The sequence below is a fragment of the Lactuca sativa genome, chromosome 1 (assembly GCF_002870075.4).
Source record: "Lactuca sativa cultivar Salinas chromosome 1, Lsat_Salinas_v11, whole genome shotgun sequence".
NCBI classification, from domain to species: domain Eukaryota; kingdom Viridiplantae; phylum Streptophyta; class Magnoliopsida; order Asterales; family Asteraceae; genus Lactuca; species Lactuca sativa.
The window spans coordinates 77,814,187-77,886,275 of NC_056623.2; the positions used below are offsets into that span (position 1 = coordinate 77,814,187).

Consider the following 72,089-nt stretch of genomic DNA (forward strand, 5'->3'; position numbering starts at 1 on the left):
GTCTGTGGGTGTAGCCGTAACATTCACTAGCAGCCAGATAGTGTTAGAGTGTTGTAAGTCTGCGGGTGTAGTCGTAGCATTCACTAGCAGTCAGATAGTATTAGAGTGTTGTAAGTCTGCGGGAGTAGCCGTAGCATTCACTAGGTTAGTAGACAGCGTGAGTCCGTGGTTAGGACGCAGGAAGGACAGTAGTACCCACCAGTTCAGGTGTATCAGTGAGGAGATGGAAATCCACGAAGTGGATTTCGGAATTATTTGGATGGATTAGACCTAGTTGAGCCGGAGATAAGACTGTAGGCCTGTCATTGCAGTTTTGAGATCGAGGAAGCAATGGATTGCTTCAGGTTACTTGTTACATAAAGCTACAAATGGTCATGTAGCAATCACGTTTAACCGCAACTTGGTGACATCAGGAGTCGACGCTCGGACCGAGCGGTTGGATCAGGAGGTTGTTAGCGCCTCAGTGACGTGATAACTAGTGGCAACTAGTTCCAGAGAAGGATTTTGTTCGGAAGTTGTGGGAGGCGACTAAAACAGGAAGTCCTTTAGCCCTGCAGCTAGGTTGGAACCCAATATTTCAGATGACTGACGAATGAATTGAGACTAGGAAGGTCTCAAGAGATGTTGGAAAGCAGCCATGTAGCAGCATGCAATTTCAGGCAATCAGTGTTTCAGGCAGTCAGTGTTCAGGCAGTTCAGTGTTTCAGGCAGTCAGTGTTTCAGGCAGTTAGTGTTCAGGCAGTTCAGTGTTTCAGGCAGTCAGTGTTCCAGGCAGTTCAGTGTTTTCAGGCAGTTCAGTCTTGGATTTTTCATGGATAGCTTGTGGAGTGGCAAGTCCCTCACAGCATAATTATCTGAATTATGGCCAAGTATAAGTGAATTACAGGGATAAGTAGATCTATGAATTCTATTGTTTTAGTGGGAACCTGGGATAGTTAGCATGAAAGGAACAAATTCAAGAAGAGGACAGAATGAGTTCCAACCTTGCGAGTTGCTCGGGTTATCATCATATATGGAAAAAGGGAGGATAGTTTGGCATTGGGAGAGGACCCAGTAAATTATTGTGGTATATAACTTTCGCAAGTCACGAAAGTGTGTTCCTGTCAGGAAGGGGACAGTATCATCGGGAGATACTTGGTTGTTATGTGTTCACTTTGAGGCCGGTGGTCAGCATGGAGTTTTGACAAGCATGCCAAGCGAGAAGAAGTTAATTTAAAAAAAGGGGTGCAGTGGTAGGGTCTGGAAGGACCTGAGTTATGTAGGAATTCGGAGTCTGCAGTGCAAGTGGTTAGTTCGGAAGCGTATACTACAGTAGGCTTCGAGGACGAAGCCTAATTTAAGTGGGGGAGAGTTGTAACATCCCAGATTTCAGAAGATCGAGTTAAGGGCTTAAAGTGTAAATCGAAGAAGGGACTCGACGAGTAGGTATGCTTACTTGTTGAGTCAGAGCGGGTTTTGGGTCGTGAATTAAGTGACCAACTTGCCGAGTCGGAAGCTGGAGTCGACGAGTTGGTGCTGGAATGAGAAAAACCCTAATCTCGAGGGTTGCACCCTATTTAAAGGACTTTATGTCCTTCTCTCAGCCTCCTTATTGCCCTTGAGAACCAGAAAACCCTAAGCTCGGGTGTGTGAGGCCTTTGGAGGGAGATTGAAGTTTTGGAAGTTGTTTCTAATGGAAGAAACCTGAAGATCAAGAGAGCTTGCATCAAGAGAGTGGTGTAGATCCAGAATCTACTTCAATTTGGGCACATCTTGGAGGTAATAAGTTGTTACCTTCCCTCTTTTGCATCTAGATCTATTCAAGAATGAGATTTGGGGCCATTTTGGTATGTTTGAGATCTATTTCGGGTTTGGATTTAGATCTGAGGTTGCTACTCCAGATCTAGACTTGTGTTGGTCTAGAATGTCATAAAGCATCAGTCAAAGAGTTGTTGGTAAAGCCCCTTTGTCTTAATCCCTAGCCCTAGAGTGATTTGGACCTTTAACTCTTTTATTTCACGTAAAGTTTGCAACTTTACGTGGGGGTTATGCCCTAGAAGAATGGATCTACAGTTTGGAGCCCCTGCATGGCTCAAAAAGCCTCAGTATGGATGAAGGACTGTAGAGACTCAACGAGTTCCTTGGGTGGACTCGGTGAGTCATATGAAGATGGGCATGGACTCGACGAGTTGGAAGAACAACTCGGCGAGTCTGTTGAAGATTGCCTTGGAATCGGCGAGTCTGTTCTTGGACTCGGTGAGTCAGGTCGCAGAACCCCGACCTCTTCTGGTTAAGACTAAGAGTAGTGAGTTGAGTAGTGATTCAGTGAGTTGGGCGGGATAGGACTCAGAGAATGTTGAACTCGACGAGTCATGGGGTGACTCGGAGAGTCAATCGAAAGGTTGACTTTGACCAAAGTTGACTTAGTTGACCTCGGGAGGACATTTTAGTCTAAGTGTTGCTATTGGTATTGATTGCTTAAGGAGCTAGAGGAGCAGCATTTCGGAGAGTTGTCAGTTAGCAGCCAGAGGGTTATCGACCGAGTTCAGCAGTTCAGGTGAGTTTCCTTCCAGTAGGAAGGGGTCTACAGCCACAATGCCGACCCGTCTAGTTATCAGTAGTTCAGTGTGCTTGATGTCTTTGTGATTCAAACATGTTTTTGTGTTATGTGTTCCGGACTTCGGACCGATGCAGTATGCAGTATATGTGTTTATGCTAGTAGTAATGATTATGCTTTGTTATGTTCAGCCAGTTAGTCCGGCCTTTGGTCCGATGCAGTTTCCAGATTTCGGTCCGATGTAGGGGCAAGGCCCCAGTTAGTCCAGGCTTCGGTCTGATGTAGTTTCCGGACTTCGGTCCGATGCAGGAGCAAGGCCCCAGTTAGTCCATATTTCGGTCCGATGCAGTGGGCAAGGCCCAATATGTGCTTTATATGTTATTGTATGGTATGTGGTATTTTGGGGGAGCTTACTAAGCTTCGTGCTTATAGTTTTTAGTTTTGGTTTCAGGTACTTCCGGCAGCGCAGGGAAGAGCTCGGGATGATCGCATGGCACGAACCATATTTAGTCAGCCTGGGATGTTTCACTCTGATAATAAGATTATGTTTTGAATTAATACTCTAATTTTATGTTAAGAATTATGTTATGGTTTGACAATCATGGTTTAAGTAATGTTATTCAAACGAAATTTTTAGTCATGATTTTTAGGTCGTTTCACAAGTCCGGTTCAGTTCAGGTATTAATCGGTATGGTTCGTGTAACACCCATAAAACTCATGCCAAATTTAAACTTTTTTAAAACATTTCAAAACCATTAAGTTATTACAATTTGTTTTCAAAATAGTTTAATCATCAGAGTATCCCTAGAATCAAATCATGAAACTATAAGGAGGTGCACGATCACGCCTTCGCCTTCCCGCGATCATTAGAAGTACCTGAAACATAATCAACAATTGTAAGCCCGAAGCTTAGTGAGCTCCCCCAAGATATCAACGCCGTACAGATATAACCATATCATATAAACAAACACAACATGCATAATGAGCCATTAGTCTGATTGGACCGCTTCACAGGCCATCAGTCTATCTGGACCCCTCTCCGAGCCTTCGACATGTCTGGACAACCTCTCAGGGCCTTCAGCCTATCCGGAACGCTCGTCGAGCCTTCAGCCTGACTAGTATGCCCTAACCGAGTCTGCAGTCTATCCGGTCCGCTCTGGGTATCTTGGCATACAACACAAAGTAGGACCTGCCTCAACCCAATCCCCCAAACCAACAAACATGTGCACATAAATATCATACGTTAGCTAGCAAGTATAGATAGTCATACATATCTAATAGATCACTAATCATGGCAATCATACTATAACCAGGATAACAATCTAACTTATCACCGACATAACAACCATCCTATAACCAGGATACCGATCTAATAGATCACTAACATAGCTTAATCCTATAACCAGGATACCAATCTAACAGATCACTAACATAGCAACAATCCTATAACCAGGATACAAATCATAAAGCATAGTGTGTAATAAACCCAAATACAAATCCAAAAAGGGCTGACATTGGTGCCTTAGACCATGTTGATATAGTGAGGAGAACTCACCTCACACTGCTGAAGTCCCACAGATAAAACCCTAGCTGCTGGATGACAGGTTCCCGAACTGTCAACATCAAACAATACCCAATTAATAATTGGGTTCCAAGCCCAAGGTCCAAATCACACTCCAAAGGTCCAATAGTTAACCAATAGACTAAAGCCCAATATATTACCTAATTTTCCAAATTGGGCCCAACCCTCTAATGGGCTTTACCTTAAGGCCTAACCATCTATTCTGGTCCAAACACTTGGCATTCCAATGGTCCAATATCTTACAATCATAAAGGCCCAATTATGGCCCATCTATGGCCCAATTTTCCAAATTGAGGCTAAGTCCTTCACATGGGCCTTATCCTAAAGCCCATCCAATTATTTTAGTTCATTTACTTGTTATTGGATAGCCCATCAATAGCCCAATCACCAAATCCCAATAGAAAGGCCCAACTCAAGGCCCAAGCAAAATTAGGGTTTTCACATAAAATGACAATTAGGGTTAAGTGTTCCTACTTAACCCATTAAAGACTTAATCCATTAAGTCGAATACTGCCTTAAGTTAGTTGTAAAGGATTATTAATTAATATTTTAAGTCAAGTAAATAATTCCAGTACGGGTCCCGAAAACTTCCCAAAATTAGGGTTTCATGACATTAGGGTTTTCCAAACCCTAATTAGGGTTTCCAACCCAAATACTAGCCAATTAGTCAAATGGTTAGGCTTTTAGGTCAATTAGGTATTCATTGGGTCCATTTGGGTTAAATAAGTCGGGCACCACCCACTACCACCTCAGGTAGTGGCGGTTAACAGCGGCTCCCGGCGGCGGCTACCACTTCGTGGTGGTTGTTATGATTTTAGGCTAAATGTGTCCAAGCATATAGACTAACAATCCAAACACACAATGCACACTGCCACCCAACACGACCGCTGGTGGTGGCAGAGGGCGGCAAACCACCACCTCACGGTGGTGGTTATGGGTTTTCTTTGATTATTCGGTCACTGATTACAACATACAACACGAAATCCCAAATATACAGACACACACACAACCACCCTTGTGGTGGCCGACGGTGGTACATGGTGGCAGTCACCACCTCACGGTGGTGGTGGTGGTTCACTTTTGATTCCTGATCCAGCAACACACACTCACACACCTAAATACATAGCAAAACACGCGAACAACCACCTTCCACAGTGGCTGGTGGCGACGGAAAAATGGTAGCAGGCGGCGCTCACCATGGCTGGCGGCCATGGTGGTTCTTTTCCTCGATTTCCGGCCAACAACACTCGTACAACGCATCTCGATTTCAATAGCAACACACACATCCATATATTGCTCAGAAAAATAAACACAATCACCCACCTCACGGCGGCATACAGCGACGGCCACCACCTCACGGTGGTGGCGATGCAACAGAAGATGGAGAAGCGAAGAGGGTGGCGATTCCGTCTTACAAACAACATTAATGATAGGTCACAACGCCGATTCTTCTAATCATCCACTGCCCCGTCGTCCAAGGAACCCTTCATCTTCATTGACAGCAGCATCGACGACGGTAGATACGTGGTGGTTTTCCGGCGTCATCAGGTAAGGAGGAGGCGACAACAACACTCACAACATCGTTTCTCGATGGTCCTCATTGTTGCCGGTAGCAGGAGCTTCAGCAGTGGTTGCGACTTCGACAGTAGCGTGCAGTGGCGCCGGAGATTAAGGAAGGAGGGCGACGGCTGGTGTTTAGAAGTATGGACTTGGGTTAGGGTTGAGAAGGTGATGAGTTTATGGTTATATACCCGACTCACATAAGAATCATCCCATAATGACGCAAATGGTCCCTCCTTCTCTTCTTTTCTTTCAACTTAAGTCCAAATGTTACCAAATGACCCTTCCTCTACCAAAACCTTTTCAACTTAGGTCCAGAAATTACTCTTTAGCCCTTGCTTCCATAAATCCTTTCATATTAAGTCCATTATTTACGAAATACGCCTTGACCTCTGAAAATCTTTACAAAACCAGTTCGGGCTTACACTTTTAAATCCCTAATTCTAAAATTATGACGTTTAACTTCCTGAAGCCAACACCTTGCTAAATTATTATTGATTTTTGCTACAATAATATAAAATATAATATAATTTACATCTCTGGTTTTTAGAATTTATTATTTATTTACTTATTTTTATTTAATTTCAAACGAAATGTTACAGTTTGTTTATCACCCGAATAACATTTAAAATATGATTAATTACCGAATAACCCGAATAAACCGGATAACATTTACAATAATCAAAAGAAGTTAGATTACTTAAATTCAAATGTGGATTGAATGATCCAACCATAGCTCTACAAATATTGAAATTTTCTTCTACGGGGGACAAAACATCTCGAACATATGTAGGATATATTATAATAAAGTAATAGTTAGTTTTAAAAAAATTTAATACTCTTGTTTAGGAGCATGTATCTCATTGAATATACAAAAAAAACATGTAAACTATGTAAACAGTAGTTTAAATTATTAATTACAAGCTAGAAAAAATTAGGCAAATCGAACAAATAACGAAGACGCTATGACAGTTCAAAGTTGCCATAAGATTTTGCAAACATGCTGAAACAGAAAACTCAGCTTCAATATTTTACGTTTAGGGGCTTGTATCTCATTGAATATATAACCAAAAAATGCATGTAAACTATGTAAATAGTAGTTTAAGTTGTGGAGTACAAGTTGGAAAACAAAATCTGGCAAATCGGACAAATAACAAAGACGCTATGATAGTTCGAAGTTGCCCTAAATGTTATGACTTTTCAATTTTCGGATTGGTCCTTTAAGCTAGTTTAAGACGTTATTCAGGTAATCCGGACCGAATAACCCGAGAACCGAATACACATAAAATACATACCCGGAGAACCGACCCAAATAGCTAGTTCGGTCCTAATTCGGTTTGGTTTGGTTCGGTTCGGGTTTCGGTTTCGATTCGGGTTTTCGGTCCAACGTTTATCCCTAGTTACGTCATATTTGTCACACCTTTTAAAATCTTTGTCACGCCTTTTCAAAATGTTGTCATTTAAGATGGATGATATGCCCCCGAATTTTTTTATTTATTTAAAACTAAAATTGGTTTATATAAAAACTAATTAATGTAAACAAATTAATCTATATAAAAACTATAATTTTCATTAAAATAAAAATAAAAAGAAAGACAAGTACACTTTAAATTAAATAAAAGACAACAAATTTGAAATTAAATAAAACACAAGTCACTTGAAATTAAAACATACGACACAAAAAAACATGAAAATACCACCATTTCATTCAAAAATTTAATGTCATTTTGCACACCCTCACAACTTGCCAAAACTTTTTATACGAGAAATGTTTGTTATTTTCTCTACGGAAAATTGAAGAGCATTTTTTGTCACTATTCCATTATCTTCACTATTTGTTGAGACACAAACAATGTGTGAAATTGTACCACCAATTTGTTTATGTTTCTCCATTTGATGAAGAGTTTCGGTCTTCGGTGGCGACCATGACCTGTCTCGTTGAATCGTTCTCTGATTATGTTCCATGTAACACCCTGTTTATATATTAGATAAATAAATTAATTAACGAACGAATAGTAGCCCTAAAATAAATAATTGGAAGTTTAGAGGGTTAAATGGTAAATTTCGGACTTAATTTGTAAAGAGGGTTGAAGGTCGGGGATAAAAAGGTAATTGTTGGATTTGCTTTGCAAAAGATTCTCAAGTGGAGGGCTATTTGGTAAGTTTTGGACCCAAAATGCAAGGAAATTATGGAATTAGGGGCTAAAGGGTAAATGTTGGATTTAATTTGAAGAAAAATCTGTGGAGGAGGGACTGAACGCGGACAAAAGGAGTTAAGTTTGGAATGAGACGGGGGCTTATAACCCGTCATCGCCACACGTTATTAACCCTAACCCTAATGGAATAAGCCGCCACCATATTCCTATCTCCAGTCGCCACCGCCACAGTGACGAGTTCAACCACAATTCCTTGCCCGCAACTTTACCGTCAAGCACTACCGCCTCAGCCGCTTCCGGCCACGTTGTGTACCACAGAGAGAGAGAGAGAGAGAGGGAGAACTACACAAGCCGAAGATGGAAATGCAGACGCCGATGCATGGGTCGTGATAGGTCGGAGTGTTGAGCCGTTGTATCATTTCCGTGAAGATAGGACCACCACAGTCAGACGTCATGACTACCCTTCTCATCGACGCCGACTGCTTCCGTTGCCGTCAACGAAGACCAAGCAGGGCCTTTTATGTCGTAGCTATTGCTGCCATTAATGTCGTCCCCCAAGCTTGAATACCAGCCGTGGTGCGTGTTCCAACTCGAGTATGGGTCCGTGTTTCAGTGGTTGGTGCGTGTTTGTTGGCCGGTGACCAAGAAGAACCACCATGGCGGCCAGCCATGGTGGCTGCCATCAATGATGCCTCTGCTGTCGTTGTCGTATGCCACTAGGTGGGTGGCTGGGGTCTTATATGAACAGATAGTATGTTGGGTGTGGTTTTAATGGGCCGAAAAACTGAAAACAGCCACCACCACCACCGTGAGGTGGTGGCTGCCACCATGTGCCTCCATGTGTGCACATTTATGTTAGTTAGGATGGGTGTTACTTTTAGTATTTCATTGTAAATTGTAAAAGAAAAATGGAATAATGAGAAAGAAACCCTAACCACCACCGTGAGGTGGTGGCTGCGGCCTCCTGCCGCCACCGACCGCCATGTCGGGTGGCAGTGTGCCTCGTTGATGTTGTGATTTGGTTTGGATGTTTGGACAAGGGACTAAAACCCTAATGGGCCTTGTAAATCTAATGGGCCCAAAGAAGCCTTAATGGGCTTAGTGAAACCCTACTGGGCCTAATCAAGCCCTAATTGACATGAAAGCCCAAACATGTGTCTAATGGGTCTAATGGACCCTAATTGACCTTAGGAGAACCTAATGGGCTTAAGGACCTAGATATTGGGCCTATTGGGCTAAGATGGGGATTAGAAACCCTAATTAGGGTTTAGAAAACCCTAATATTGGATTTATGGGCTTGGACCTATCGGGACCTACATTTGGGCCACTGGAATGGAATTGTGTGTTAAGCCTAATCACATCATATGATTTATTTAGAAGAGAGATGAACTTAATGGATTAAGTCAATGGGTTAAGTGAAAAACACTTAACCCTAATCGCCATTTTATATGAAACCCTAATTTCACTTAGGTTTATTGTTGGGCCTTGATGATTGGGTTATTAATGGACCATCCAAGATCAAGCAAATGGACTAGAATAATTAACGGGCTTTGTGGTAAGGCCTATATGAGGAGTTGGGCCTAATTTGGAAAATCGGGCCATAGTTTGGGGCTTCATGATTATGAGGTATTGGGCCATTAGAATACCAAATGTTGGACTGGACTTTTTGGTTGGGCCTTTAAATAAGACCATGTATAGGCTTGGGCCCAATTTGGAAAATTGGGCCTTATGTTGGGCTTTGATTTCCTAGTTGAATTTGGACCTATGGATTGGGCCTTGGGCTTGCATAAAGCCAAGCTTGGGGTAATGTAGTAATTATCCAGAGTATGTACTCATGCTTGTGTAGTGGAACCCAATTATTAATTAGGTGTTATTTTGGTGTTGACAGTTCGGGAATCTGTCAGCCAGAAGCTGGGGTTGAATCTGCGGGACTTCAGCAGCGTGGGTTTGTGTCTAAGGGACTTCAGCGGCGTCAGGTGAGTTACCTTCCAGTAGCGGTGGGTCTATGACCACAATGTCGGCCCACCAGTAGGAGATGTATGTTAGATGATTGTCTTTGTGATATTCATCTAGGTTTGCTACTACCTGTTATGTTATATGCTGGCATGATATGTTATATGTGATAGTGGTAGTAGGGGGAGAATAGTCCCCAAGTTCGGTTGTTAGGACCGAAGGGTAGGTCGGATACCCCATATATGTCCGACAATATGTTATGATATATTTATATGCTGGCATGATATGTTATATGTGATAGTGGTAGTAGGAGGGGACTAGTCCCCAAGTTCGGTTGTTAGGACCGAAGGGTAGTTCGGACACCCCATATATGTCTGATAGTATGTTTATGTTATGATATATGTGATAGTAGCAGTAGGGGGTGGAATAGTTCCCGAGGTTCGGTTGTTAGGACCGATGGGTAGGTCAGCACCTCGGAACGGCTTGACACGGGTAGGTCGGGCACCCCAGAACTGCCCGGAAGTATGTAGGCTATGTGATTGTAGGGTATGTGGTATGATGGGGGAACTCACTAAGCTTCGTGCTTACGGTTTACAGTTTTGGTTTCAGGTACTTGTTTTCAAAGGAAAGGAGCCGGCTGGATCGCAGCGCATCACACTATGTTTTCCGCACATGAGATCTTTGGGATTACACTTTGATATGGTTTTATGATAAAATGCTTTGATTAATGACATTTTGGTTTTGACATGAGATATGAATATAAATGTTTTATTACTGATGGTTTTATATTATAACTTAAACAAAACGAAATTTTTGGCCTTGAATTTTGGGATGTTACATTCCAAAAAGAAGACCCCGTTACATAGTAGTTGCTATTTGGGTCCTCATTTGCATTGACCCATGCACGTATTGAAACTACCTCTTCTGTCGTGGTCCATAAACAAGCCATTTTGAGAGATGAATTTGAGAAAAATTTACCACTCTTGAATGTTTGGGAGAGATGAATGAAAAAGATTTGAAGGTGGTGGAAAATAAAAAATGTTGTTAGTATTTATATTATTTGATGAGAGATTTAAAATTTGAATTTTCAAAAAAAACCAATCATTTTTTTCAAAAATGCGGTATTTTCTTGGAAATTAGCAAAAAAACAAAAAAAACAAAACAAAACAAAATTTGTTCTCTCTCATCGGCTAGCTGTTGCAGGGTCAACCTTTCAAACTTGACACGCCGAGTTAGTACACGCACACTGTGCGCCGAGACTAGCTCAGCCACTTCTGAGCTAATGTCAAACGACTCTATATTACCTAACGACTATATTATGTTATATCACCATTTTATAAAATAATCAGAATTTTAGTGTCAACGATTATACTCAGTTTATCTCGGTTCGATGCATGTTTTTATCCAAGAAAAATAACCGATTTCAATTTTTTCACATATTCTGGGTTTATGTTGGGTAAGGATATTATATGACCGGATAAAAAGTATATGAATAAATTACACGAGTGGTCCCTATGGTTTGGGGTAATTTGCACGTTTAGTCCCCAACTTATATTTTTAATTCGGAAGGTCCGTACAGTTTGTTTTTGTTGCACGGTTGGTCCCTATCTTACCTAAAAAGACTATTTCACCCTTGATTTTCAATTTATATAAATAAAGTGACATAGGTAAGGTAAGGTAAGGTGAGGTAGAAGTGGAGTTGGGATGTGTTTATTTAAATAAATTAAAAAATCAAGGGTAAAATAATATTTTTAGGTAAAACAGAGACCAAACGCGCAACAAAAACAAACATTAGAAACCTTTCGAGTTAAAAAAAACAAGTTAGGGACCAAACGTACAAATTATCCCAAACCGTAGGGATCATTCATGTAATTTACTCAAAGTATATGTATCAGATATTTTAATTTTTACCCTTTTTTCAGTTTCGAGAAAGTCCAGTTTGTATCCCTTTTAGTGGACAATATTTTAGTTTCAAGTTTGCCAAGACTTTAGACTTGCAATACTAATGTTGACCCACATATGTAACCACATATATTCCACTTTTCATTTTTCAAAAAAAATCTAATTATTATGTAAGTATATTTGTAGATTAAAAACATTTAATTTATATCTTATTAATATATACTTAAGTAAATTCTAAATTCTAAATAAATTAATAATATACCAATAATTAATGTCTTTTTAAACCATAGACATGAAGATTAATAACAACAATAAATACATAAATATATAATTGATATTTTTTTTAAATAAAATTAGATTATTATTGTATATTTTAATAATCATTCTTGAAATACATTATTTATTGCTATATTAATGTTATGTGTTATTAAATATTTTTAATTATAGATATTTGTTAAAAAAAATAATATAATTGAGTTTATTAATTTTATTGGAAATTAATATTATAAACAAATTGAATGAATACAAACAAAAGTTTGTTCACGTTCGTTCGTTTAACCGAATAATGATTGAACACAACACAAAAACAAAAACAAAAACAAAAACAAAAACAAAAACAAACGAATTTTCTTATACATGTTTCTTCGTTAAGGTTCTTAACAAATATAAACACTAGTAAACAAATGAACAAAAACAATCATATACGACTAACATAAATGAATATGAAGGAACATATATGTATAAATATGAATATAAATGAACCTAACATCTAAATCAAGATCCATAAATAAATAAATGAACCTATATCCAATTATAACATCCGAGCTCAGATTGTGTTTTCATTCCATGAGAGTTGTTTTAAAGACCAAGAAAAGTTGGAAGTGAGGAGGGAAGTTGGAATCAAGGAGGCATTAATTTAAGAAGAAATGTGTGTAGGCACGACGCGCCCTAGCTAGCAGGACCAAACCCTAATTCTCGGGCTTTGAGCCATATTTTAAGACATTAACTTCTAGGGTTAGTCATTTTACTCAACCTCCATCCTCATAAACCTTTCTTGAAAACCCTAGCTTCCTTTACCATTTTGTTGATGTTTGCGTGTTTTTGGTGACTCTTTGAAGGAAGGAACAAGGAGTGTGGTGCACCAAAAGCTAGATCTTGAGAGTAGAAGCTTCATTATCTTCCCATTATGCTTTGTAAGTATTCAAGATCCAAACTTTATGCATCATTCTTATTAGATCTAGGATTGTAAGTATGTTTTGGTCCTTTTTATGATATTTTTGATGAAGTTTGGAAAACCCAAGTCTAAAGTTTGTATTGGTTGGTCTTTTGGACCCTTTGTGGATAACAGTAGTGATTGATATCTTTGTTGGAATAGTGTCTAAGGCTGCAACTATATTAGGCAAGTATTTGACCCGGTTGTGCATAGTCCTTTTGGGTTGCCTTCACCATAGCCGAATTCTCCCCTCTTCTCTCTCTCAAATCATCCTCCTTGCTATTTGGTGTTTGTAAGCCATTAGAGGAGTGACAATTGTGACTCTAGAGCTCCAAGACAACAAGGTCAAACAAGAGATTCAAAGGTATGATTCTAGATCTGATTTAGTATTTTTCTTATTCCTAATTAGTCATTAGAAGTCTTGGATTCAAAGCATGTTTAATTAGAAAGCCTAGATCCAAGCATTAGGGTTTTGCATGCGCACATAGGAAAGTTCTTATGGCTAAAACCCATCAGTAGTATCAGAGCCTAGCTTGGTTTTCATTAAATTGTTGCTTATTTTTTTGAAACTTAACTGCAAAATTCAATTTTGTGTTTCTGAGTCATGGACTCGGCGAGTTCCATAATGGACTCGGCGAGTCCCTTGGTGCACTCGGCGAGTCCAAGCGTCAGGAATGGTCAGATTCGAGATTTCTTCATGATTATCTTATGGAAACTTACCTTAATCATATTAGATCAACCCTAATCCATTTTTTTTGATATATATGACTATAATTTTGATCTAATTAAAGATATTTATCAACTAATAAAATATTTAATTTCCTTATATGATAATTAATTAATTATTTTGATTATTTTGGTAATTATCTTGTAAGAAATCTTGAATAAATCAAATATAGATAATTAGGAAATTAATTGTTAATTAAAATTATTTGTTATTTGATCCTCCATGTTTTAAATGTTTAAAACTTGTCCTCAAGTTTTGAAATTTATATTTTGTGATTAAAAGTTTTAATTTAGACAATTTAAATTTCAAACCCTAGATTTTAAAAGGTTTAAAATACAACCTTATACTAATATAATATTACAAGAATAATATATATATATATATATATATATATATATGTGTGTGTGTGTGTGTGTGTGTGTGTGTGTGTGTGTGTGTGTGTATAACTAAAATGCTAGTCTTACTGTTAGTAGGCCTCATTCACGAAGCCGATCTATAAGGTGGGTATAAGGTTGCGGCCTATAAAATGGCGCTTAATGGGTGTACACTCACACCCACCGCTTGCTTGATCGGTGGAGGGTCGTTAGCCGAACGGGTAGGATAGGGCAACCTCATCCTCTCATTAAAAGTATAATAAGTAATACAAAGTAACTACATATTTTTAAAATTTCCCAATCTTAGTTACTTTAGTAAAAGTGAATTGATGCAATCCCATGAAATTACACTTTACACCCTTGCTAAGAAGTTAGTGGAGCGTGTGTGGTTTACCGGCACACTAATTGGTTCTAAGCTAAGGTGGCAAATGGTGATTCATTGTTTATCATAGTTCGATGGAGCGTGTGTGGTTTACCGGCACATCGAATAGGTGATCGTTACAATGAAGGCACCATGTGAATTTGCATGGTAATTCACACCCGCTTTGTGATCCTCGGTATCCCAGTCACAAACAAGAGGGGCATATCGAGATTTAAACATGCCATTGAATAGTTTCAATGAATCTCATTCGAACCTAGGAATTCTCAATACATTTAAGTCTTATAGTTAGGTTTTTGGTGGAGAATTAGTGAATTGTCATTCACTTACCTTCAATTTATTTGCATGTTACATTACGGCATCCCTTTTCTAATATGTAAATGTTGTTGTTGGATCCTAGCCCTAATTTTGCTTATTGGGTGATAATTACGGATTCATATTCTAATCTATCTGTCACACCCCCGAACCAGACGGCGGAAACGTCTGGGGGCTGTTGTGACTCAATTGAATACCATAACATTGAATATATATGGAACATAACAACATTCGTCACCATGCATTAATATAGTACAACCAGTAGCGTTTACATGAAATACATTGTTTAAACATTACATTCCCAAAAATAAGTTGTTCGACTCGTACATAAATAAACTGCAGGCCACCACTGAATATTATTTCCTTTGTATCACTGGTTCCCTGAGAATACAAGTATTTTGAAAAACGTCAACATATGAAATGTTGGTGAGTTCATAAGCGGTATTTGAAGAAAACAATGTTCGTATCGTTTGAAAACCACCAGAAAATCCGATATTTTCTGAAATGAAAAGCTTTCGAAAATGTTTGTGAAGATCCATAGGTATGCTTGTTTGTTTCTATACTTATAAAAATTATTCATTAAAGTTGTGTGCGTTTCGAGTCCGTATGTATTGAAAAACCCTAGGAAAACCCGATGTTTTCCTAATCCTTTGAATTCCATGAAGTTGCGTTGAAACCATTGCAAAAATAGTAGTCTCATTCCCAGGCGCCGTTGGATTATTTTTGAGCATGATTAATTGCTACAAACTCGCATTACACAAACGACCAGTTTATAGCTATACTAACGATCCCGAAGGCGTCGTCCGTACTAACCACGTTATCCAACCGCCCTGACTACGTGTCGTCCCACATCCGAAGAGAAAGAGGGCACGAAGACCTCGATGACTCTATTAACCGGTTGGGGATAAAAAAAAATGTGTACGAGGGGTCCCCGACCCGCCTCGCAAAAAAAATGTAGACTTTACTAGCAATACCAAAGGACCCTTGGGGACCAGTAGTATACAAGCCATTGAAAGTCCCTCTACGTTGTGCCAAGTCGGTGAAACCCAACACTTTGTAGAAAAAAAAATGTCTTCGGGCCTTAAGATCAGGTCATTGGGCTAGCTAGGCCCAACAAACAAGATTTTACACTTTTGGGGCCCAAAGATGGTGCGTAGACGTCTGTGCACACTCGCATGTATATTGAATTCCCAAACGTTATTTGTATGAGTCGTAGTATCGTCGTGTTAGTAGTTTCGGATTTTCATTGGTTCGAGACCGAACCAATTCGTTTCACAACGATTTTGGTATTGTAGTGTATTGTATTTCGTCGATAGTCGCGGTACCATTGTTTGATTAATTACATGTATTGAATTAGCCTTGAAAGTTTTCTGTTTTCAGCCCCTCATTGTTTGTAAAATTTACTTTTTCAACCCTTTAGTTAAATATTTTCCGGTTTGGTCCTTAAATCAATTTTCTTGACATTTTAACACCAAAAATTATTGAAATTAATATTTTTCAGCATATTTTTCATAGAAAACAGTTTTAGTCCCTGAAATTGCAGTTTTCTCGGTAATAGCCCTTCTTTTTCGCAACTTTGACATTTTTGGCCCAAATTGTAAAAATTTTGCAACTTTGGTCCTTTTTAAATTTAAAAAGCATTTTAAACCTTTGAAAAGGATTTGGAACACTTATAGTCCACTGTTTTACAGAAAAATACAGTTTTGGCCCTCCAAAACAGAAAATCTCGCATAATGGGCCTCATTGGGCCGAAAATGTCATTTTTAGCCCATTAAGCTTGAAATTTATGTTTTTAATCCTCCAAATGAGTATATTTCCAGAAATTGTTTTATTGAAACTGTTTTGAAACACCTCATCCATCAGAATTCGTGATATGTCAATTTGGACCCTTAATTTTGTATTTTTCACATCTTAGGCCCAAAATTTGTGTTTTTAGCCCAAAGAAAATTGTTACTAAACCACTTAGCCATTTTTCTTGAAACACTTTGTATGTAGAAATATATTTGATGCTAAAACCATTTAACATAAGATATATCTCGGTTTTGAGGGGTTTTATGGCTAGATCCAACATTATAGCACACAAAAGCATACATGTAAGCATGGAAATCATACAAGGCATACAAAACACATATAGATCTACACTTTCACTTGTATTCCCCCCCCCCCCCACAAAACTCATAAAAACATAAAATAGGGGGTATGAAGCTCACCTTGGGGTTTGGAAGTCGGTTTTGATGAAGAAGTGAAGAGATCTCGACCCTAGATGTGTTATGGAGATGATTTTCGAGCTCTATGGTGCTATAAGAGTATGATTCACGAAAGTATGGTGTAAGAGGAGATTTTTGAGTAGATCAAGGAGTGAAATCATAGATCTAATGAAAAACTTACCAAAGATGATGACCTAGGTGGGAAAACCTTCTTGAAATTCTTAAAATCTCGAAAAATTGAGAGGAAAGAAGGGTGGTTTTTCTTGAGAGTGTTTGAGAGGAATGATGAGAGAAAATGTTAGGTTTTAGAATGAAATGTGGAGGTAGAAAGGCCATATGGCCGTGAGTTTGAAGAAGGGAGAGAAAGAAAGGGTTTCCTTGCCTAGATACATGAGCCTACCTTGTTGTATGGTGGTTATTGAGCATGGATGACCACCATGCAATATTGAGGTGGCAAGGTTAGGATAATTCATTTCTTTTTTTTTTGTTTTTGGAATGATCTTGGGCCGAGATTGGGCTAAGGTAAATGAGGATGAGGTGTTTTTGCCCATTGTCGGTCTTGGCCGAATTTATGAGGCCCAAAAATAAATTTTCGGCCCATTGGGATCTTAAGGAGACTCACGGCCCAAAATGGTAAAAGAAATGGGTTTAGGGTCCATTAGGGGTAATTAAATCCCTTTATGGCCCATCATGGCCTAAAGTGGTCAAGTTGAAGGCTTATTGGTCCATTATGCCCAATAGGAGAATTTTAGTTCATAAGGGACTTGAACCGGAATTCCTACGGTTTCCAACCCCTAGTTGAACCTATAAGAGGTATTTGAACGAGGACAGGGTATAGAATTCACTTAAATTACAAGCCCTACTATAGTTGGTGGTTTCATGAGAATAGAAACTCCTAGCAAAAGTGCCAGTTGTGACATCATCCCCCCGTTAGAGGGAATTTCGTCCCGAAATTCTTTCGAATGGTATGATCATGAATGAGAGGATAGGTACTTCATTTGATCTTCGCGCTTCTCATGTGAATTTCGGTCCACGCTTAGCGTTCCACCGAACCTTCACAATGAAAATGTGGCTTTGCTTTGTATGCTCTACTCCCCTATCTCAAACACCTCGACTAGTTCCTTGATGAACATGAGATTCTTGTTCATTTCGATCCTTTATAAAGGGAATGATAAGAGTTTTTCCTGATAGGCACTTTTCAGATTCAGGACACAAAACACAGGGTTCACGTTGCTAAGCTCTACAGGCAGTTACAGTCTATATGTCTTTGGACCAATTCGAGCAAGAATCTCGAACAGTCCAGCGCATCGTGGGTTTAGTTTTCTCGGTTCCTAAAGCGAATCATTCAACTCCCAGGAGATTCCTTTAATAACACGCGATTCCCCGACTTGCCATCCTAATGGCTTACACCGCTTGTCAGCAGAGCTCTTTTATCGGTCTCACGATGTTTGAGGTCCAGCTTTGATTTGGATTATCTTCTCTGTTGTTTCGTTAGTGGTTTCTGGTCTCATGAGAGTACCACCGAGTGATATGCATTTATGACTATAAAGAGTTTTCGAAAGGAGCATTCTTGATGCTCGTGCGATAGTTGTTATTGTATGAGAATTTTGTCAAGGGAAACCGGGTATCCCCTGACTTGTTGAACTCACACACCTAGACTTGTAGCATGAATTTGAGTGGTCGAATGGTTCGTTCACTTTGGCTATTGGTTTGAAGGTGGTAAGCAACGCTTATGTCTAGTTACGTTCCCATAGCCCTCTGAAGTGACTGCCATAGTCTTAAAGAAAGTTTGTTATCTCTATTCGAGATAGTAGGTACCGATATTTCATGGAGTCTTACGATCTCTTGGATATAGACCCAAGCTAACCCTCCCATCTTGTTTGATTCCTGTATTGGCAGGAAATGGGCAGATTGGGTTAACCTATCGTCGATCACCCAGATAACGCCCAACTCTACTCTTGTAACAAAAAGCTTCGTCTTTCGACTTCGAGAGTTTTATCCACCCATGTAGTGCTTTCATTGCGACATTCCCAGCCTTGATGCTTTCTAGGCTGGTCGTAGATGATGGTAGTGTTTCGTTCTCGCTTTGTGAGCAGATGAGTATGTTATCGATGAAAATAGTGAAAGGGCTAACTAGGAATGGTTGGGAGACTTGGTTCGTAAGGTTCATGAAAACCATGGGAGCATTCGTTAGACCGAATGGTTTCACAATGAATTTGAAATGGTCGTGACAAGTTCGAAAGGCAGTTTTTGGAATGTCCTCTTCTCGGGCTCGAGGTTGATGATAACCGGTTCTTAGATCTATTTTTAGAGAAGTAACTAGCTCCTTGGAGCTTGCCAAATAGATCGTCAGTCCGAGGAAGTGGGTATCGATTTTCTATAGGGAGCTTATTCAATTTCCTAAAATCGATGTGCCTTTTGAAGGATCCGTCTTCTTGAAGAACGAGACCAGAGCTCTCCAGGGTGAGAAGCTTGGTCCGATGAATCCTTTGCGCAACAATTCTACTCAGTTGACTGGATAACTTGTGAATTTTCGGCGGGAGTTAACCTATAGGGTGAATTGGTAATTGATGTGGTTCCCGGTATGAGGTCGATTCGAAATTCGACCTGTCTCTCTGGGATATTCCCGAAAGTTCCTTGGGAAACACATTTGAAAAAAAATCATATGCTACTGGAATACCTCATTTGCTTACTTCTTCCTTGGTCTTGCCCACAACCTGAGCAAGGAAAACGTAGTCCGTATGGTGCAGGCACTTTTGTGCCTTGATGCACGAGATAGGAAGAGGATTTGCGCCAGGTTTATCACCATGGATTATTAGAGTTTTCGTGATTAGGAAGGTGAAAGGAAACGGCCTTCTCACGATACATGGTATCAGCACGGTGGGGGCTTAACCCAACCATGACAATTATCACATTAAAACTCCTAATATTTACTGGCATGAAACCTACTTGTAATGAAATGTTGTTTAGTGTTAAGGTGTACTCCACATGAGTACCCCAGATTAAATCATTTTTCCCCATTGGCCATGTCCATTGAAAAGGCTTAGCTTAGCTTTGGGGATGTTGTTTTAATAAATGTTTGAAGTTGTTACTAACCAAAACTTCACTCGGATTTACCATTGAATAAGAGGTAAGCGAAAGAGTTGTCAAGTGGGAACGTACCAGTAACAATCGTTGGGTTTTGGATTGCTTCGCCTTGACCCAAGGTCAGGACCATTTCTGATCCTTCTGCTCCTCGATTGTTATCCCTAGGGCAATTGCGCCTGATGTGACCAGTTCCTCCACACCTATAGCAGGTGCGACTGGTTTCATCATTGGTGTTGTTGTTAGGGTTGTTGCGATTGTTGTCGTTTTCATTTGGCTGACGATTTTGGCATGGATAAGCTCTACAGAATTTGGCGACGTGATTCTTTTGGTTGCATTTGTTACAATGCATCTTCCTGCAGGCTCCATTATGATGGAATTTGCACTGGTTGCATTTTGGAAGGTTTCCAGCATATGGTCTCCTGGTTGCTGGTGTAATAGAGGTCGTGGTCGCATGAACAGCAACAACACGTTGCTCCCTTGAGAACCCTTGAGTGTGTTGTCCCTTTCTCTTACCTCCAGTCCTCAGCTTCCTGCTCTTAAGCTTGAGGTTTGGAGTTCCTTGACGGGTTGTCACTTGTTGGTTTCCATGTTTGTTCCTTTGGCTGGAGTTGTCAATGCTATTCCTGCCTCCTTTAGGGTTGTTTGCATTGATCTGTGCCATAGCAGCGGTTACTGCTGCCATTACAGCAGCTTGAAATGTAGCAGAGTCCATCTGCAAGAGTGGTGTCTCGCGGGTGTGCTTGTTATTCTTGCGGGATGGCATTTTCCTGATGCACATTGATAACCCAGATCGTAAGTAATGATCGTCATTCCTGGTTGTATTCTATAAATTTTTGCATCTTGTTGTATAATTCTTACTGCCTCCATCTACATCCCTATGATGTATTTGCGGTAATAGGTGATCACAGATTTGGCACGATTGTTACGTCTATCCTTAGATTATATGGGTTGTTTTAGTTTCGAGATCCTTGAGTATCTAGTGGTTTCGAGGGTTCGCTTGTGCATATAATTGAGTCTTTGCAGCAATATGAAACACATAATCGTTTCAGGGGTAAGTACCATCTTAGTACACGAAAGAGAGTCATGTTGGATAGTAGGGGAAACTAGAAAAGGCTGATCCTAGTCGTGGCGGGAAGTGTCTGGTGGTGATGCTGATGAAGTGGATGCACCTCGGAGACGAGCTACTTGTTGCTCGGTATCTCGTAGGCGTACCTCCCAAACTAGCTGTCTCGCTCGAGAGTCTCCATTCACTTCCCGTGTTTGCCTCTCATCCCTCTTAATAGCAACCCACATTTGTTTCGTTCGATTTGGGGTGTCCTGAGCTTGGTTATCGATACCTCGAGTGTGTCAGACCAAGACTAGGAGGGCCCGGTCAGCTGGTCCTCTGTGGCTAAAATTAAAGAGACCTCAGCTCTTACCGTAGTGTGATCGTATTCCCTACTGGTGACTTTATCCCCAAATATCGGGTGCCCGAGGGGGCATGGGGTCACCGGGGCCCACGCTATAATTCGGTGCCCTGGATTTACATGGAGGATTGATGTCATTGGATTCTACATCCATGTCTTCATCGTCATTGCCCTCCGGATCCTCCTCTTCGAGGTCCATTATTGACTCAGCGGGTTCACCTGCGAGTTCTACTTCATGTCCCTCTTGGGGTTCTTCCTCTGGGTCGAGCCACCCGACTATTCCTTGACTAGGGAGATAGGGTTTCCTGGCTAATGACACTCGTCTATAGCGTATTGCACGATGGGCTATGAATACTAGAAACAAATAGCATACCAATTACTCCTATAGCTCTACGACTATTGCATAGATTTAGTTGAGGTTCCCTTCTTGGAGATTAAGGGGTATGTTTTTAGATTCCCTAGCTATCACGATTTCTTCAAGACATGTGATGGTTGTACCTTGGAGGGAATGTAGTTGATCAGGCTACATCCGCTCCTTGATACAACTAAGAACAGTCCTGGATTAACCGAGATACTATCATTATCTTGTTTGGTTCGGTTTTAGGTTCTCGTTCCTAATGCAAGCAAGGGTGTTTTATTTATTTGTTTTGTTCAGAGTTATGTTAGTCCCTCTTTTGGTTTATAGTTGCATATCAATGTGTGGCTAGACATGCTAGTTCACTATAAACAAAGCTCTGATACCAACCTGTCACACCCCCAAACCAGACGGCGGAAACGTCCGGGGGCTGTTGTGACTCAATTGAATACCATAACATTGAATATATATGAAACATAACAACATTCGTCACCATGCATTAATATAGTACAACCAGTAGCGTTTACATGAAATACATTGTTTAAACATTACATTCCCAAAAATAAGTTGTTCGACTCGTACATAAATAAACTGCAGGCCACCACTGAATATTATTTCCTTTGTATCACTGGTTCCCTGAGAATACAAGTATTTTGAAAAACGTCAACATATGAAATGTTGGTGAGTTCATAAGCGGTATTTGAAGAAAACAATGTTCGTATCGTTTGAAAACCACCAGAAAATCCGATATTTTCTGAAATGAAAAGCTTTCGAAAATGTTTGTGAAGATCCATAGGTATGCTTGTTTGTTTCTATACTTATAAAAATTATTCATTAAAGTTGTGTGCGTTTCGAGTCCGTATGTATTGAAAAACCCTAGGAAAACCCGATGTTTTCCTAATCCTTTGAATTCCATGAAGTTGCGTTGAAACCATTGCAAAAATAGTAGTCTCATTCCCAGGCGACGTTGGATTATTTTTGAGCATGATTAATTGCTACAAACTCGCATTACACAAACGACCAGTTTATAGCTATACTAACGATCCCGAAGGCGTCGTCCGTACTAACCACGTTATCCAACCGCCCTGACTACGTGTCGTCCCACATCCGAAGAGAAAGAGGGCACGAAGACCTCGATGACTCTATTAACCGGTTGGGGATAAAAAAAATGTGTACGAGGGGTCCCCGACCCGCCTCGCAAAAAAAATGTAGACTTTACTAGCAATACCAAAGGACCCTTGGGGACCAGTAGTATACAAGCCATTGAAAGTCCCTCTACGTTGTGCCAAGTCGGTGAAACCCAACACTTTGTAGAAAAAAAATGTCTTCGGGCCTTAAGATCAGGTCATTGGGCTAGCTAGGCCCAACAAACAAGATTTTACACTTTTGGGGCCCAAAGATGGTGCGTAGACGTCTGTGCACACTCGCATGTATATTGAATTCCCAAACGTTATTTGTATGAGTCGTAGTATCGTCGTGTTAGTAGTTTCGGATTTTCATTGGTTCGAGACCGAACCAATTCGTTTCACAACGATTTTGGTATTGTAGTGTATTGTATTTCGTCGATAGTCGCGGTACCATTGTTTGATTAATTACATGTATTGAATTAGCCTTGAAAGTTTTCTGTTTTCAGCCCCTCATTGTTTGTAAAATTTACTTTTTCAACCCTTTAGTTAAATACTTTCCGGTTTGGTCCTTAAATCAATTTTCTTGACATTTTAACACCAAAAATTATTGAAATTAATATTTTTCAGCATATTTTTCATAGAAAACAGTTTTAGTCCCTGAAATTGCAGTTTTCTCGGTAATAGCCCTTCTTTTTCGCAACTTTGACATTTTTGGCCCAAATTGTAAAAATTTTGCAACTTTGGTCCTTTTTAAATTTAAAAAGCATTTTAAACCTTTGAAAAGGATTTGGAACACTTATAGTCCACTGTTTTACAGAAAAATACAGTTTTGGCCCTCCAAAACAGAAAATCTCGCATAATGGGCCTCATTGGGCCGAAAATGTCATTTTTAGCCCATTAAGCTTGAAATTTATGTTTTTAATCCTCCAAATGAGTATATTTCCAGAAATTGTTTTATTGAAACTGTTTTGACACACCTCATCCATCAGAATTCGTGATATGTCAATTTGGACCCTTAATTTTGTATTTTTCACATCTTAGGCCCAAAATTTGTGTTTTTAGCCCAAAGAAAATTGTTACTAAACCACTTAGCCATTTTTCTTGAAACACTTTGTATGTAGAAATATATTTGATGCTAAAACCATTTAACATAAGATATATCTCGGTTTTGAGGGGTTTTATGGCTAGATCCAACATTATAGCACACAAAAGCATACATGTAAGCATGGAAATCATACAAGGCATACAAAACACATATAGATCTACACTTTCACTTGTATTCCCCCCCCACAAAACTCATAAAAACATAAAATAGGGGGTATGAAGCTCACCTTGGGGTTTGGAAGTCGGTTTTGATGAAGAAGTGAAGAGATCTCGACCCTAGATGTGTTATGGAGATGATTTTCGAGCTCTATGGTGCTATAAGAGTATGATTCACGAAAGTATGGTGTAAGAGGAGATTTTTGAGTAGATCAAGGAGTGAAATCATAGATCTAATGAAAAACTTACCAAAGATGATGACCTAGGTGGGAAAACCTTCTTGAAATTCTTAAAATCTCGAAAAATTGAGAGGAAAGAAGGGTGGTTTTTCTTGAGAGTGTTTGAGAGGAATGATGAGAGAAAATGTTGGGTTTTAGAATGAAATGTGGAGGTAGAAAGGCCATAAGGCCGTGAGTTTGAAGAAGGGAGAGAAAGAAAGGGTTTCCTTGCCTAGATACATGAGCCTACCTTGTTGTATGGTGGTTATTGTGCATGGATGACCACCATGCAATATTGAGGTGGCAAGGTTAGGATAATTCATTTCTTTTTTTTTTTTTTTTGGAATGATCTTGGGCCGAGATTGGGCTAAGGTAAATGAGGATGAGGTGTTTTTGCCCATTGTTGGTCTTGGCCGAATTTATGAGGCCCAAAAATAAATTTTCGGCCCATTGGGCTCTTAAGGAGACTCACGGCCCAAAATGGTAAAAGAAATGGGTTTAGGGTCCATTAGGGATAATTAAATCCCTTTATGGCCCATCATGGCCTAAAGTGGTCAAGTTGAAGGCTTATTGGTCCATTATGCCCAATAGGAGAATTTTAGTTCATAAGGGACTTGAACCGGAATTCCTACGGTTTCCAACCCCTAGTTGAACCTATAAGAGGTATTTGAACGAGGACAGGGTATAGCATTCACTAAAATTACAAGCCCTACTATAGTTGGTGGTTTCATGAGAATAGAAACTCCTAGCAAAAGTGCCAGTTGTGACACTATCTTTGTCCTTTCTATTTGTAGATGTCGAACGCAAACAACGCTGCTGCTAGTTCTTTCACGTTGATGAGCCTTTGCCAAAAGGTCACCTTCGATGGAACGAACTTTAGCGAATGGATAAGATACATTCACACCATTGCTCGCTATGAGGATAAGGAGTATGTCCTCGATGAGAAGCTCGAGAAAATCAACCCTGAGATCGCTACTCTGGCTGAAATTACCGCTTTTGAAACCCATGAGCGAGATGCAACGAAGGTACATTGCATCATGATAGCCACCATGAACTCCGAATTCCAAAAGTCCTATGAGGACATGTACCCGTACGAGATGCATCAAGACTTATTGGAGAGATACCACCAGAACGCGAGACAAGAGCGTTATGAGACTTTCACTAACATGATTTCCGCTAAGATGGGTCATGGAGAATCTCTTACCGTGCACCTGCAAAAGATGTAAAGGTATGTCGACCACCTTCGCAAGTTAAATGTTGACTTTGGGGAAGACTTGGCAATCGAAATGGTGCTTCACTCTTTGCCTCCGATGTACAATCAATTTAGGATGACCTACCACATGAACAAAGAGGAGGTCACCCTAAGCAAAATCCAAGGTCTCTTGAGGGTCGCTGAGAGCAACTTCAAAGACAAGTCTGTTGCACCAACTTCCAATCCACCCGCTGCTCCTGTCTTAGCTATTGGTCAAGGAAAGGGAAAGAAGAGGAAGGCTTCGTCTAAGAACTATCGCAAGGTTAAAACCCGAGATGGTGCCTCTTCTAGTGGGACCAAAGTTGATCCCGCTAAGCCCTGCCCTAACCCTAAGGAGGCAGAGTGCCACCACTGCCGCAAGATAGGACATTGGAAGAGAAGCTGCCCAGAGTACCTGCAAGCCATCAAGGAAGGAAAGATCAAGCCATCTTTCACAAGTATATACACAATTAAATCTAATGATTCTAATCATGCTATTTCTTGGGTTCTTGATACCGGTTGTGGTTATCACATTTGTTCTAATGTGCAGGGACTAAGAAGAAGTAGGGATGTGGAGCAAGGAAGGATCAGATCGTCGCCTATGACCAAGATTGGAGTGTATTCTTTAGTGCTTAGGAATAATTTATGTTTAGATTTGAACAATTGTTGCTATTTGCCAGAAATGGCTAGAAACATCATTTCATTTCATGGTTTGTTTAGACAAGGTTTTAGATTTTCTTTTAATAATGAGAATGTTTCTATTTTAGCTTATCTAAATGGTGTCTTTTACTTTGAAGTTATACCATGTAATGGAATTTATGAAACTGTTATGATTGTTGATAACTTAGGAAATGATGTTTTAAACATAGATTCTTCCACTAGTATGGATAAAGCATCCTTGTGGCATTGTCGTCTTGGACATGTCAACAAGAAACGCATAGCCCAACTCCAAAAGGATGGAGTGTTGGAGTCATTCGACCTTAGGGAAGATGACACGTGCGAGTCTTGTTTGCTTGGAAAGATGACTAAATCACCCTTCACGAGTACGTGTGAAAGGGGTGAGGGTCTATTGGACCTAATACATACCGATGTATGTGGACCATTTAGATCAACCACGAAGGATGGGAACCGCTTCTACGTGACTTTTACCGATGACTATAGTAGATATGGGTATATCTATTTAATCAAGCAAGAGTCAGAAACCTTTGAAAAGTTCAAAGAGTTCAAGAATGAAGTGGAGAATCAATTGGGCAGGAAAATCAAGATGTTTCGATCCGATCGAGGAGGAGAGTACCTAAGTCTTGAATTCCACGATTATCTCAAGGAGTGTGGAATAATTTCACAATTGACGCCTCCTAGGACACCGCAGTTGAATGGTGTGGCAGAAAGGCGTAATCGAACCTTATTGGATATGGTTCGCTCTATGATGAGTCGTGCTTCACTATCAATCTCTTTTTGGGGGTATGCCTTAGAGACTGCCGCCCATATCCTTAACCGAGTCCTTACTAAGAAGGTTACCAAAACACCTCACAAGATGTGGACAGGGAAAGCTCCCTCGTTAGCACATATCAAGGTTTGGGGTTGCGAAGCTTTCGTAAGACGAGATACTCACGACAAGCTCGAACCTCGAAGTGAGCGATGTATTTTCATTGGCTACCCGCAGAAATCCTTTGGATATCTGTTCTATAGACCAAAGGACAATGTTGTCTTTGTTGCGAGGAGAGGAGTTTTCCGAGATCGAGAACTCATAGGCCAAGGAGACAGTGGGAGGCAAATCGAGCTTGAAGAAATTCAAGAGTCGATAGATGAAGGAACCTCTACCGCTGGCACTCAACCCGAAGAGGAAACTCCGGTTGAACCGATTGACGAGTCCTTACCTCTTACACATTCCGATAGAGTTAGAGTTCTACCCCAGTTTTATGGTTTTCATATTACTACCGAAGGGGACACGTATATTAGTGATGGTACAATAATAAACCTTGATGAACCTAATAGCTATAAGGAAGCCATGGCAGGCCCGGAGTCTGCAAAATGGAAAGAGGCAATGGATAGCGAGATCCAATCCGTGCATGATAACCAAGTTTGGAATTTGGTTGATAATGTGCCCGGACGTAAGACCGTTGGGTGCAAATGGATCTTCAAGAAGAAGACCGACGTGGATGGAAACGTACACACATATAACGCGCGATTGGTCGCGAAGGGCTTTACTCAAACTCCCGGAGTTGACTATGATGAGACCTTCTCACCAGTTGCGAAGATAAAATCTATTAGAGTGATGCTAGCGATTGCCGCATTTCATGATTATGAGATTTGGAAAATGGATGTCAATACCGCTTTCCTTAACGGAAAGTTGGCTGAGGATGTTTACATGGCTCAGCTAGAGGGGTTTGTGGATCCGAAGGATCTAAATAGAGTGTGTAAGCTTGAGAAGTCAATTTATGGACTTAAGCAAGCGTCTCGCTGATGGAATCTTTGCTTCGATGAGAAAGTCAAAGAGTTTGGATTTGTACGAAGCGAAGATGAGTCATGTGTATATGTCAAATCCAGTGGGAGTATAGTTAGCTTCCTCGTTCTATATGTCGATGACATATTACTCATAGGAAACGACATCCCGACTCTGCAGGAAGTTAAGTCCTGGATCGGGAAGTGCTTCGCTATGTAGGACCTCGGAAAGGCTTCTAACATTTTGGGAATAAGGATAGTAAGAGAAAGAAGTAAGAGACTAATTGGACTTAGTCAGAACACTTACTTAGAGAAGGTACTGAAACGTTTTAGTATGGAAAACTCGAAGAAGGGAGATTTACCGATACAAAGTAATGCCAAGTTGAGTAAGACTCAAAGTCCGAGTACCGAAGCTGAAATAGCAGAAATGAGCCGAGTACCATACGCTTCCGCAGTTGGCTCAATCATGTACGCTATGACTTGTACTCGCCCTGATGTAGCCTTCGCTCTGAGCATGGTTAGCAGATATCAAGGGAATCCTGGCAGAGCCCATTGGATTGCGGTGAAGAATATCCTTAAGTACCTCCAGAGGACGAAGGAATGGTTCTTAGTCCTCGGAGGGAGTGATGACTTGAAGGTGCGAGGGTATAGTGACGCCAGCTTTCAGACCGACAGGGACAACTACCGTTCGTAGTCGGGCTGGGTCTTTACCCTGAATGGAGGAGCAATGACATGGAAGAGTTCCAAGCAGGAAACTGTAGCTGATTCAACGTGCGAATCAGAGTACATTGCAGTGAGCGAAGCGTCGAAGGAGGCAATATGGCTGAAGAACTTCATCGGTGATCTTGGAGTTGTACCTGCCATAAAGGAGCCCATGGAGATTTTATGTGATAACGAAGGAGCAGTTGCCTTGACCAAGGAACCGAGGGATCATGGTAGATCACGACATATCGACATAAAATATCACTTTATTAGACATCATGTAGAAGAAGGACAACTCGTAGTGAAGAGGATATCATCAGAGGATAACCCAGCAGATCCGCTTACGAAGGGACTGAGTAGGGTTAGGCACTTGCAGCGTGCTAGGAGTATTGGGCTGAAGGATGATATTAGCATAGATTAGATAGTATTAGAAACGTGTAATAGATAAATGTAATTAACATTTGATGATTAAATAAAGGAGTTTTATTTATGAGTAATGTTACTGTCTTATGTTACTTATTTAACTATTTTTTCAATTTGCATGTTTTGACTTCCAGAATAATTGAGTTTATTAAGAATAATCGAATTATTCAAATTGTCCACAATCGTTCATATGTTGGAAGTAGATATGAATAAAGATTGTCCTGAATTGGTGTGTAGATTGTCTAAATGGTGTTAGACATAGCAAATGGTTGCTGCAACGTTCATGAGTGCTTATGAACTAGTTTTGAGCATTGGAACAAACCCGCGCTTGCTGGAATCACCTTATGGAATATGATATAAAAGGGGTGATCGCAAGATGATAATATCATATAGTCTTAAAATCTAGATATATGGTTTGTTATTTGTTAATTGATTGTACATTGATAATGCGAAAACGCATCAGTAACTCAGTGCTATAAAACGCATTGTTGTGTATAGTTGGTTAATGAATAAGTAAATGCATATAAGTCGAAGTTTATCTGTAACTTTTATCTAAGAAGGTAAAAGCGATATCTCGGCCGCTCGATGATTTGATTTGACTTATGTGTCGGGCCCGGTCAGAACTGAGTTGATGTGTTCGATTAAGTTCTATGTCGAATAAATCAGAGATCGAGAAACCTAAATGCTTGACTAACCATTCCATAGGATTGTCAGCATGATATCTAACAAAGGACTGTAGGATCCCTTATCTAAAGGACAAGATTGATTAGATCAGAGTTTGACAGCGTCTTTGAGAGCTACGATTTCAAATCGAATTGTACTTGTGCATATAGTTACTAGACTTATCCAAGTGGGAGACTGTTGGAATAGTGTCTAAGGCTGCAACTATATTAGGCAAGTATTTGACCCGGTTGTGCATAGTCCTTTTGGGTTGCCTTCACCATAGCAACTTGATAGGATGATTTATTAAGAGAGAATAAATATTATTAATATATTATGGGAATAATATAAAGAATAATAATATTGTTATTTGATTAATATAAGTCATAGAATTAATTAGAATTAATTTGGTGACTTAAAGAGATTAATTAAATAAGAGGGTATAAACTGTCAATTGTTTGATAGTTAAACTTTAGACTGTAAATCCATATTGGATAGATAGTGGACGGATTCTAGAAGCTATGGATAGCTTCAAATCGTCCAAGGTTATCTAAGGAATGGATTTGGATTGCTTTAAGAGAAGATTATCCAATTAGGGTTTAAGCTGTAACCCTTAAGGAGTCTACAAGTATAAATAGACCCTATGGCAAAGGGAAATCGGAACTTGATCTAAAGTAGAGAATCCCTGGCCGAATTCTCCCCTCTCCTCTCTCTCAAATCATCCTCCTTGCTATTTGGTGTTTGTAAGCCATTAGAGGAGTGACAATTGTGACTCTAGAGCTCCAAGACAACAAGGTCAAACAAGAGATTCAAAGGTATGATTCTAGATCTGATTTAGTATTGTTCTTATTCCTAATTAGTCATTAGAAGTCTTGGATTCAAAGCATGTTTAATTAGAAAGCCTAGACCCAAGCATTAGGGTTTTGCATGCGCACATAGGAAAGTTCTTATGGCTAAAACCCATCAATGTTGTCATTTAAGTCATGCATCAAGCTTTGTGACATTTTAACCTCTTTTAGATCTAGGGGTTTGAATTTGTTGCATGAGGATTTACTATGGGTAAAATTGGAAACTTTATCCATTAATATCATGCTTTGAAGGCTTTTGGAATGTTTGAGCCTTTGGATTAAAGGAATAAGCACTTAATGGGTTAAAGAATCTGTCTCGAAGAGCGCAACACGCTCTTTCCTTGGTGCGACATGCTTCATGAAGTTAGTCTAACTATTTTTTCTTTTATTGGGTGTAACGCGCTACGTGAAGTTCGCGACACGTCTGGCCGCCCGTTGACTTTGACGGTTGTTAACGTTGAATTTTTGACCAATTTAACTTTTGATCAAACTTTGATGGAATTAAGTATTTAACTAAGGAGGCCTCAAATTGTCATTTAGGTGGTTGTGTTAGCTGTTCCATTTGTACAGTTGCTGTTGAGATTTCGTTGTTTGGCTCATATGAGTTTTCTCACTATACTACGTGTGGCATTGTATATCCTTTGTATGATAGGATATATGTACTATTAGGGTACGATTATGCTAGTAGACTATGATAATCTTTATTATGTATGTGATTGGTTGATTGCATGATATCTTTATGTCTTATGTTTGGATAATGTTTGCTAGTATTGGGCAATCGTTGAGTGAATGATGTAAGAGTCATACATAGTTTAAATCATGTAGCTTTAGAACTCTGCTCCGGCCTTACTCCATGGTTCTTGTTTTGATTTATTGCTTTCGGTTGGGATTACATGTTCGATTGTTTATCTTATTTACTGACTACATATGATTGTGCATTCATAAGGTGACCATCAATATTAGTAATAACCTCGGTATGGTTGTGAGATGACGATTATATGATGGGTGAGAGTCGATAGTTGGCAGGGTGCCTGTGGTTAATATGTTATGTTTGAAGGATTGATTGTGGAACGACGCTAGATTTGTCAGCCTATACACTTACAGTTGATGAGGTGGATCGACATTCGAGTCGAGAACCTTTGCTTGTATGCATTGTATGTATGGTGAAATTTGATGTATATTGCGAAACTTACTAAACTTTATGCTTATGTTGTTAAGGTAAATGTTTTTTAGGTGTGACTATGCATTTACATCGATGTTATTCTTTTATTCGACTTTTGTTGGTTATTATAATTTAACTCTATTTAAACCTTATGTTTTTGAAACAAATGGATGTTATGTTAAGTTTTCAGAAATAAATTTTCACTTTTAATCTGATTTGATATGAAACTTGGGACATTACAAAATCAAGAGCTATATATAAAATTATAAATAAATGAACTTAAGCATCAAAATCGAAAACAAACACATATGAAAAGTAGTTATATTGATGTTGTTAAAAAAAGTATGAAAAGAAAGAATAATCACAAATAAAAACATAAACGAACATAAACGAAAGTAGACGAATGTAAGCAATCATAAACAAACTAAAGTAAACAATTATTAACAAACGAATATAAATACACGTTTACACAAATATAATAAACAAAAAAGGCTATTGTTTGTATTTGTTAGTTTAGTTAAACCAATGTTATTAAAATCTCGATTTTGATCTTACAAATTTACGATTTTAAGATCCTATAAGTGAAAAACGATTTCAATCACACTACGATCCCGATATCACCTCTTTAGTTTTATTATATACCCCGACTATCAAAAAATCGACTATTTAACTTGAAATCGAGCGTCACAAGTTGCAAGAAGTCTTCTAGAGCATCACAATTTTATCAATTAATCTCGAGTTAGGTAGAGCACACCCATAATAATCACTTTCTGATCTTATGTCTTACGTATACATGATCAAAATGATCTTATTTCTAATTAAGATGTTTTATTATTAATGTTTACTGCTTGTAGCAACGAAAAATATGAGTGATGCTTAGAAAGTTAGAGTTGAATACATTATCATGCAAACAAATTTGAATATGAGTTCATTTTAGTAAAATCTTTCGATCCCAATCCGATCTCATGATCACGATCTTGCAAAACGTAAAACGATCTTAAATAAGATCATGATTTTGAAAACCTTAAGTTAAAGGAGCAAAGAACTTTATTTATATTAGTATACTAGTTTATAATATGTGGGAACCACAGTTATTAAATTAATTTAACTTTCATAATAAAAATTTATAATTATTAATCAATTCTTTTAAATAAATCATTTTAAATAAATTATTATTTAAGAGATATATATCAATATTTTGAAGTTATTATAACTTCAAATTTAACGTATAATTAGAAAATATAAATTTAAATTTTGAAATGAGTTGCTTAATATATTTATATAAAACATGACATTAATAATAATATTAATGAGGAGTTGTATTAGAATGACACTTCAAAAAAAATATTAAAACTATTAATTTATTAGAATAGGAAAAAAAAAAGGTGTTTATTGTTTATTCCCACAATAAGCTAATTTGGGTGTTTGGATAAAATTCAACTTATCAAGCTAAATAAGCTAATTTTAATAAGAATCCCTCCCTATGTTTATTGTTTATTGCTTATATCCACCACAAATAAGCTATAAGCAATAAGCTAAAAACTAATCAAAACACCCCCCAAAGACTTCCAATGTGGGGTTTACAAAAGCTTTCTTAAATATCCAATCCGTATAATTACAACTTTATTGGACCAGTTTTGAAATAAATAAATATTGGCTTTACACTTTATTACACTATAAATTGCAAAAGATAATAATCACTCCTATCATTCTACGTAAAATACATTTTTGTTAAACTATCTATAAATAATATTTACCCATAAAATTGAACTATTTAAATATAGTAAATTTACCATATTATAATTCCGTTTATCATTTTATCTAACATGTAATACAATCATAAATATAATGTTTAAAGTACTCAAAAAAAAATATATGATAGATTAAATTAGTAGGTGCATTATATTTTGTAATCGGCCCAAATATATAAACCTAATTTAAACATACTCATATATCTACTAGTGGTAAAAGTCTACTTTCTTTTCGTATAGTACGGGAGAGAGTCATCTGATGGCGACTCTTTGATATTTGGTCTCTGTGGAAGAATCAGAGCCTTCAGGAAAACCCCTTTTCTTTGTAAATGCCCCAAGCAAATGGTTGATCGGTGGTGGAGATGGTAGCACCACCGGTATCGGCGGAATCTGGTAGGTGTCTAGCGGTGGAGGTGGGTGTCGCCAATGTGGAAGTGGTCCAGCCAGGAGGAGGTTCTGTAACAACGGCCCTGCTTTTATCACTGCTTCCAAAAGTCTTCCCTTTTCCGGCAATGCTCTCACTGGAAAACCCAATTCTTGCTCCAACGACGACAACGGTGGCGGTGGCGGTGTTAATCGAACTGGGGTTTCAGTCACCGGCGATGAAACAATACTTTCTTCACAATCCGAGGAAGAGAAGGTGCCATTGGTGATGGGTTCATCTTCTATGGTTGAAACGGCGGAGTGTGGTGGAGGTGTGGTGATTTGATGGTGTTTCTGGTGTTGTTGAGGGTGATACTGAAGAACGAGAGACTGGTATCTGTCTTGAGCTTCATTTCTTTCATTAATGGCGGTGTTCAGAAGCTGCTTGAGTTGATTCAACTGATCATCTTTTAGACGGAGTTCTTCTTGAGCTTTGAACCTTGCTGCTTCAAGCTCCATTGTTGTGATCAGAAGAGACTCTGTTAACTCCTCCGTACTCTGTTTCAATCAAAACCCACAAAAAACATTCAAAATTAGATGAAAATTCGATCTTTTTTACTACAAGAACTGAAGAAATTTAACCTTTCCAAGGTAGAAATATGGAAAATCAAGAAGATAACTGGTTTGATCTTCCATGGCTGCGTTCAATTTCAATGGAAGAGAGAGGAGTAAAGAAAGGGGGAGTGGGTGGAGCTGAGATTATAAGGTCTTTTCTTTTGCGCTAGTCATATTTTTGGCTACTGTGTGTGTACAGTGTGAATTTTTTATATTTCTTTATATATATATTGTTTTGGTCTAATCATATAAAATAATAACTCGATTTTCTTCTGATTTATTTATAGCGACTTATGTTTGTTTTTATTTGGGGATATGATCGTTTTTCCAATGGAAGAGATAGTGACATATCTGCATGTTATTTATTTTATTCGTTTAAAGTAGTTTTTGCCTTAAAAGTGTGAGATGAAAATATTATCGTATAAAAGATGTTAAGTAACTTTCTGTCTTTTTATTATTTTGTCAATTTCATTATCAGGTATAAAAAATTTTAGTCACATTTCTATTGCCATAATATAAATGACAGTTTATCCTAAAAATAACATATAATATTTTAACCATCTCATAATGACTTATTTGGTAAAACATATAAAAGATGTGAAATGTGTGACATAGGTCCATAAGACTACACGGAATGAGAAGAAGAACTCTGCAAATGTGAGATGGAAGGTGACATGGAGTTCGGTAATGAGGGAAACACCGCCCTCTAACCTAGGCATGCTGAGATTTTCTGTGTGACTCGGTAAAACCTTACTGAGTCTTTCTCATCTTGGTAATATTTGAGTCTTTCTCATCTTGATAACATTAGGCTCACGTGGGTGTTGGTTTGGGAGGAGGTGGTGCTTGATGTTATTGACACCACTCCCCTAGCCTAAGGGTTGCTTAGCAATTGCCAAAAAAAAAAAAAAGCAAACCCCTAATTTCCTAACCTCGAAATTGGGACAATTGTTATGGTTGATTGGGCTAACTGTGTTTTATATGTACTTTACTCAATACAAATATACGATTGGTCTATATAGTTTAGTTGGTCGAAGACAACTACAAAAATGCCAACGTGTTTGGTTCCAATGGTTTTAAATTTTGTGTGGTTAACCTTGTGATTTCATTTTGTTTCATAATTGATCTACAATACTATTTTACCCATAATTTATTTTTCATTAGTTTATTTCTTTTTTTGAAATTAAATTAATATTTCAAAATTTTAAAATATAACCATATATAACCCTAGAGTCCATGCATCCCCGCTCGAAAAGATTTTGCCTACCCTTTCGTTCCTTCGTTACTCCAATCTCCTCCCTCTTTTGACCATCATCACATGTCCTCCACCACGACCACTATTCATCATCCATGTCCTCGTAGTAACAACCATACAATAAGTAGCTCCAACAAATCCTTTCAAATTTGAACATGAACAATTACAGGCCTTCGGTTTATCGATTAAGATTTAAGATAATTTGAGCAGTCGGAAGTGTAAGAGTGAAACAAAACCAAACTTGAGTCACGAGGCTAAGCATGGAGTAACAAAGGAAAAATCATACCAGAAAAAAATAGGAAATCTGCATTGAAGATATTAAGGGTGCGTTTGGTACAGAGAAATGAAATTGTTGCAGAGAATGGAAATGCAGAGAAAGAGAATTAAGCTGGAGAAAGAGAATTGACTCCCCTGTTTGGTAGAACTGAGAATTCACTAGAGAAATATTTTTTAGAATCATTTTTCTTGTTTGGTTGTATTAATCAGTAAAATGAAAATGAGTTTTTTTACCTTGTTTATTCATTTTCAAACAACATTCTTTTATAAAAATGCATTATGATGTATATCTTAATTAATCAAAATATACATCTTTTATGTATTTTATTTTTTTTTATTTTAATATTAATTGTTACTAAGTAATTCATTTTCTAATTAATTAATATTATTTTTTATATATCTTGTATTGGAAAACATATTTCTAATATGAAAGAATAACATACAAATAGATTTTAAAAGAATATGACAATCATACTATTCAAAAACTATATCCAATGTAGCATATGCAAAAAATATAATTCAATATTACGAACAACTAAAAAAACATAACTTAAAATAACCTAATCATGATATTGAGCCATCCCCAATCATTTCCATATAACAAATCTTTTCTTCTTCTGTCATCTTAAAAAATGCCCGGGCACGAAATTGATCTTTGCTAAACATGTCAATCGCCTTAATTCGCTGTTTGACATTGATATTTGGCATGTGTTGTATATCTTCGATAACTTTATCTATCATATCACATGCTTCTTTATTTTCGTGCATTCCTATATTGTATATTGTTTCATTGAGTTTTTCACCAACCTCCTTGAAAGTCTCTTTCATTTCTTTTGCAGCTTCCTTATAAGAGCTTTCGGTGTCATCTGTTAGAGGCCTTTTGCGTTTACTATTGCCACGAGCAATTTGTTGCGTCTCTTCAACAATATCTTCCAACCCTTCCACTTCAACATGTGAGCTTCTTTGTGTCTCTTCAGTCACATCTTCTCCAAGATCAGTAGCTCCAAGACCAGTAGCTCCAAGACCAGTAGCTCTGTCCTTACCGAAGATTTTACATAGATTATCGAATTGGGGAAATAGTTTATCGCGAAAACATGCAGCACCTTTATGACTCTACTAGAATGGCACAAAATTAATTGGTTACTACTCATTTACAATACGTTTTAATAACACAAAAAGTACTACAAACATAATCATTATAGTACCTTTATGTACTCATCCCAAACTTCAGCATCGGCGGTAACACAACATTTATCCGTATCCCAACCGAATCCACTCGTGTTTGTTCCGTATACCATGTCGTGCACGATGTTGAAATGGTTTTTCCATGTCTTCATCCTCGATTTAATATGAGGCTCTGCTTTCAAACCCGAGTTAGGAAGACTTACATCTAGTAGTTGTTGCACTGCCTTTAAATAACCGGGTTTGAATCCGTTATCGGCACCACCATACTTTCCGGATACATGTAACTCCAACAATGCTTCAATTAACTTTGCATCTTCTTCAGTAGTCCATGTGTGTTTGTTTCGTCCAGCCATGCGTACAAAACTTTTTACAATCCTAACATTAAACATAATATTATCATACCACAATGAATACAAAATATAATAAAACAATCATAACATCCCCTGTTTGGGGCTGTATAACTCAACAAAAACATAACTAATTAAGATGTTGTTTGATGCTACAACATAGACAAGACAGAGGAGTGCAATTTGGAAAAAAAAATCGCATCATTCCGATCAGGTATGAAGCTTTTATGATGGTTCAAAGTTTGACAAAATTTATAAAAACTGCAGAATTATTATGCAACAATCATAACAGCCCCTGTTTGGGGCTGTATAACTCAACCAAAACATTACCAATTAAGATGTTGTTTGATACTAAAACGTAGACAAGACAGAGGAGTGCAATTTGGAAAAAAATTGCATCATTCCGATCAGGTATGAAGCTTTTATGAGGGTTCAAAGTTTGTCAAAATTTATAAAAGTGCATAATTATTAGGCAACAATCATAACAGCCCCTGTTTGGGGCTGTATAACTCAACTAAAACATAACCAATTAAGCTGTTTTTTGATACTAAAACGTAGACAAGATAGAGGAATGCAGTCTGGAAAAAAAATCGCATCATTCCGATTAGGCATGAATCTTTTATGAGGGTTCAAAGTTTGTCAAAATTTATAAAAAAAGTGCAGAATTATTATGCAACAATCATAACAGCTCCTGTTTGGGGATGTATAACTCAACCAAAACATAACCAATTAAGCTGTTGTTTGATACTAAAATGTAGACAAGACAGAGGAGTGCAATCTGGAAAAAAAATTGCATCAATCCGATCTGGTATGAATCTTTTATGATGGTTCAAATTGGAGAAAAAAATCAAAAAAAATATGAAATTGTAAAAAAAAAAAATTGCTTTTGTTCATTCAACTCAATCATAAACAATGAACAAATAGCAATTGATCATCATTGAACACTTATCTACATGATTTAACCACCAAGATCGATTTCAACATAAGAAGATTCAAACATGTAAAAAGAAACAACTCCTAGCAAGATTAACATATTCTTGAATTGGAGTTCAAAATCAAAATTCATAGCAAATTAACACAGAATCAACCAACAAGTAGAATAAGAAAGAAACATGAACTCATACCTTCAACTAGAAGAGGATCGATGATTCCAAAATCGACCAAGAAAAGTGAAGTCGTGACTTGGAAGTTTCGAAAACAGAGAGGAGCAAGGAATATATAGGGCAAACGGGAATTCTTATGATCACTTACGTGGGCCGATTCCATGATATCCAGTAGCGATCATTGAAAAAATTCAGAAATTGCATGGACCGGGGATCGAATGGGGGACACGATGAATTCTCCGCTTTTTTTTTGATTCTCTACCCACGCACGATATAAGTAGCGATCCTATTTCTCTCCTTTTCTCTTTTAAAAATAGAGAATTGTTTGGATGGAAAAGGAATTGATTTATTTCCCAATTCCTTATTTTTTTTATTAATCAAACATGGGAAAAGGAATTAATTCCTTTTCTCTACTTTTATTTCACCGTACCAAACATCCCCTAATAACCTTGAAATCAGGGAAACCGCTATAGTTTATATGTGATTATAAAGACAAAATTTCATAATTGGTCTTTGTGGTTTGCCAAAACTAGTTGTTGATGACAAGTACGGAAATGTCTTTCCGCTTGCTCCATGTGGTTTCAGTTTTTGCTGGTTGATCTTGGTGATTAAATTACACGATTGGTCCTTCTGGTCTACCATTACTTTTCTTTTCAAAATTAAATTAATATTTATAAGATTAAAAAAATACATTACATAACCCTAAAGCCCGCCCACCTCTACTAGAAAAGAAGTCGCTTACGCTTTCCATTCCTTCTTTACTCTCGTCACCTTTCCCTTTCGTCTACCACTACATGTCTTCCCTCGCCTCCATCATTCATTATCCTCATTTCCGTAACAACCATAATATCAGTAGCTCCAACAAAAAATTTCGAATTAGAACATGTACAACTACAAGCCTTGATTTTATCCAATTTAGAGAATTTGAGCAATCGAAAGGTTGATATTGAGAAGAAACCAGACTAGATTCACTATTAGGTCTAAATAAAGATAACCAAAAGGAAATCATGATTACCATAGAAAGAATAGGAAATCTACAGTAATGATATTCATACACTATGAGAACTTATGCAAACTTAAACCCTAGAGTGAGGTACAACTCCTACTAAGATGATGATATCATAATACCTATTTTCTTAAAACACCCTAAGGTTTCGGTACAGATGCAATGGAAAGTCGTTGTGAAAAAAAATAAGATTTTAAAGCGAGAAAAGATAGATGTTTAAAGAGAGAGAGAGAGAGAGAGAGAGAGAGAGAGAGAGAAAGGACCAACGAAGACGACATGGAACCGCCTACGAAGAAGAAAGGGTCATCATTTTTATATACTAAACAACTTAAGATCTACAAATTAATCATCTAAAATTTGCAAATGGAGTCAAAAAACCTAAAACGATGGAGGCCAACAACGAAAAAGAGCAAATATATAGAGAATCGATAATAGTATTGTGTTTTACGAGGATTCGGCGACATTAAAAATTCAAAATGGTGATGGTGGTGTGGTTCTACGAAACAGAGTAGGGATATAGAGAATCAACATCAATGATGGAGGATATGTTTCAAGGACATCTTTAAGTGGTTTAAGGGTGGCCACATGAGATGGTTTTAAGGGAGGTGTGAGGTGAATTAAGGATGGGTGGAGGTAGTTTGTGGGTGGCAATACATGCCAGGACAAAGACAGGTTCGGGTAAGCTATGGTAGGGGTAATGGTTAATATACATATATACATATATATATATATATATATATATATATATATATATATAGTTAAAAATATATAAAATAAATAAAAATGTAGAAATATCAATTTACATGCGTAAAGGACCAACCACACAATAAATGGAAACAACATGACAAACCACGTAGACGTTTCTATAGTTGTCCTTATCTAGTTAGTTCTAGTAAACCGTAAGGACCAATAATGTAATTTTGTCTGAATTTAATAAAGATTAGAGAAAAATTACAAATTTTATTTGTACGGATTACTGATTTTGGTGGATAGATCAGTTTTACTACATGAGGGCAGGTTGGTGTGCCTTTAGATTTCTTTGTGGGTAGAAATATTATATGGACATGTAGAGAGGTTGTATTTAGGAGATAGGCGTATTTGTTACACCATTGGTTTTCAACAATGCAACCCTTTGGGACCACTAATTTTTGTTCTTGTATTGCACCTAGTTGTACATAATATTAGAAACAATTGCAAGCTACTTTTGCATGCATGGTATCTTGATGATGAGACCATCCTTAGATATTAGAGGATGTAACAAGAGTGTTGGACATTGTTAAGGTTACAAGTCTAGCATTAGATTTTGAACTAAATATCAATATAACTAAGTTATTTTGGCCTTTATATAATGGCAGTAAGCTCTATGAGGGTTCATTACCTATACCCATTAAGGGGTTGTTATTGGGGGTGAAGCTTCTTGATGGGGCAGTTAGTAGAGACGTGAGTTTTATTAGCCGGCAAGCCATGAAAAGATTTGTTAACATTGTTGATTTGATGCATCTTATTCCACAACTATGTGACCCTGAGAGTGAGATCCATTTCCTTTGATCTTTCATGAGTATTGTCAAACTATTCTTTGGCTTGGTGACGTGCCAACCCATTCACATGGAGAAAGCAAAATTGTTCTTTAACAGAGCATTACGTGGGTCGATTGTGGACATGGTAGTTTGTGGAGGTCCTTTCTTTGGGGACATCCAGTGACGACTTGCTTCCATACCATTAGGCTTATGGTATGGGATTGTGCTCAGTGGTAGAGGCTTCATCTTATGCTTTTGTGGCCTTAGGGCCCAATAATGGATGTTACAAGACCACATCTTACATAATAGTGACATATGTGGTGTGAATTTTGATCATGCATGTGCTTTTGGCTTGTCTTCATGGTACGATTGAGTTTTGACTTCAATGTTTTTACTAATAAGGATACCACCCCTCCTAAAGCTCAACATGTAGTGGTGAGTGTAATTTTTGGTAAAATTGTCCAAGACATGAAAGTACACTTCAACATGACTGTTTGATAAAAACAAGTTTTTTAGTGTCTTTGAGTACCAACATATATGATCAATAAAGTATCATGATATCGTTAAGCATCACCTTATGATTCCATTATTTCTGGTTTTTGAGATATCCCCAATTTGTCGCAAGTCATGCATGGATTCTTTTGGGGAGCATGTAGTGAATTGTAAAGAGCTCGCGTGTTTTCAAGTGCCGACATGATTTGTTTAAGAATGTTCTTTTTGACGTATTTGTAACATATGCTATCCATGTATTATTCTTTTGTGTTAAATGTTTTGAATCTTAGAAATTTTGTGATTTTCAGTGACTACGACGTGGTGGTGGAGGATCACCACGACGTGAACACGTCATTAAGTAGACACACGTTCTTGTTGACCATAATGTGGCGAAACATTAGCAATGACGCGGTGACAGCTATGGTTTAAAACCCTAGACCCTGGGGTTTGATCCCTATTTAAAGGCTCTAACTTATAGGGTTACCTCATTTGGTAGCACCCATTCTCTAAGAACGAAATCCTCCTAATCAATAGCCTCCATAAATGTTTTTTTTGAGTGTTTGAGCTTCATTTTATGAAGGTTGGAGGAAGGAGTCCCCCTTGTAGCTTATGTGCTTGGTTCCAGTGTAGATCCACCAACTTCACCTCATTTATGCCCATTGGAGGTATAAAGTTCCTAACTTGGTTATCATTTCATTAGGTCTAACTTTGAGCACTTTTATGAGATTTTTGTCCCAAAGACTCTATGCTTTTGGAGTTGGAGTGAACTCCAGAACCTCTTGGTCCATATTATGATTTATGGACCATGGTGGTGGTTAGAAATGTTGTGTGCATAACCTAGCTTTGTGTTCATGCACTTGGTGTATCCATTAAGGACTTAGGTTTCTAGATCTTGACTTATTAGTATGTCCTAATGGATAAAGTTGGAAACTTTATACATTAATACCTTTAGAAGGATCAGATCTAAGCCTTTGAGCTCTGGAGATTATGGGTTAAGTGTTTAACCTATTAAGTTGCTTAGGCTATGGTCACGACACGAATAGATGAGGACTATGACACGGTGGTGGGTTGAAACTCGATTACTCTGTCTTTTAGGCACCACAACGCAACCATGGTGTTGGCCACGACACAATGGCTCGACCATTAACTTTAACCGTTGGTCGTTGACTTTTGTCCAGGTTGACTTTTGGTTAACTTGAGGGTTTTAGGTTGTAGACTGAAGGTTGACCTCTAAATATTTTTTAGATGATTCGTAGTACCAGCCTTTACTTCTCTATGAGTTATGCTCAACTGAGATGAGTATCCTCATTATACTATATATTGCAGTATGTATCCTAAAGTGTCGGGATGTGGCTAGACTGTTATATGTTGTTAGGCAGGTAGACTCATAGACTGTTACATGTAATGTTGATTTGTCTATTATCTGTATTATGAAGGGTTGAGGCGTCCAACTTTGTGCGGATGACCAATAGCGCGTGCGGTACAATTTATGTTAAGGGACAAGAGAGGTGAGTTTATGGCAAGATCAACATTAAGTGTTTGTGAGTCTAGACATTCACATGGTCAGGTTGACGGTAAGATCAACTAAAGTGTTGTGAGCCTAGACATCCGCTGGGTTGGAATGTACCTGTTATATGTATATTGTTGTATGTAGTATTTTAGGGAACTCACTAAGTTTTGACTTACAGTTATGAATTTAAATATTTTAGGTACTTCAGATGATCGTGGGAAAGATGAAAGTATGACTGCACACACACATCAACAACCTTCTTGTTTTGTGATTCAACATTTATGATTCTACTATGATTTTGGGATGTAAATTGTTGGAACAAATGGGTTTATTAAATAACTCCATGGAAATGATTCCTTTTATCTAAAGAAACAATCAAAAAATTTTGGTTGCGAAAATTGGGACATTATAGTATTTAGGCATGCCGATGTTTTTGCCAAGTAAGAGGCACCAGTAAACTTCTTAATTTGTCCATTAAAAGGAATGTCAATGCTTAAACCAACTAATGTTTTTGTTTTTAGATGAGAATGAAGGAAATTTGCATGTGTGAATCTAACATGAATTTTCCTTATCTTGAGTTTAGGGAATATGATTTTCAATGTGTGACATACTATTTTAAAAACTGCATCATGCAAAATGACAATGTATGGGAAAACATGGATGAGAAAGTAACATATGTTTATACATTTTGTGTTTGATATTTTTGGGTATACGTTCTATATTGTGGCACTCCTCAATCGATTACAACTAATTATATATATGTATGACCACAAGATCTATAAATATGATTTTTAAAAGAGTTAATTTAATTATTCAAAAAGATTAACAGCGCTGATTATTGATTGTTTACATACCACATCGATATAAAACTTCTATCGAATCAACCAATAGAAATTAACATTAATCGTTTTTGAGAAAATATAAAATATGTGAATAATTCTTTATGTTTGTTTTTTAATAAAAAAAAAGACCCAGAGCCGAACTTCCGGACCAGTCAATCTGTAAGGAAGAAACTGACAAGTCTTTGATGGGAAAAAGAATTGCTTTTCATTTTGACCATTTCTGGACCTGCTCAAAACTTTATTTTAGTAATAAGTATTTTTAACCAGTTCATATCGTGATAAAAAGCCATTACAAGAAAACATATTTTCAATCGAATTTAAAGTAACAAACGCAATTTGTTATATATATATATATATATATATATATATATATATATATATATATATATATATATATATATATATATATATATATATATATATATATATATATATATAGGAATGAGTTGTATGGAAAACAAATAACTAGGACAACATCTACCGGAACCAATAATCAAATGACACGTGTCCATTTCTTTCTTCACAAGTAATGTATTGTGGAAGTTATTGTGGAAATGATGTGTTGTCATGTTTTCATTGGTTCAAATATGTGTTGCCCTAATCATTCATTTTCCATATAACTCTTCCTATATATATATATATATATATATATATATATATATATATATATATATATATATATATATATATATATATATATATATATATATATATATATATATATATATATATATAGGGAGAGTTCAATTGAGAAAAAAAAGGTTGAGAATGAGGGAATCATTCTCAGCTAATCATTTATTTTTGCCGCAAAAGCCTTTAACGTACCGACGGAAAATGGAAACGAATGCACATGTGTTTTCCAACATAACATATTTCCTTAAACTATGCTAATCATTACCTTAATATATACAAAAACATAGTTTTTTTTTCGTTTTTTTTAATTTTTATAAGCTATTTTTATCAAAAAAATGATTTTAAATATACCAAAATTCATGATTTTTTATTCTCTACAAATAGAAATCCATATTGATATATTTTTAAGATAAAATAAAAAATTTATTTTTTTTATATTTTCAACTATCGTTATTCATAAATGAATAACAATGCATCAGGTTTATTACAGTAGATCGTTATTCACTTATGAATAAAAAGTATGATTTTTTTTTACAATTTAAGTATCATTCATATATTAATATAGCATATAATAAACATACTATATTCATATTTTAATATTGGACGATGAATTCACTTGTGAATATTAGATGATATATATTCACTTATGAGTATTAAATAATATTTCATATGTGAATATTACATAGTATTACATGGTATATTACATGGTATATTACATGTGAATATTACAGAGTATATTCACTTATGAATATTAGATGATATATTCACTTATGAATATTACACAGTATATTCAAATATGAATATTACAAGGTATATTCACTTATGAATATTGAAGATATTTTGACAAATATATATAATTTTTATAGGTTATTCACATAAGAATAACATACAGACTTGCATATTTGTTTTGTGTTTTTAATAATCATATACTGATTCATGTGAGAAAACATATTCATATGTGAATATAACGTGGTAATTTAGTTTATGTATTTCATCAATCAGTTGGAGTGCAAACAAGTTAACTATTTTAAAAATGTTAAAAACATCAAGTTATCAATTCCAAATCATCATATACTTCCGATTTCGACTTCAGATGCGACATCCTATCTCTGATCGATTTCTCAATTTGATTTTGATTTTCGAAAATCCGATTGGGAACCTGTGATTACCGATTCTAAGTCCCCCAATGTCGACTGTGACTGCGAGTCCAGAACTCCGATTCCAATTTCATGAACAACGAAGAAATTCCGGTTTAGTTGAAGAAATCTAGATGATTATTGAAGGTTGGAGGAAAATTTTTGATGATAAACGCACAGTTATCGAATTCTCTATAGTTACGTATTTGAGATTGAAGGTTATTACGATATTTACAAGTTTGTCACCGTGTCTTTTATGCTTAGATTAAATGAGTGGCTGAGAATGAGTCCCCCATTCTCAACCTTTTTTATTTTCTCAATTGAACCCACCTATATATATATATATATATATATATATATATATATATATATATATATATATATATATAAGTAACATAAATATTTTGCAAAAACAGATTTTATCTTATAAAAATAAAACACATGTATTTTAAAAATTAAATTTATTAACAATAAATTAAAGATGATCATTTTAAATTGAAGGGTGTTATGGTAATATAGATTTAAAGATAGTTTTAACAACCGTTTTTTTTTAATGTCCATAACCATTTTTAAATTCAAGTTTTCATAATAAAAATGTCAAAAAACATGTTTTGCTAATATAAAACAATTTCTCATCTATCGTGGATTATCATCATGTAGTTCAAAGTTTGGATTGATTTTTGTCTAAAATATAAGGTTGAGGTGACACAATCTCATAGGTTTTCATTGTTTTTGCGTTTTCGAAAATTATTTGTATTTTCGCATGAGTCCGTTATATATATATATATATATATATATATATATATATATATATATATATATATATATATATATATATATATATATATATATATATATTAAAGTTCTATTAATTAATATCATCAATTTTCTTAGGATCATTAAAATCACTTTTTAAACAACTGTCTTAAAACTTAATTTTTATAAAAAAAATATAAATTCATTATTTTTTAATCTCTTTCCATATTGATATTCTAAAAAAATTACATAAAATGTACACCATATGGATATTTCATTTGAAAAAAACGTTTTTTTTTCAACGAATGATCTTTTATAACATAGCAAATTATGGTTTTTGAAGCCAACCCACCCAATTGATTTAAGTTTGGAAACTCTATTAAAAATTTAACTATAGGATAGGGAGACATTTTTATCAAAAATAGAATATTTTAATTGTTTTTAAGACTTGTAAAGAATAATTTAAAAAGCTTAAAATGTAGTTAATCCCACCGCATTCAAATATTGACATTGTCTTATTGCAAGTCTAATATTGCCGGCCCAAAAAAGCTACTCGTGTCTCGTGATAATATCAAACGACGTGATCTCAATATTCTACTACAAAGCAATTCGTCTTCATATTGAAACTGCCATACGACATGAGCAAAAAATACGACTGATCGTAACTTTTCAATTAGAAATTTTTTTAAGGAAAGATCACTAATCATCTTAAACCTTCCACTCGATTCAGTTTGTTTCCTGCATGTACTCATGTAGTCCAAGATACATGAAAGGAAATCAAAACAGACAACACCCCATAATAGAAGCAAACCATCAAATTACTATTTTGCAAGTTAATTTTTAAACGACAAAGAGATAAAAACAACACAATATTAAAACGATGTTTCTAGCATTATTTTGAGACTAATCTCCAACATCGTCATCCCAAAAAAATATAAGTTGGAAAAAACTAACCTCTTATTTCCCAATTGAGCTTATTGAAAAATGGATTTTGCAATGGCCTCTTCAAATGCAATTAGCAATGACGAATAAAAAAACGATAACGAGTCACCTTGACAAAAACTACGGTTAATAAAACTTTGTAAGATGATAAAGAATACCTCACAAATCTATCTATCTACAACTCATTTTAGGTTTCTTTCTAAACATTCTTATCTTTAGGACAATACTTATTAATCTTTGGGCTTAATAAAAGCCCAAATTCTTGTATAAGACTCATCATCATTTCACCTAGTTTTTTTTTTTTTTTTCTTCTGTGAATTCCTTTTAAGTTTTAACCATTACAATCATTTAAATCAAAACTCATTCGATGCAACCAATTATAAACTCGAATCTTGTGTCTTCCTCATCTCTTTTTCCTCCCTAAACTTACTATAAACATCACCATTGTAAAACTCTCGTGTTCTAGCCACCAAAACTAGTGTAGCCAAGGCTCCAAAGCAACAAACACCAGCCAACACCATAAACGATCGCCTATAACATTGCTTCCCAATACAAACCAACTCTTTCACCACCGATCTATCCAACCCTCTTCTTTCCAACACCTTCATCGCCTCCCTATCATACATCGGACCTGTCACCCTCACATTCAAAACATACGACCCAAGTGGGCTTCCAAGTTGTGCACAGTTGAACAATGTTGTAAAATGCTTTAGTCCAAATAGCTCTGAAACAATCGCAAAAAGAAGGGGAAGTTGTGCACCAAAAGAAAACCCGATGATTATAGACGCGATATAAACAGACCCCGTGAATGGAAAAGCAATCAGAAGGTGGCCCATGCATGAAAGAAGAAGAACTAGTGTCATCATAAGAGGCCTTGGGAATTTGTATGTAACTAAAAGATGTTCCGAAACAAAACCTGCGAAGATTCTTCCGAAATAGTTCCAAATACTTAGGAGTGACACGAATGTGCTTATAGATTTTCTTGGATACCCTAATGATTCGCCGATTTGACCTAGGTTATCGACGGCTGTGAAGCTTGTTCCAAGCCCACAAAAAGTTGCTACGTAAAGAATCATCATGTCTGTGCTTAAAAGCGCTTGTAAGATCGAGTAGTCTTCGCCTCTCTCGGGTTTGTTCAAGAAAACGTATTCGAAACAAGATGGTTTTGAGTGTTCTTGTTCATGATCTAAATTTTGTGTTTCGACTTCAGAGACGATAATTGATTCTTGGTTGGTGTTCTTTAAGATGGCTAGTTCTTGTTTAATTGAGATAAAGAGAGGTGAAAAGAGTAGAAAACAGACGGCGGTGGAGCTTCCGGCGTAAGCCACCGGTGAAAAAGTCACGAGCTTTTGAGCTATGGTGATGCCCATGATGAACAACGCTAGAACAATGGATATATACAAGAAATGGTAAAAAACCCTAAGCTCGTTGGATGGTTTTGTTTTTACGTCGTTTATCTCTCTGATCGTGTAAACGAAAACCACCGATAAAGCTGCCGGAAGCCATGCAATCAGAAGGATAAGAGCTTTTGAATCATCGCCATACACGGCCAAGTAAATTTGAGCCATTATGGCTCCACTTAATCCGGTGAAGCCTTTTAACAGACCCAGAACAACCCCTCTATTTTCCGGGAAGTTTCTGAGGGTTGTCACGAGGACGCCGGTGTTCTCAAAATTCTGAGCATTGGCGGCGATGCACATGTACAGACACATTTGCCAGATACGTGGCTGCGGTAAGCGGTGGGTGACGGAGAGCCATATCATGAAGTACCCGGTGAAGTTAACGGCAGCGCCGATAAGGAGGAGACACCATGTTGGAGTGACTTCGGCGATGAGACCGGAGATGACGCCGATATTGGCACCCAAGTCTTTGAAAAAGCCGATGAGGTTGAGGGTGGTTTGGTCGTAACCGAGGGTGGTTTTAATGTCTTTGGAGTAGATACCGAAGAGGTAAGTTGCACCGGCGCCGGCCATGATTAGGAAGGAGGCGAAAAGTGAGAACCACCGCCCTCGGATGACTTGGACAGCTAACCGCCGGTAAGTCTCACTTCCTCTACAGCCGCCGTTTCGCCGGGCAACGGCGGTGATGGATTTGATCAATACTTTTGGCTCATTCATGTTGGCTCTTTCGGTTTTAATTAATCTAGATGTATTAATACTCTTACAGAAAACTAAGCTTTGCTAGGATGAAAACAAAATAATTTCTACTATTATAACTTGCAGGCATTGAATTTAAAATAACCAAAATTTCTAAACGATAACAGATATTATTTTGTTATGGTCAAAAATATAAAATAACGACATAGCGTTCTTAATTTTTGATAATATGATTATAGCAACTAGCACTTGGCAATTAGCAATTTAGCATTGTTAATTTCTAGTTTTTCTATTAAGTTGCCCAAAAAGCCCACTAAAATATAAAGAAGCCCAAAAACTTGATACACAAAGGACGGATATCAATTTGGTAAATGGTAATCTTGTGTAGTTGTGTCCTTGTTTGCATGTTTTTATTTGAAGAGAGAAAAAAAATATCAGTTTTAATAAATATCATGTTCTTACGTAGTTGAGTTGAATAACGAAATCAAAGTTTTAGAAATTGTGGGATTATTATGGCTGTTTAAGTAAAACATGGAAGTGGAAACGTAATGTCAAAACAATCATAATACACAACGGATCAATGTACAACGAAACTTGTAATAAAACAAACAAATAAGAAGGGAAGAAAGATTACCGTACAATGGCTTGGAGGATGAGCTAGAGAAATCAAATGAGAGTTCCTTTATCATTGTCTAACCTCAAAGCAACAATTTGGTCCTTGTGGATCTAGTTACTTCAATAATATATATATATATATATATATATATATATATATATATATATATATATATATATATATATATATATATATATATATATATATATATATATATATATAGGGTAAAGTGAATATACCTAACAACCTTATATAAGCTTAGGTACCTAACTCCATAATACTACATCGGTTTGTATCATATTTACATTGTAATTGCCTAAGGTTTTTAAACTTCAACCCTATAACTTGATTACTTCCAAAATCTTTGGACTTTCACCAATTTCTTTCTTTTACATCACGTCTTTCTATCGAATACCACCTGATGGGCTTCATATCCTACCACTACAAATGAAAGGATGTAGGAGAAATATAATGATGAATTTCCAAATTTTTTTGAAGTAAATCAAGTTTACGGGTGAAGTTTAAGAACCTTGGATGATTGCAATGAAATTTAATGCAAAATGACGTAGTTTGATGAGGTTAGGTACCTAAGCTTATATAAGATTGTTAGGTATATTCACTTTACCCATATATATATATATATATATATATATATATATATATATATATATATATATATATATATATATATATATATATATATATATATATATATATCGATTTCTTCTTGTTCCTAAATTCGACACACACAAACGATTTCTTCCAAGTCGAGACACCAAACCCTAGTGTGTGTGTGTGTGTGTAGAGATGAGCATAGGCGGGTACCCGCCTCATTTGTCGAGAATCGGAACCGGAACCGGAACCGCTTTAGGCAGTTCTTAAATGTTTGGAACTAGTCCCAGAATCAACGGTTCCGGTTTCGGGAGTAGGTAACCCAATTGCATTAATTTTGTTAACTTTTTTCGATTAAACCGCAATTTAGTTCGATCCAAATCAAATCAATTTGGACCAAAGACGGACAAAATCATACCAATATATATATATATATATATATATATATATATATATATATATATATATATATATATATATATATATATATATATATATATATATAGGTTCAGGTTCATTTGAGTCCATTCTAATTTTGTGACATCGTGAAACCAAATCTAAAACTAATTTTAAAATGCAAAATAAATGGAAAAATCCAAAAATTCTTTTTTTTAATATTATTATCGGAACTTGAATTAACTAAAATAAATAAAAAAACTCCCGTTTTTTTTAAATACGTGAAATATTCTAATAGAATATTACATTATACATATTCTAAAAAATAATTTTAAAATGCAAAATAAATGGAAAAATCTAAAAATTCTTTTTTTAAATATTATTTTCGGAACTTGAATTAATTAAAAAAAATAAAAAATAAATAAAAAAAAATCTCGTTTTTTTTTTAAATACGTGAAATATTCTAATAGAATATTACATTGTACATATTCTAAAAAATAATTTTAAAATGCAAAATAAATGGAAAAATCCAAAAATTCTTTATTTAAATATTATTTTCGGAACTTGAATTAACTAAAAAAAATAAAAAAATGTGTCTCACGGTCTTACAAAATTAGGCGGTCTCACATGAACCTAACCCTATATATATATATATATATATATATATATATATATATATATATATATATATATATATATATATATATATATATATATATATATATATATATATAAACCATTTCCAGCGGGTAGTGGTTCCGAAAAATGAGAACCGGAACCAGAACTGCTTAAGGCGGTTCAAGATCCAAAACCAACAGTTTCGAGGCGGTTTCGGTTCCAAAAGCGAATACCCGGTTCTGATGCTCATCCCTATGTGTATGTGTGTTTCGTGGCCGAGAGCAATGAAAAAACTAGGAGAGAGGTTGCAAGTGATTGATTGTCGTTGATATGATCCAAAAAAAAAACTTAACCTATGTAGTATGGTAAGGGAGTTGAATCCACAAAGAGTTCATATTCAAACTATATGTTCAAAATAACATATAAACTAAATTACAAGTTGACAATATGTCACTAAACTAGTTTAAATTACATTAAATAAAAATTTCAAAGCTTTAATTATGAAAAAATTAATACTTAAAATTAGAATTGATTAATGATAGCAAACAATATCACTTTTGCTAATTAGAATTGCCACACTTATCTTTTCTCAAAGATATCGACTTAATTTCGTAGACATAATTAAGGTTAATATGCAATTTTATGTTTTGGGCACCCAATATTTTGATCTAACTATTTTAGTCGTATGTTTATTGGATTAGACACAACTAGTAGTTTGGCAATATCGTGTTTTGATTCAGCTAACCATCTGAATTGCTACACCAATTAAACTCAGAATGCTGAGTGGATTGATAATATGATATCTTAGTTAAAATTACAAACATGATGCAAAACACAAAATCAAGTATTATTATCCTAATGATTAACACAAAAAGAAATAATAATATTAGGAATTGTTCGAAATGAAAGTAGTAATCAAAATGTGTTCGTCCTCACGTCATACAACATTACCGAAAGTAATATTGAAGAACTTAGCCTTCCATCTTGATGAAAAAAATGCAACAATATAACTAGTGCAAAAATATGTAAAAAAAGAAAAGTCCAATAACTTGACGATTATATAAATGATAAACAATAACTTTTTTTTGGAACCAACAAATATATAAAAAAGAAAAGTCCAAATCTAGCAAGAAGTTGGAGAAGGAGCCATACAATGTTCAAGGATTACATATGACAACTTAAGTACATAGAAAGTGATCAATACACCGATTAGTCCAATTCTCATTCCTGCCTGAAGTTCTTCTGAATTTGATCCAAGTGAACACCATCGACTTTACCATGTCTGCCACCTTAGTGGGTGATATTCATTAGCTGTAAAAGACTCTTTCATTTATTGCTTTTCAAATAATCCAAAGAGTCCCCATCTTGTAAAATTCGTCTCTTCTTAGGGCAATTTCCCCATCCTGCTACAAAATCAAGAACCTCCACATCCTACTACAAAATCCCCATCCTGTAAGATTCGTCTCTTCTGTATAGCCTGTAAGATTCGTCTCTTTTTAGGGCAATTTCCTCATCCTGCTACAAAATCAAGAACATCCATAATTATATTGAACTGATTTGCATGGATTCCACACCACTTGAAGACACACTCCATTACTACTCTGGAAAATGAACATTAAACAAGGATATGGTCTCCACATTCCTCTTCATGATTACAATACCCGTAAACAGTGGATTCCAGGCACACCCTGTAACACCCGTTTTCTAGGATGGGTCGATTTAGGGTTTCTAGGAGTCAGAATTTCGAATTTCTGAAGAAATGGAGCCTCACGACGTGACCTTTAAGTGGTCACGAAGTGAGATGGTCTAATATGAAAAGTTTTGTTCGGGACTGGTCTCACGACATGATATGAGGCATAGAGGCTCACGATGTGAGAACTGATACAGCCCAAGCCCCATGATCCTTTAGGGTTTCCTTCGTAGTTAAGTCCCTCTAAACCCATTTTAGGGTTCATTTTCAGCCTCCAAACCCTCTTTTACCTAAGAAAACCTTAGCCTTCATCCATTTCTTGATTCTTGGCCATTTTGGAACATTTCTTCGTTTGAAGAAGAAGGGAAGAAGAAGAAGAAGAAGAATGTGAACTTTTGAAGAGGCTTGCAAGGAATTATCATCATCATCACCTCACATTATTTCTAGACCCTTGTAAGTGTCAAAGCTTCTTCCTTTATTGTTGTTTGTGGCTAGATCTAAGTTTTGTCTCACTTTTCTCCTTGGTTGCGCAAGTTTGAATGAATGGAACCCATAAAGTTGGCAACTTTATGGGTTATAAGGGTCTTTACAGTGTCATGGAGTTTAGATCTAAGGAATGGTTGGGTTTCAGAACCTTGCATGAGAGTTGGATGATACTTTCTTAAATTTTGGTCCCAAATGAGATCTAGACATGTATTGGACATACATGCCCATAAAACATCAACTTTTAAGTGTATTATGGAGTTATAAGACCTTCTGGAAAGTTAGAGTAAATGGCTTAATGGATTAAGGACTTAAATGGTTGGATTTTGACTTCAGACTATGCTCACAATGTGAGACATAGGGTCTCACGGTGCGAGGGTTGAATGACCCCGTTTTCTATTAAGCTTCATGGAGATCACGATGTTAGGGAAGGCTGCTCATGATGTGATGTCAGCTCCAGTGGCTTTTCATGTCTGAGTTGGCTGAGGTGAGGCGAGATAAATTGGAATCGGATTAAGTGAGCTCTCACGGCGTAACCAAAGGCTGGTCATGACGTGAGGATGGATAGTTGACATTATGGGTTGTTGACTTTGACTTTGACCGTTGAATTTTGGCTTGGGTTGACTTTTGGTAAATCTTTATTTTTAGAAGGTAGACTTAGGTTTTGCCTTGTATGGTTTGTTAGGAAGTGTTTAGCACCTATCTTTTGGTTGTAAGAGATGTTCGTTATGATTGGTGCAGTGTTACATGAGGTTTTAGTGAGCATTGTGATTTAGGTGAGTCTCATCACCGTACTCGGGGGTCGAAGGCACCAATGTCGGTCTACTGGTTTATGTTATATAGGAAGATAAGGGGTGGTCCCTGACATTTGTATGAGAGACGTGGAGGTGGCTCTCGGAAAACTGTATGCAAGACCAGGGACCGGACCCTAGCAGTTATATGTAGTATGCTAGTTGTTTTCGTGATACTTGCATGGAAGACCAGAAGATGGCTCTTGGCACTTATTTGTAAGACCCATGGTTATGGCCCCCACCCTGCCAAGGAAAGACCATGATACGGATCATGGCATAATGACAAGACTATTGTTGGCACATAACAATCTCTATTGTATGTATGATATGTGATATTTTGGGGCACTCACTAAGCTTTATGCTTACGGTTGTATGTTTATGGTTTCAGGTACTTCCGGTACGAAAGGAAAGGGCCCGACGTGACTGCGCAACATCCCCCAAAGTTTTTCCACATTGAAAATGGTCTTTACTCTGATGTTTAAATAATATATTCACTTAATCGTTTTTTAACAACTCATTTGTATGGTTTATTGCTTTAGAAAATGTAATTTTGACTATGAATTGTTGGGACGTTACAAGTTGGTATTAGAGCCTTTGTTTTAGGGACTTGTGCACACTCTCGGGTGTGACTAAACTAAACTTGAGGAATTGGTAATCTTTTGAATGAAAATAAGTATCTAAAAGGATTTTTTTATAAATAAAATGTGGGTGTGATGCATGCAATCAACCAAGCTCAAGTAAGTGATTCCTAGAATACCCAAACATGTTTATGTGTTATATGATATGAATGCTTGCCTGCTAGGATAAGGCTAAGGCTACTTTTAGGTATTGCATGATAGATTGGCTTGATATGTGATGCCTTGTAGCCTAGGAGTAATTGGATGCTATATTAGGGTTGGAATCTATATTAGTAGAAGTAATTGATAAGGGTAGGCTTTAAAATTTGTATATGATTAGGATCATATAGCCCTAGAATGATTGATTTAGCCTTATTACTTGTTCCTTGCCTGGTTGTGGTCTTAGGGTAGAGTCTTTTATTCGATAGTGTTTTTGATCATGTATTGTGATAACATAAGTTCCTAAAATGGTAGTAGCAAGTGAGATTAGGACGCCCTTTGTTTAATTTGTGGCTTGGAGTGTTACTACACGAATGTTGCTTGCTTTTTTGCTTTGTAGAACCCTTATTAATGTAAGTTAACCATTAAGTGAATACGTTAAGTGCATACTGCAAAGGTTAAATAATCTCAGAGTGATGGATTTGGCCCCTATTATGCAGCTATCTTTGAGTCTAACCGTTATGGGGTTGAGTCTTTTACTCAAAGGATTATCTAAGCTTTATTGTATGTGATTGTTAATGAAGTAGTTAGCTAACATTAGTGGGAGTTTTTATCAGCTGATAGCAAGGTGAGGCCGGGAACCTAGGAGAGCCTGGGAAGTGTTTTAGTGAGTATGGTTGCTTTGTTTAGCAGGTATTTGGAATACCAGTATGAGAAGGAGACTTAGAAGATTTGGGATCATGCTTGAGGAAAGTATAGATAAGTGTGAAAGGTAGTATTGGGCCCAGAATGCTAAAGGCACAAGATCCATACTCGAATCAAGGAGGGTCACGGAGATTCTAGGAAGCCTGTAGGATGAGGAAATTTATAGTTATGATCTTATTCTTGTATGGTTTCTTTTCAGAATGGTGATGATCACGCCTGGAGGAGGCCCGGGTTTTGGTTTGGGCTCAAGTGTTGTTACTGAGCCGATTGATGAGCAGATGTGGAAGTTCATCTCGTTGGAGATCACCCACGGTATTTTGTACCACACTCTTGTGATCTTTGGTTCGGTCAAGGAGGAGATTATGGAGATTTTGGATAAGCGTTTGGGCATCTGCACTGAGATTTCGGTCAAGGAGGGGATTATGGAGATTTTGCTAGTAGGAGGTGGTTAGCAGATATGGTGAACGCTTTCCGGACGAGCTTCTGCCCTGAGGGGTCAAAGGTCATATTTGCTTCTTTTCTTTTGAAAGACAGAGCACGTGATTGGTGGGAGGAGTTAGACTTCTCTTTGGGAGGCGAGGCCATTGAGATGATGACTTGGGATGAGTTTGTGATCTGGTTTAGGGCAGAGTTTGCACTAGCTATCGAGTTACAACAGTTGGCGAGGGAGTTTCAGGACCTTCGCCAGACAACTGAGATGACGGAGATCGCCGCCAAATTTTGGGAGATGGATCTTTTGCTTCCATAGTATGTTGAAGACGAGGAGATGAAGAAGACTCAGTACTACGAGATGCTGCGAGACGATATCAGGGAGTTTGTTAGATTTTGGGACTTTGGAGGACATGATAGCTAGAGCACGTGAACGGGAGATTGATTTGGAGCGCCTCGGGAAGAGGAAGCCAAAGCAGGTGAAAACAGTTGGGGGTCCTATGAAGAGACCCAAGTTTTCTGATTAACAAGTGAGACGCCAGTAGGGCCGAGGTTAGTGCAACACGTGCGGGAACTAGCATGATGGGTTTATCGATCTAGGGGTATGGGTTGCTATAAGTGTGGCAAGATTGATCATGTTAGTAGGGATTGCCCCAGGGAACAAGTCTATTATGTTTCCACTGCAACCAAGTGTGCCATAAGAAGGTTGACTGTCTGGAGTTGATGAGGGGAGCTGTGAAGGCACCTTCTCCAGCAACACTAAGGATTACTGATGGTCACGAGGACAAAGTGACTGTTCCAGTGGTGAGGAGCCGAGCATTGCAGTTACAGACCGAGGAGATCCGAGTTCCACCAATTGACGACGCAGGTATGTGTTGTATTCTTTCCTTCATGCTCTTATTATTCGTGTTTGTGATTGTATGTTGTGTGTGAGAGGTATGTGTATATATATCTTATTTTAAGAATCTTCATATGCCATTTTACATACCAAAATTTGTGCTTAGAGGATATTCGGGTGAGCCAGTTTTAGGTTTCGATGTGGGAGGCATCGACCAGCAGTCAGTTCGATCTTTGGTGGTATCATCAAGGAACTCAAAGAATCTGCAAGGTGGACACGTAGAGTTTGAATGCAGGATTTGTAGGGGGTCTTTCGTGGTTACGAGGCAATAAGGAATTGGTTTGATCGTGGGTGTAAGATCGGTAGCTGTCAAGTTCATACCTTCGAAGTGTGGTCAGTTGCAAGTTTGCATGGGAATTTCTCTAGTGCAAGTAGGTCGTTGAATTTGTTGGGTACCCATTTTGATAATTGAGATTTTGTTCTTTGTCATCCGATAAAGTATCCGGGGACTTATATAGGATTCAATGGAAAATGCTAAGGAATGTTGAGCTTGTTGAGTTTTCAGGGAGTATTCATTCAATTTTGACATGTGTGTTCGCTCGGATTGACTAGTAATGGAATGCTGGTTCTTGTAAGCTCAGGTTTTCGACAGATTTGAGTAGTAAGGTGGTGAGATAGATTGGAAATCTATCAATTTTATGGTTGGAAGAGCACAGTTAAATCCAAGTGGGGGAGAACCGTTTGGACTAAGGGATTGCACAAGAATGGGAATTCAGGTTACATTGCGCATCAGTGGCAGCGCATGGCGGGTATGTGATTAGGTTCAGGTTGAGGGTTGTGTTAGATCCTCTTTGTATATTCTTGTCTAAATAAGGCTTTGGGACTTGAAGCATGACCCGAACACCTGATTGGGGTATATTCGAATGAGGCTTCGACCCATGATTTATTGGATATGGTGGGTGTATGGTTGTTATAAAAGTGTTGTAAGACTGCAGGGTGGTCGTAGCATTCTATAGGATGGAAGGTAGTGGTAGAAGTGTTGTAAGACCGTGGGGTGGTCGTAGCATTCAATAGTGTAAGTGCAAGTGCTCCGAAAGATGAAAAAGTAGACCGAGAAGAAATATTTGGATGACTAGTGTATCGTTCTTATGTTTTTAAATTAGGACTATGGTTTTTTTTTCGTCCAATTTTTTTTTGTGTAATGTTATTTTTAGTTTTTAAATGTTATGGTTAATTTAGGATTTAATTAAATTGCATGTTTTTTTTTTATAAATAATAAAACATGAACAAAAAACAAATTGGGAAAATAAATAATTAAAGAAATCGAAAATAATTAAATTGAAAAAGGAAAAAAAAAAGAAAAAACAAACGATGACATGGAAATAGAGGGTGTTATAATATGTTGCTCACTTCCTCCGATTGGTGTTATAACACCATGGTGACACCTTTTTGGTGCCTTAACATGTTATAACATGTTTCCTACACCTACCATCCTTAAACTTGGGTTGGGAGAATCATCTTTCCTTGAATTTGTTTTGAAAGAACCGAAATGCTTCCCCTTTGATCTGAATTGGGTTCGTGTTCTGAATGCCATTATTCATGACCCCATTAATGTTGTTCTTCCTATTCTTATTGTTACCCAACCGTGACAAAAAAAACTAGTGTTTTCATCACCATCTATGACCGAACGGGTCCTGAATTTTTTTTAGATCAAGGCTAACCATTTTTCAAGATTAATGATTGTTTTTTAAAAACCATCTCTCCTTTTAGCTCTTTCAGAATCAGTGAGCTTTCATGTTTTAACTAGATTATCCAGTGAATCCATCTTGGTTTTGAGCGTCTTTAGTTCCTCCACTTCCTTCGAGTATTCAATCGCCCTCCATTCTTTAAGATCTTCCCAAAGTTTCTCTTTGTCAGGTATGGCCTGAGGGGCATAAATATTAGCTAAGATGATAGGTTTGTCGATTCCAACCCAATTACCAATATTGATCAGCTAATGTCAAGATTTGATAACTTCCGAAGAAGTAAACACAAGAGGATCCCATATGTTTAGTAGGCTCCTTGATCTACCTGCCACATGTACTTTATACAATTCGCATTGATTTGAACCCCAACAACTCACTACATTTATGTTATCTGCATCCGCCAATTGAGTCTCCTAGATACCTATGAAAGAAACTTTGTGTAGTCTAACAAGTCGATGAACCCATGACACTTTGTGGTCATCTCCTATCCCGAGGATATTTAGGGTTAACACATTCATTGGACAATGTTGTTCTCACCATATTCACCCAAGATTTCTGCTAGGATAGGGTCACCATTTTAGATCTTGAATCTACTTTCATTACCATTTTTTATCATCTTCTTGCTTTCAGTGAGCTTCTTAAAGTCGAAGGTTTCCACTCTATCTGAATCGACAGTTGGGTTCTTAGGGAGAGGTGCACAGTTTAAGTCTAAGGAGACAATTGTTGGGCTCAATGTACCGAAGATGAAATAAATTGATGGGTTTATGTAATCGGTGGTGCTAAGTTTAGCTCCAGTGTCGCAAGGCGTAACGGATTCCGGGGAACGTGCTCTTATCCTTTTATGCGAGGTTCTGCTTAGGGATGAGCATAGGCGGGTACCCGCTTCATTTGTCGAGAACCGGAACCGGAACCGGAACCGGCGGTTCCTAGAAAGTTAGAACCGGAACCGGAACCGCTTTAGACAGTTCTTAAATGTTTGGAACCAGTCTCGGAACCGGCGGTTCCGGTTCCGGGAGCGGGTAACCCGGTTACATTAATTTCGTTAACTTTTTTCGATAAAACCGCAATTTAGTTCGATCCAAATCAAATCAATTCGGACCAAAGACGGACAAAATTAGACCAATATATTCTAAACCGGTGTAAGTAACACACACACACACACACACACACACATATATATATATATATATATATATATATATAATAAACCGGTTCCGGTGGGTACCCAGCGAGTAGCGGTTCCGAAAAAATGAGAACCGGAACCGGAACCACTTAAGGCGGTTCCATAATTTTTGGAACGGGAACCGGAACCGCCTAAGGCGGTTCCGGTACCAAAACCGACAGTTCCGAGGCGGTTCCGGTTCCAAAGGCGGGTACCCGGTTCCGATGCTCATCCCTAGTTCTGCCAAATAAATGGGTCGGATCTGGAGCTGCAATACTCGTGAATGGGAAATAAGATTGGCCCGTGGATGGAAATGGACCAAACCATCCAAATGGGGCATTATCGACTTTATTTTTAGTGGTCCAACATTCAAGCCCATATTAGCATCCACCGTCGGGGTTACTAAATGTGACAACCCGAAAACTTCTACCCGGTACATCTAGTTAGTTAGTCTAAGTTAAACTCATTTTTGTTAACTCCTAGCACTGATTAAGGGCTCATTTAAGCATTTAAAGCCTTGAGTACAACCAAATTTTGAATTAGGGATGGGTTGGTTTAAGATTTCGGGTTGCAAAAAGGCCAAACACTCCATCAAAAGGAGTGTGTGGCCGCACACCTGAGTGTGTGGCCGCACACCCGAGTGTATGGCCGCACACATGAGTGTGTGGACGCACACCCGAGTGTATGGCCGCACACATGAGTGTGTGGCCGCACACCCATCCTCCAGCCGCACACTCATCCCTATTTATATAGGGTGACCCCTTCACCCGTTCCTTTCATTTAGCTACACTCTACTTTCTCTCTCTAAAAACTTCATCCAAGAACACTCGAAGGACCTCAAAAACATGAAGAATTCCATCATTTAGCTTGTTATACAGGTAAAATACCTAAATCTAAGCCTGAAACTTTTCATGATCTTCGTGTTCTTCATCACTTGAAGGTGTACGGCCGCACAACTTCATAAGGTGGTCGTACACACCTCAAAAACCCTCCAAAGTGAGAGTTTGGCCCTCTATCTCTTATTTGGACTTGGTTTGAGCCTTGAAACACTTGAAAATCGATGTTTGGAGCATAAAAGAAGAGTGTACGGCCTCACACACACCCTGGCCGCACACACCCTCTGTACGGCCGCACACTCCCGTGTGCAACCGCACACTTTGGCTGCATACACCCTCTGTACGGCCGCACACTCCCGTGTGCAACTACACACACAGCCTGGCCACAGACACACCCTAATGACCATACACCTCCTTCGTTTGATCACATAAGGTCCCGACAAGCATTTCCAAGTCTTTAAAGTGGTTTCCCGTCATGTTTTGTCATGGAATACCTAAATCTAAAACATATACGTGCTATTATATGTTACTAGGATCCAATTGAGTACGTAAATCGTAAAACATCCGCTCGAATTATCCGTCAAACGGTGAGTTCATACCCCTACGCTTTTTCCGAGTTTTTCACGTTTTCAGAGGGGAATACAAGCAAAAGTACAAGGAAACTTGTGCTCAAAATATATTATTTTGTTTAAAATAATTATATTTTCAGTATGCTTTTAACACGAAAAACAGTTTTACCAACCGATTAAGAAATCAACACGTAGAACAGTTTTCAAAACTAGAACAATGAACTTGTGAATCATGTAGTAAAATGTATTATTTTATAAAGGATTCATGCAAATCATAAACAAGATTTCCTGTATTATTACTTGTAAATTTGTTAGGCTAAGTTTGAGACACGTCCTTGGTACCAATCCCACAGAATCAGAGTGTAGGACTAGCACTTGTGACCAGAGTCTCTTGTAGGGAGAGCGTGACTGTTGTGTATACGGGACTGGCAATCCCACAACTCACTGCTAGCTACAGTCGGACCGGCAGGTCTGCGGGTGACAAAGTCATTAAGGATACAAGACGTTGCGGGCTATATCCAGTCAGTTATGGTCATGAAACTCAAAACTTAGGTAGCAGAGATTTACTTTTGTAATAATGAATCAAGTGAACTAACCTCAAAGTAATAACAGATTAATTACTAGAGGGTATTAACAATAATATCTTCAGGACTTAGTTCATCACGGTTTTCTTTTATTTAGTTTTTAAGACTAATATACTTCTCTGGTTGTAACCAGGTTTTTTAAAAGAAAACTGCTTTTATCAACACGAGTATGGTAGATACTTGCAAACCTCAGTTTAAAACGGATAATCAACCATCAACCTTTAGGGAAAATATAGGATTTTCCCGGGATAAACCGAATACTCAAAACGGACTGTTTTACAACCAACGGATATTCATATTCATTCCACAACTCCTTGGATTGTACATATCTTGTACGAATATGGAAGTCATGGAATGAATGGGTTTTCAAACACGCTTTTCATAAGAAAATATAGTATTTTCTTGAGGAACACTTTTCAAAAGGATTCAAAGAACACTTTTCCACCAAAACTAAATGCTTATGAACTCACCAGCTTTATACTGATATTCTTCAAAATTGTTTGTATTCTCAGGGAATTAGTAGACAGGTACTTCCAGGAGTTCGGAGAAGTCGGAGCATTAGAGTCGCGTCTTTACTATGTTACTTTTGATATGAACAAAACTATGTATTAAACAATGTACACCTTTTTCATATATGTATTCAATGTCTGGTTGTGTTTACTATGCTTGCTATGATACAATTGTTGTGATACTACGCATGACGTCAGCCACCCCCGAACGTTTCCGCCGTTCCAGTTTTGGGGATGTGACAGATTAGTATTAGAGCTCTTGTTTATAGTGAACTAAGTATACTGAACCATACATGGTATACAACTATAAACATTAAGGGGCCTAAGTGCTCTAAACTAAAAGTATACTTTCAAAAATATAAGTATTTTTATAAAATGTATACAAGTATACCTAAGTACCCGAACCAGTGTCATAAGTAGAACAAAACAAAAGTATTTGGATGTTGGACATCACGGTTAAACCTGGGCAGTTATGTAATCATGTCTAGGGTCAATATAGCCTGATCAACTATATTCATTCGAAACATGACCAACATGTGCTTGGGAGTGACTGTGGTGTCGCAGAAAGTCTAAAACTTACTTAGGTACCAGAAAAGTTCTAGAGTCAAGCATAAGGGTTAAAATACTATAGGAGTATTTTAGGATGCTATAACGACCAAACCAGAAACTTACCCAAGAATCCATCATTAGAAGTATTATAGATTTGATGCCTATTAACTATTCCTTTACCCTCGCCTCACGTAGATAGCATGGCTGGATTCCATCTTCCTGGCAACCCGTACTTTCCCAACCAAGGAGACGATGGATGGATCGAGCCAGAGCCAGAAGGAAACCATGAAATCCCTTTGAAAATGACCTTGCCGAACAATTTCCTAAAGAGACTGACTCGGAACCCGAATTAGAAAACATACCTCAGTTGACTCCAATACCAAATCCTAACCCTCGAGTTGAAATCCAAGGTCCAACGCCTAAGTGGGTCGGGAGTTTGAATAGGTGGAGCTATGAGCAAGACCAACCCCTCCCATATGACGAAAACTGCAACTTCTACAATCTGAACGAAGGAAGGCCCGCGGACAGGGCCCTTCCAATCCTGATACGCTGAGTGGCTCGTAACGTGGAGCTATGTATGGCAACCCTTCAGCAAACTATGGAGTTCGAAGCTGATTCAAACACTAGCACGGACCACATTCGTTGCTTTAAGATTGCTCATGCGAGAGTTGCAAGGAACAATGAAGCCCTACAGCGAGAGTTAGCTACCACTCGAGCTGAGCTCATAAAGCTCCGAGCACGCCAGACAGTATACGAGAACCGCCTGCTTGACATGGAGCGCCAGTTGGCTAACTTAAGGATCCGTCCGAGGAGTGCCCATCGCCGATAGGAGAATACTCTACTCATCCTTCCTTTTTGATCTAAGGAATAACCTTCATATCTATGTTCTAAGTAGCTCTTTTCTGTAAACATCCATGTCCTTCATGTTGCCAAGATTCTTTCCCTGTTAGAATAACTTAGACCTATTTTTAGGTCAAGGGTTCCGAAATATGGGTAATCTCCGTTTCAGTTATGATGGAAACAACCATATTTAAGTTAATAAAAAGGTCTTTGTCAAAAGTATACCTTAGATCGATAACATGCAAATTAAGCAACTTTATCAAAGTCACGCTACCATTTCGTCTTAGAAGCATGTGTCATAGGAAGTACTCTTACCTTAAGAAGATCATTCCTTTTCCCCATCGATTTCATATCAGTCTCCATAACAAGCTACGACGTCATAATCGGCATGAGATGGTTGAGCGCAAATCGTGCTGATGTCCTTTGCTTTGAAAGGGCGATTCGTTTCAATCTTTCCCTTTGACGAAGTCCTTACTGGTCATAGTGATAGAATTTGTTCGAACCTTCGTATCATTTCTTGCGCCAGAGTCCAGAAGTATCTGCGAAAAAGGGATGCCATGCATTCCTGGCTTATGTTGTCGATGAGACGCAAAAAGTTAAAGGCCTCGAGAGCATCTCCGAAGTCTGCAACTTTCCTGATGTCTTCCTCAAAGACATTCAAGGGATTTCTTCCGAGTGTCTAGTTGAATCCTGTATCGACTCGATCCTTAGAACTACCCTTATAGCCAAATCTCCATATCGTCAAGAGCCGACGAAAATATGAGAATTACTCAGCCAGCCCGATGAGCTGATCAACCAAGATTTCACAAACTTATTGTATGTGAACTTTGTGTGCTCAAATCTTTTCTATCCTTGTTAAGACCATATCATGGGGATGTGGGTCGAATCAATGAGAGTCAAATAAGCAAAACAGGAAATCTCAAGCATAGATAAACATTTAGGATACATCCAGGGGGCAACCATTGTTGTTTACAAACTTCTTTTCTTGACATATAGAAGAATCATGCCTCCGAAGAAACGTAACCAACCCACAGGTAAGACGCCAAGCCTTCAGATGGATTCACTTACGTTCCAAGCTACTGTCACAACAGCGGTGACAGCCGCCCTAACTGTTCTTAACGCTAACAACACGAATGTGGGTGGAAGTGTTAACGGTAATCCGAATCTTGGTGTTAACCAATCTCAACAATAAGTACCTACTAGAAAGGACACATCTAACCTTCTAAAACGAAAGTTCAAAGGAAGTTGTTCAACCCAAAGACCTACTGAGAGGAAACGATTTGGGATAGTCAGTAACCCAGTCATTCCTGCTGTTCCCACACCAACCATACCCTACTATGGAAATCTTCCGCACTGCAGCAAATGCAACTACTATCATCATGGAGTCTGCTGAGTGTTGTATTGCACCAGATGCAACAGGAAGGGACACACCTCCCACGGTTGTAAAACCCTAGTCAAGTTCATCACGCCGACTACCAATGTTGGGACAAGTCCAACCTGTTACCTCAGTGGAAGTTTAGGACATTTCAAAAGAGACTGCTAACATAGAAGAACAATGGGGAAATAGGAGGAGTCTGACCTCAGAGAATGAGAAAGCATCAAAGAACCCTGCAATGTTTTGGTATGTTTTCGAAAACCCCTATAATTCCTCATAATCGTGAATATTTCCACGTCCAAATTAAATCACGACCTTCTTATAAGATTTAAAGCCCCAATGAGTAAGTTATGACAATTTAGTGAATACGTTAAGTTCAATTGTAATTATACACGGCTTGTGTACACCAAACGATCATAGAGAGATCTAGTAAGAACCATTTCATGAAATTCATAGTTTCAAGACATCAGAACCCTCATGTTACTAGTACCTATTAACTTCGAATCAAACACAACAAACACCAGAGCTATTCACCCAGAGGCATCAATGTGCTAACGAAAACGAACTTCCTAAACAAACTTAGCGCACGATTCTACGACGTCATCCTATTTAGTTCGACTGAGTCTATGTTATACCAAACCCTTTTTTTCATAAATCGTTCGATCGCGAAACTCCCGTCGCTCATGACGACAACCAGATGCGAACTTCAAAGAATTCATCTCTCTTCAAAATCCGAAAGTATTTGTAACACTGAAAATTTTAAAATTTATTTTTCACAATTTATAAAAGCATTTCTCTCTTAATTTCATAAAACATCAAATTTCAAATTCCAATATGTATCATACAAATCCCAAGATCACATAATTATATCGAATTCCTCTATGTGTGTGTACAGATCAAGCCGGCGCCTTCCCACGGTCATCGCTAGTACCTGAAACAACAGCACTAACACTGTAAGCACAAAGCTTAGTGAGTTCCCCAAAATACCACACATAAAACACATATTAGCCACTCGAGGCCATAACTCTATGGGTCCGTGCACCCAACTCTGTGAACCCTCAGGTTCTAACTCTAAGAACCTTCCGGTTCCAACTCTATAAGCATGCACCACATAAATCACATAGACATCATGCAGTACAACACATAGCATACACATAACATACACATACTCTATCACATGACTCTGGTTACCTACTCAAGGTAAAGTATAGTGAGAAGACTCACCTCGCGTGTCTCAGTACCTCACGATCTCTGGAAATCCCTCGTACTCGATCCTCCGAGCTCTACTCCTCCTATAACATCACAAGAATCTAATTAACACTTTTATCTCTAAGGTTGACTATCCCTAAGAAGTCAACAACGGTCAACGGTCAACGGTCAACGGTCAACGGTCAACGGTCAACTTTGACCGGACTCGGCGAGTGCCCGCGGCAACTCGGCGAGTCTAGACGTTCTCACCAACTCTCTAGGATTCCCTTTCTACACGTCGAGTACTCCCCTTGACTCGACGAGTTCCACCTGGAAGAATCGCGGGACCACCCCGACTCAACTCGCCGAGTCTCAAGAACGACTCGGCGAGTCCCAGCTCGACTCAGATCACATGACAATCCTCTCTAACTCGCCCTGACTCACTGGGTCAACTCCTGACTCGTCTGGACCACTCTCTGGCCGGTCCAAGGCAATCTTCAAGCTACTCGCCGAGTCTGCTCATCGGACTCGGCGAGTCCAATCCATGCAATCACTCAAACTTGCTTCTAAGGTCAGATCTACTCCAACAATTCATAGATCTGGCCCTCCTAGACTGATTCATCACGTAAAGTCCTAGCCTTGATGCATTAACAACCTCTATATGACTAATTATGAAGAATCTTCAACAAATCTCACTACACAAGGTCATGACCTCCATTGTTCTCTATAAAGCTTGAAGAATGAGACTCTCTGGACCTCTATGGATCCAGATCCGAAGTCTCATCACTAGCATGGGACTATTTGGCCATCAAATCAACTCAACAAGGCCACAAGAAACCCTAAAATCGGTTATACTTCACAAAACAGGAGATGAGTCGAAATTATACCTTTAGATTGAAGGGTCAAGCTTCCAATCCACCAAATAGCAGCCCCCTTTGCCTCCTCTTGGCTAGAGCCTCCTTCTTCTTTGCTAAACAACACACAAATGTCAAGAAATGCCTCCTTTCACTCTCAAATCGCTAAAGCACTTTTAGGGTTTCTCTCTATGGACTGATGGATGCAAATGACGGCCATAAGGCCATTTAAATAGGTCCCAAACCCGAGAAATTAGGGTTTCATTAAACAGCGTGGACTCGCCGAGTCCATATCCTGGACTCGCCGAGTCCGAACGAATCCCGCGTCCAGAATCGCGACCCTACTCGGCGAGTCTGAGCTCCAACTCGCCGAGTCCCTTCTCAAAACTCAAAATATTAAAACAATAAAATACCTAGAGATCCGGGCTGTTACAATTCTCCCCCACTAGGATTAGACTTCGCCCTCGAAGTCTCGCTCTAAAATAGCTCCGGATGCTGAGCCCGCATCTCGCGCTCCGGCTCCCAGGTCATCTCTGATCCCTTCCGGTGTTGCCACTGAACCAACACCAAAGGTACCTCCTTGTTCCTCAGAACCTTGATCTTCCGATCTCTGATGGCTACTGGTCTCTCGGCGTAATTCAGGCTCGCATCTACCTGAATATCCTCTAATGGAACTACTGCCGACTCATCGGCAATACATTTCCTCAATTGCGACACATGGAAAGTGTCGTGGATTTGCCCCAACTCTGCTGGCAATTCCAAACGATAGGCTACCCGGCCTACCCTCGCAATCACGCGAAATGGCCCAATATACCGGGGCCCCAACTTGCCCCTCTTCCTGAATCGAATCACCCCTTTCCAAGGAGAGACCTTCAGGAGAACGAAGTCACCGACCTGAAACTCAAGCTCAGACCGGCGTCTGTCTGCATAACTCTTCTGTCGACTCTGGGCGGTCAACAACCTCTGTCTGACCTGCTGAATCTGCTCTGTCGTCTGAAGCACGATCTCGGTACTGCCCATCACTCTCTGCCCGACCTCTCCCCAGCAAATGGGGGTCCGACACCTCCTACCATACAACAGCTCAAAGGGTGGCATACCAATGCTCGAATGATGGCTGTTGTTGTAGGAAAACTCTGCCAAGGGTAGATACGCATCCCAGCTACCCCCAAAATCCAACACACATGCTCGAAGCATGTCCTCAAGCGTCTGAATCGTCCGCTCACTCTGACCGTCTGTCTGGGGATGATATGCGGTACTAAAATGCAATCTAGTACCCAACTCCTCATGAAATTTCTTCCAGAATCTGGAAGTAAAGCGCACATCACGGTCTGAAACAATCGAGATCGGCACTCCATGCCGAGATACCACTTCTCTCACATATAACTCTGCCAACTTCTCTGCTGAAGAACTCTCACTGATGGCAAGGAAGTGAGCGCTCTTCGTCAACCTATCCACAATCACCCAAATTGCATCAACTCCCCTGGCAGTTCTCGGCAATTTGGTGATGAAATCCATAGTGATCTGTTCCCATTTCCATTCGGGAACCTCCAATGGCTGCAACTTGCCATGCGGTCTCTGGTGCTCGGCCTTAACTCTACGGCAGGTCAAGCACCTCTCAACGAACCATGCGACGTCCCTCTTCATACAGGGCCACCAATACTCTCTCCTCAAATCCAAATACATCTTCGTAGCCCCCGGATGGATCGAAAATTTCGACCGATGAGCCTCCTCCATCAAGGAAGTGCGCGTACCACCCACGAACGGTACCCTAATCCGACCCTGAAAGGTCATAAGTCCTCGCCCATCTGTAACGAATTCTGAAACCAAACCAACGACCCGTTCCCTCTTCTGCATCTCCGGTTGCACAGCCTCGGCCTGTGCCCCACGAATGGCCTCCAATACCGGAGCTATCATGGTCAATCTCAAACATACATCTCGCAATGGAGTGCTCTCCGCCCTGCGGCTCAACGCATCGGCCACCACGTTGGCCTTGCCCGGGTGGTACAGGATCTCACAATCATAATCCTTGACCACATCTAACCACCTCCTCTGACGCATGTTTAGATTGGGCTGATCCATCAAGTACTTCAAGCTCTTATGGTCCGTGTATATCGTACATCGAACCCCATATAAGTAGTGGCGCCAAATCTTGAGGGCGAACACTACTGCCCCCAACTCTAGATCATGCGTGGGATATCTTGTCTCATGAGGCTTCAGCTGCCTCGATGCATATGCTATCACATGACCCCTCTGCATCAACACTGCACCCAACCCCAAAATCGATACATCACAATATACTACAAAATCCTCCATCCCTTCCGGGAGAGCTAATACCGGGGCTTCGCACAACCTCTGGCGAAGTGTCTCAAAGGAGGTCTGCTGCTCGGGACCCCATGAGAATGCAACACCCTTCCGGGTCAACCTGGTGAGCGGCACTGCGATCTTGGAGAAATCCTTGATAAATCTCCGATAATACCCTGCTAATCCAATGAAGCTCCTGATCTCAGAGGGTGACTTTGGCACCTCCCAACCCATCACCGCCTCAACCTTGGCCGGATCGACCAGAATCCCTTCCTGGTTAACGAGATGTCCTAGGAACTGGACCTCCCGTAACCAGAAATCACACTTGGAGAACTTTGCATAAAGCTTCTCCGATCTCAGTACCCCAAGGACATCCCTCAAATGTTCCTCATGCTGCTCCCTAGATCTCGAATACACCAGAATATCATCGATAAATACAATCACCGACCGATCCAACATCGGCCTACATACCCTGTTCATGAGATCCATGAACACCGTCGGGGCATTGGTGAGCCCAAAAGGCATCACCACAAACTCATAATGCCCATAACGCGTCCTGAAAGCTGTCTTCTGGACGTCCCCGTCTCGCACCCTCACCTGATGATATCCCGACCTCAAATCGATCTTGGAAAACCAAGATGCTCCCTGCAACTGATCAAATAAATCGTCGATCCTCGGCAACGGGTAACGGTTCTTGACCGTCAACTTGTTCAACTCCCGGTAATCAATACACATCCGGTGTGAACCATCCTTCTTCTTGACAAACAGAATAGGTGCTCCCCACGGCGAGCTGCTCGGCCGAATAAATCCCTTCCCCAGCAACTCCTGGAGCTGCGAGGATAACTCTTGCATCTCTGGAGGTGCAAGACGATAAGGCACCTTAGCTATAGGCGCAGCCCCCGGAACCAAATCAATACCAAACTCTACTTGCCTCACAGGAGGTACTCCCGGCAGCTCCTCGGGAAAGACATCTGGAAACTCACATACCACCGGTACCTCCCCAACTGAACTCGGTCTCTCGGAAGTCGCTCGCGTATCCATCACATACGCCACGAAACCCTTACAGCCCTGCTGTAGACACTGCCTCGCCCTGGCGGCCGAACAAAAGGCTGATCCCGAACGTGTACCCTCACCGTACACCGAAAGAACTCCCCCACTAGGGTCTCGTATAGTCACCAGCTGACGCTCACAGTCGATAATCGCGCCGAATCGGCTCAACCAGTCCATGCCCACAATGACACAAACATCGCCCATCGCAATAGGAATCAGATCAATCGGAAACTCAATCCTGAAGATCTCTAACACACATCCCCGGAAAACCTCTGTGGCACAAATCACTCTATCATCAGCTATGGAGACTCTCAGAGGCCGACTCAGTGCCTCACGACTAGCACTGATATGCTGGCTAAAGGCCAAAGATACAAAAGACCGACTCGCACCCGAGTCAAATAACACTAAAGCAGGTACGGAATTCACAAGAAAAGTACCTACACAAAACATAATATAAGCATAACATCATATGTCAAAATAAATACACGAAAGGAAACATACCAGCCACAACATCGGGCGCAGCGCGGACCTCCTCCGCAGTCAGCTGGAAGGCTCTCCCTCGAGCTCTCGGCGTCTCGGCCTTCACAGGCCGACTCTCTGTAACTCTGGTGGCGGCAGGAGCAGACCCCTGAGATGCTCCGCGCAACTGCGGACACTCGGCCTTCCGGTGTCCGGTCTGGTTGCAGTGAAAGCACACTGCAAACCCCTTGGGGCAGTCCTTGGCCATGTGCCCCTCCTTACCACATTTGTAGCAAGACCCTGCTCGGCAGACTCCGTCATGACCCTTGCCGCACTTTCCGCAAGTGCGGCCCTTCTGGCTCCCTGGTCTGGGATCAGCAGGCTTGGCTCGCTTGGCGGCCGGCTGCGACAACGCCGGTCGCCGATCCCTCCCCTGAGACTCTGCCTCCTCCCTGGCCTGGGTCTCA

The 72,089-nt window shown here is 38.5% G+C and overlaps 3 protein-coding genes across 3 annotated transcripts; all 3 read right to left on the reverse strand.

The window, feature by feature from the left end:
- Positions 1-33,704: 33,704 nt before the first annotated feature.
- On the reverse strand, positions 33,705-34,834 carry LOC111886120 (uncharacterized). Its single transcript, XM_023882356.3, has 2 exons — positions 34,582-34,834; positions 33,705-34,497 (listed from the first exon to the last, which is right to left on the reverse strand). Exons 1-2 carry the CDS (start codon positions 34,633-34,635, stop codon positions 33,829-33,831), a joined length of 723 nt encoding a protein of 240 aa, XP_023738124.1. The 5' UTR covers positions 34,636-34,834; the 3' UTR covers positions 33,705-33,828.
- Positions 34,835-36,646: 1,812 nt separating this feature from the next.
- LOC111886009 (uncharacterized) lies at positions 36,647-37,764 on the reverse strand. The gene is made up of 2 exons (XM_023882250.3): positions 37,288-37,764; positions 36,647-37,195 (listed from the first exon to the last, which is right to left on the reverse strand). The coding sequence occupies exons 1-2, from the start codon at positions 37,654-37,656 to the stop codon at positions 36,647-36,649; spliced, it is 918 nt and encodes a 305-aa protein (XP_023738018.3). The 5' UTR covers positions 37,657-37,764.
- Positions 37,765-47,719: 9,955 nt separating this feature from the next.
- On the reverse strand, positions 47,720-49,668 carry LOC111886008 (protein NUCLEAR FUSION DEFECTIVE 4). The gene has a single exon (XM_023882249.2). It carries the CDS (start codon positions 49,666-49,668, stop codon positions 47,929-47,931), a length of 1,740 nt encoding a protein of 579 aa, XP_023738017.1. The 3' UTR covers positions 47,720-47,928.
- Between the last annotated feature and the right edge of the window lie 22,421 nt (positions 49,669-72,089).

Excerpts from the sequence above, each read along its gene's own strand:
- LOC111886120 (XM_023882356.3), bottom strand. The coding sequence starts at position 34,635 with ATGGAAGATCAAACCAGTTATCTTCTTGATTTTCCATATTTCTACCTT. Across the intron at positions 34,498-34,581 it reads CATATTTCTACCTTGGAAAG|AGTACGGAGGAGTTAACAGA; the intron begins GTTAAATTTCTT and ends TGATTGAAACAG.
- LOC111886009 (XM_023882250.3), bottom strand. The coding sequence starts at position 37,656 with ATGTTTAATGTTAGGATTGTAAAAAGTTTTGTACGCATGGCTGGACGA. Across the intron at positions 37,196-37,287 it reads TTTGGGATGAGTACATAAAG|AGTCATAAAGGTGCTGCATG; the intron begins GTACTATAATGA and ends CCATTCTAGTAG.
- LOC111886008 (XM_023882249.2), bottom strand. The coding sequence starts at position 49,668 with ATGAATGAGCCAAAAGTATTGATCAAATCCATCACCGCCGTTGCCCGG.